Genomic DNA, 72,089 nt, shown 5'->3' with positions numbered 1-72,089 from the left:
TCGCGTACATGGTTTATCACATTTCACAAATGGCACATAAGACTCGATGCCGAAGGGGTAATTTCCCCACTCAAGGTTAGGTAAGATGCTTACATTTTTGAAGTTAGGCCAATATTCCAAAATAGCCTTCTTGCTTGAATTGACCTCCGGACAGCTCAAATCTATCCAACTTAATTGTATAACTTCATTAAAATTCATCGAAAATAATTTCGGATAATAAAAACCAACTCAAAATTTTATTCTACAAAGTCAACGTGGGATAACGGATCCCGACAGAATTGTTACGAAACCCGAACACCCATTCCGATATGAGTTCAACCATACCAAAATTATCAAATTCCGATAACGGATCGCCCTTCAAATCATAAATTAAAGTCTAGAGGATTTCTACCATTTTGAACCCAATTCACTAATTTAGTGATAAAAACAACAATAGATTCATGTAATTTAACCAAAATCAAGTTAGGAATTCTTACCCCAATGCTTTCCTTGAAAAACTCTCGAAATATCGCCTCACCCAAGCTTCCTTGATCCAAAAATAGAAGAATGAGACAAATGTGGACTTTATTCTACTGCCTAGGGGTTTCTTCTTCGCATTCGCGATCCTCCCATTGCGTTCACGATGAACAAATTCTCCAACAACTATTTTCAAACTCTTCTCAGATAGTCTCTAGTATAATGGTCATAACTATTTGTAGAAATTTCCAAATGATAAATGATTTAACTTTATGAAATCAAGACTCCAAGAGCTATTACTTTCATTTGTCGCTCATCTCCTAATTCCTTACAGATTGTGAGATATAAGCCTCCAAAGTCAGCCCTGTGCAACAGAGATTTCCAAACTTTTCCCAGATAGCCGTAGTGTATCCACCATAATGTTATGTAAACAACTCCAAATGAAAAATGGTTTACCTTTATGAAAACTAGACACAAAGGGCTACAACTTACATTTTTGGATCATCTCCAAATTCCTTATACATTGCGAGATATGAGCCTCCAAATTTAGATGACGGACAACAAAAATTCTTTCTTCGCGAATGCGAAGAACAAAGTCCCAACAGCAAAATCCTTCTTCGTAAACGTGTGAGGCTCCTTGCGAACGCGAAGAACAACACCAGAACCAGCAACCAGCAGCATCAAAACACTCAAACTTGGTCCGGAACCACCCCGAATCAAACTCGAGGCCCCCGGGACCCCGTCCAATCGTACCAACCAGTCCCAATACATAACACGAACCTGCTCGAGGCCTCAAATCACATCAAACAACATCAAAATAATGAATCGCACCCGAATTCAAGCTTTATGAACTTTAGAACTTCAAACTTTTACATTCGACGCCGAAACCTATCAAATCAAATCCGATTGACCTCGAATTTTTCACACAAGTTATAATTGACATTACAGACCTACTCCCACTTCCGGAATCAGAGTACGACCCCTATATCAAAAAGTCCACTCCCGGTCAAACTTCCAAAATTTTTTCAAATTTTCAACTTTCGTCAAATGACCCCGAAATGACCTACAGACTTCTAAATCCACATCCAGATGCTCCCCTAAGGCCAGAATCACCATTCGGAGCTATTCCTAGTCTCGGAATCCCAAACGAACATCAATAACATCAAAATCCACTTCAACCCAAACTTAAGAAATTTGTAAACTTTAAAAATGCCAACCTTCTGTAATAGGCTCCGAAATACTCCCGGGCCACCTGATACTGGACCTGAACATACGCCCAAGTCCTAAATCATCATACAGACCTATTGAAATTATCAAAATTTTATTCCGAAGTCGTTTGCTCAAAAATCAAACTCCGGTGTACTCTTTTCAGTAAACTTCAAAAATGAGACTTGTTCTTTCAATTTAAATTCTGAATCTTCCGAAAATCAAATGACCGCATGCGCAAGTCATAAAAAGTATTACGAAGTAGCTCGGGACCTTAAGTAGCTGAATGAGGTATAGATTCTTAAGATGTCAAGTCGGGTCATTAGAATATACATCTTTTATCTATAAGTTTTTCAAATAAAAATCTTTAGAATGTAATCCATACAATTAAATATATCTCGAAATAACCCCTTCAAATAAATATCTTACGTGTATAATTCTTTCAAATAAATATCTTCCAAGTAAATATCCTTCAAATATAATTCTTTCAAGTAAATATCTTTCAAATGTAATTCTTTCAAGTAAATATCCTTCAAATATAATTCTTTCAAGTAAATATTCTTCAAATATAATTCTTTCAAGTAAATATACTTCAAATATAATTCTTTCAAGTAAATATCCTTCAAATATAATTCTTTCAAGTAAATATCCTTCAAATATAATTCTTTCAAGTAAATATCCTTCAAATATAATTCTATCAAGTAAATATCCTTCAAATGTAATTCTTTCAAGTAAATATCTTTCGAACATAATTCTTTCAAAATAACAGCCGCCATGTGACACCCCATTTTACTTCCGTGGTCTGAGAAATATTTTCAAGATATCACATCAAATGGAACGAGAATACCTTTATGCACTTGTCTCATTCTCACCCAATATATATATATATATATATATATATATATATATATATATATATATATATATCAAATAATATTAATTAAACAAAGAATACAATTTATACAAGTAATTCACTGTGCAAAGATATAACAATACCAACTAGGTGGGAGAAATTCCAATAACGATAAATGAAGTAAAGTGGAAGGCACACAGTCAGCGACCACAACTACAAGTCACACAGAAAACTTAAGTGCACAATAACCGCTCAAGATAAATGCATGAATGTATACACAACAAAAAGATATCACAATATAATGTATGTCCCTCGTCCGCGCCTGCACGGAAACGCCCTTCGTGCCATGAACATATGATAATATAAAAATAATGGCACGTTATCACCTTTCGTGCTTTTACTCTCACTCTCAAGTGATAATATAATTGAAATGGCACAACATCACCCTTCGTGCTTTACACTCTCAAATGGCATGGCATCACCCTTCGTGCTTTAAACTCTCAGATGGCACGACATCACCCTTCATGCTTTACACTCTCAGATAGCACGACATCACTCTTCGTGCTTTACACTCTCCCTCATATGATAATGTATATGAAATGGCACGGCATCACACTTCGTGCTTTACACTCTTCCTTACCAAGCACATGTATATCACTAACAAGCAAGGTAGGCAGCATAAATAACATCTAGGAGAGTGTTTAAACGACAACACAATACAACAATTCGTATCATAATTTTCCCACTAATCACAACCAAATTCCGAAGATATAGCGAAATCAATAAGTTTCTCCACAAATAGCCCAAGGCTCCACACAACGTATATAAAACCTCAAAAATAACAACAGAGATGGAAAAGTAACTCAGCATAGGTCAACACCTTCTTTAATCTAAATTTTAATAAATATATTAACGCCTCAATTTAAAATTATTTAATTAACTGCAGATGGAAAATCCATAATGTGATTGTAACGACCTGACCGGTCATTTTGAGTGTATTAGTCTCGATCCCCTATTTACTATTTCCCCATATTTATTTTTGCTTAAGTGACTTGCTGAGAGGTCTTGCTTTTGGTTTCAGAGTGTTTCGGGACACTTAGTCCCTAAAACGGAAGCTTAAGTCTCAAAATTTTGACCGTAGTCGGAAGTGTGTGAAGACGACTCCGGAATGGAGTTCCGTCGGTTCCACTAGATCCGTTGGGTGATTTTGGATTTTGGAGCGTGTCTGTACTGTGAATTCGAGGTCTGTAGCTAATTTAGGCTTGAAATGGCGAAAGTCAATTTTTGGAAAATTTGACCGGGGGGAGGGGGTTGACTTTTTTTTATATCTAGGCCGGATTCCAATTTTGGAAGTTGGAATATGTCCGTAATGTTGAATATGACTTGTGTACAGAATATGAGGTCAATCAGACGTGATTTGATATGTTTCGGCATCGATTGTAGAAATTAGAAGTTTCAAGTTCATTATATTTGAATCGGAGGGTGATTCGTGTTTTTGATATTATTTGAGGTGGTTTGAGGATTTGACTAAGTTCGTATAGTATTTTGGGACTTGATGTTATGTTTGGTAAGGGTCCCGGGGGCCTCGAGTGAGTTTCGAGTGGTTAACGGATCATTTTTAGCCTTGGTGAGATAGCTGATATCTACTGCTACATTTTTCTGGTTTCCTCTTACGCATACGCGAGAGGAGCCTCGCGTTCACGAAGAGTGTTTCTGAGTTGGCGAGATTTTTCTCTACGCATCCACGAATGAGAGGACGCGAACACGAAGGTATGGCAGTGTGTGCATTGTGATCGCATGAGTGGCGTCGCGTTTGTGAAGGGGAGAGAGGCAGCTGGGGACCCCCAGTCTTTTGTTCTACACATTCGCGAGGTTAGGGACGCACTCGCGAAGGTCTGAGTTTTCAGAGCTTCATGTTCTCGAAGTGTAGGTCGCATTCGCGTTCGCGAAGAAGGAAAACCGGGCAGACAATATTAATTTCATAAGCGAGGGTTTTAGCCCATTTTCGCATATTTTGAAGTAGAGAACACAGAATTGGGCGATATTTGAAGGGACTTTTGTGGAGTTGATTGGGGTAAGTGATTCCTACTTGGTTTTGGTTAAAACCCAAGATTATATCTTTAATTTTATCATCTAATTTGTGATTTGGGGTGAAAGATTGGGGTAGAAGATGAAGTGTTCTTGAGGTGCAGCCCGCACAACAGCTGGGGCAGTACCTGCAGATCCACCGGTTGTCCCAGATCAGGACCAGATTCCAGTTGTTGATACACCAACTCAGGCACCACCTGTGCCTATTGTGATTCCAGTCCTTCAGGAGGCCTTAGCTCAGATTCTGACCGCGTGTACCAGGCTTGCTGAGGCAGTCTCTATTCCGGCCGCATCAACCACTTCTCAAGCCAATGGAGGCATTCAGACTCCCACTGCCCGCACACCAGATCAGGTGGTATAGGGATTCCAGACATCGGGAGGCACCACTAGCCCAGTCAGTTGTAGCTGCTCAGGACTATGTGCTACATGTCATGCCTGATGATGAGCAGCATCGATTGGAGAGGTTTGGGAGACTACAACCTCCATCCTTCAGTGGTACCGAGGGAGAGGATGCATAGGGCTTCTTGGAGAGGTGTCAGAGGATACTCCATACAATAGGTATTATGGAGACTAGTGGGGTCTCGTTCACTACCTTTCAGTTCTCTGGGGTTGCCTTCAGTTGGTGGGAGCAGTTCTCCGATCTATTCCTGGAGAAGTTCGTGCCTCAGTCTCGTAGAGAGGAGTTGCGCAGGTAGTTTGAGCAGCTTTATCAGGGTGATTTATCTATGATGCAGTATGATATAAGATTTTCAGAGTTGGCCCGTCATGCTATCTGGTTGGTTCCCACAGACAGGGAGAGGATCAGGAAGTTTATAGATGGCCTTACTTTTCATGTGCGATTGCTTATGGCCAGAGAGAGAGTGTCTGGTGCTACCTTTGATGAGGTTGTCGACATTGCTCGTCAGATTGAGATGGTTCGCAGCCAGGAGCGGGTTGAGAGAGAGGCCAACCATGGTGCATTATCTTGCCACGGGTCACACAGTCATCAGTAGTGCCAATCGTCGTTCAGTGCACTACCGGCATAGAGTTCTTTCCAGGCCTCGTCAGCTTAGGTTTCCATTGCTAGTTCCTCTGGGCATCATGTAACGACACGACTTGTCGTTTTAAGAATTTACGCCTCGTTCAGTTACTTAAGGTATCGAGCAGCTTCGCAATATGTATTATGACCCGCGGGTGTGGTCGAGTTTGAATTACTGAAGATTCATAATTAAATTAAAAGAACAATCCTTATTTAGAAGCTTAAATAGAAACAATTGATCGGAGAGTTGACTTTTGAGAAAACACCACTCCGGAATGGAATCTTGATGATATCAATAGCTCCGTATGGTGATTATGCACTTAGTAGCGTCTCCAAAAAAGTTTTTGGAGGTCTGTAGTGGAATTAGGCTTGAAATGGAGAAAGATGAATTTTTGGGATGTTTGACCGGGGGTTGACTTTTTGATATCAGGGCCAGAATCCAATTCTGGAAATTTGAATTGTTTCGTTGTGTCATTTCTGACTTGTGTGCAAAATTTGAGGTCATTCGGACGTGGTTTGGTAGGTTTCGATGTCGTTTGTGGAATTCAAAAATTTCTAAGTTCATTAGGCTTGAATCCGTGTGTAATTTGTGTTTTTGGTGTTGTTGAAAGTGATTTGAAGGTTCGACTAAGTTCGTATGACGTTATAGGATGTGTTGGTATGTTTAGTTGAGGTCCCGAGGGCCTCGGGTGCGTTTCGGGTGGTTAACGGATCATTTTTGGCCTTGGTGAGATTGCTGATATCTGCTTGTGCATTCTTATGGTTTCATCTTTCGCGTTCGTGAGTGGGCCCACGAGTTCGTGAAGAGTGTTTTCTGAGTGATGAGATTTTGTTCTTCGCGTTCGCGAAGGGGAGGACGCGAACGCAAAGGTGTGGTCTGCATGTGCATAGTGAACGCGAAGGTGTGGTCTGCGTGTGCATAGCGAACGCGGGAGCAGTGTCGCATTTGCGAGGTTGTGGTCGCGTTCGCGAAGGTTTGAGCTAGTAAAGCATCGCGTTCACAAGTCCTGTGTCGCGTTCGCGAAGAGTAAAGTGGAGAGGCTGTCAAGTTGGTCTATGCGAACGCGAGAGGACGGTCGCGTTCCCGAAAAAGGAAATCTCGGCAGATAGTGTTAAATTCCAAATCGAGGGTTTGAGTTCATAACACAAAAATTGATTTTTGAGCTCGGTTTTGGGCGATTTTGAGGGTTCCTTCATGACTTCGTGTGGGGTAAGTTTTCTACATCCTAAAGTGATTATATTTCATGAATCTATGGTCATATTCATCATTTAATTTGGATTTTAATGGAGGATATCAATATTTTAGCAAAATCTTCCAAAAATAAAAATTTAAGATTTGGAGGTCGAGTTGTTATTGGAATTCGATAAAATTGGTATGGTTGGACTCGTATCGGAATGGGTTTTCGGACTTCGTAAACATTATGTCGGGTTTCGAGGGGCGGGCCCCGCGTTGACTTTTGTTGACTTTTTAGAATAATTTTTCAAGTAGACGTTTTATTATCCAGAATTTATTTTTGATGAATTTTAATGAAGTTGTACAATTAATTTGGATAGATTTGTGCTGTCTGGAGGTCAATTCAAGCAAGAAGGGGATTTTGGAATATCGACATAAATTCAAAAAGGTAAGTATCTTGCCTAACCTTGAGTGAGGGAATTACCCCTTAGGCATTGAGTCTTATGTGGAAATTGTGAAATGTGAAAAGCCGTATACGCAAGGTGACGAGTACGTACTCGGGCTTATATGTGCAAAATGGACTGGGTTAAAGTCTTAAGCATATTGTGTAGTAAATTGGATAATTGTTGGTATTTATTTAATCATCTATTTGCCATACCTCAATTCGCATTTATTGAATTTGTTTTTATATGAAGATTTGATGTGAATGTTGCTTGTATATTTATGTGAATTCCGTGAGTTTGATATTTCTTGGAATTTAATTTCATTATTTTTTTCCTCTGAAAATAATAAATTAAATGAGCTTAAGAAGAGGTGTTTATATAATTATTGAGAATTTGGATTAATGAAGGCGTTGCCCTATGCTGAGTAATTGTTATCTCTGTTGATTGTTTTTGAGGCCTTATACACATTGTGTGGAGCCTTCGGTTATTTGTTGTGAAATTAATTGATTTGTTATATCTTTGAAATTGGTTGTGGCCATTGGGCAAATTGTGTTATGAATTGATTTTGTTATGTTGCTGTGATAATATTCTGTGTAAATTGTTGAGTTATTATTTTGAGGATATAATGGTGACATTTCACTATTGATATTATGTGGGTATAAAGGTGGCATTTCACTGTATTTATATGTGTTGAGATATTGTCTGGGCGGAGCGATAAGGGTGGCTATAGCAGAGATAATGGTGGCTATAGGAGAGATAAGGGTGGCTATATGAGCGATAAGGATGGCTATTGATATTTTCAGGGTGGAGGGATAAGGGAGGCTATTATAGGAGTGATAAAGGTGGCTATAAGAGAGATAAGGATGGCTATTGTCAGGGATGGTATATGGTGATGTGGAGTGGTTGCATTAGTGATTTTATGTGATGTTGTGATTTTACTTGTGTTTATTTTTATACCTTGTGCAATTTGTCTTGTTGTTAGTAAATTTATAACAGTCTAATTTATGTTGAAATTGGGAGCCTGTGTCTATTGCCAGGCGGATTATGAAAAGAAATGTGGGCACGAGGTGTCGTGAGTAAATAATGATGATATTGGCACGTGAACTATCTGTGCAGATGTAATATGAAAAATGGGCACGAGGTGCCGGGGAAATATGATGATTTAATTATGGACACGAAGTGCCGTGAAAATATAAAACTGGGCTGAGATCCGTATTTACGAAAAATATAAAAAAGGCTGAGACCCGTATTGTTTTTATGATTATGAAATGAGGTGTCACATGGTGACTTTTAATTGAAAGAATTATATTCAAAATATTTATTTGGAAGGATTTTTATTCAAAAAGTAGTATTTGAAGGAATTATATTTGAAAGATATTTATTTGAGGAAATTATATTTGAAAGAGAGCTATTTGGAAGAATTATATGTGAAAGATATTTATTTGAATAACTTGATTTAATTGAGTGTACTTGTATTTATTATTTGTTGAGAAATATTAATAGTGTTCTTGTTACCATGCCGAACATATCACTAGTTGATTTGTGTTGCCGTTATTGTTATTTATTTCCTATTATTTTGTATACTATATTATAAAGGTTATTAGACTAGTGACTGTCTTGACTGTACCTCGTCTCTACTCCACTGAGGTTAGTCTTGATACTTACTGGGTACCGATTGTGGTGTACTCATACTACACTTTTGCATATTTTTGTGCAGAGCCACGTATTGGAGATATCAGACTTGAACAGAGCTAGAGTGGGATCGCAAGGATTCAAGGTAGAGCTGCTTGGTCGTCGCAGTTTCTTGGAGTCTTTCCCTTATTGTACTGTTATTTATTATTCAAACAGAATTAAGTATTCGATCCTCGAGATCATTTCATGTATTCAGTTAGAGTTCATGACTCAGTATTACCAGTCTTGGGAGGTTTTTATATTTGTAATTATTTCCGCTGTTGGTAAAAACAAATGGCCTGAATTGTTATAAAATCGGCTTACCTAGTCTTAGAGACTAAGTTCCATCACGACGCCTGTGGCGGGATTTTGGGTCTTGACACATCAGGAGCAGCAGTTCCGTCAGAGGCGGGGTTGCTTTAAGAGCGGAGATTTTGGTCACATTAAGAGAGATTGCCCTAGGTAGCAGAGTACTCGGTCGATGGCACCAGCACCATCAGCTCCACCACCTGCCCAATAGCTAGGGGTGGGGTTTAGTCAGCTAGAGGTCGCCCTAGAGGGGGAGGCCGATCAGGGGACGACCGGGCCCGTTTCTATGCTCTTCCTGCCAGACCAGATGCCATTGCATCAGATGCTGTGGTTACAAGTATTGTCTCAATTTTCCACAGAGATGCCTCTGTATTATTTGACCCTGGTTCCACTTATTCATATGTGTCCTCGTATTTCTCTTATTATCTGGATATGCCCCGTGAATCTCTAGTTTCGTCTGTTGTTGTTTCCACTCCAGTGGGTGATACTATCATTGTGGACCATCTATACCGATCATGTGTGGTGACTATTGGGAGTCTGGAGACTAGAGTGGATCTCTTGTTGCTTAGTATGGTTGATTTTGACGTGATATTGGGTATGGATTGGCTGTCTCCATGTCATGTTGTTCTAGATTATCACGCTAAGACTGTGACATTGGCGATGTCGGGGTTGCCGAGGGTTGAATGAAGCGGTTTTATAGACTATGTTCCCAGTAGAGTGATTTCATACTTGAAGTCTCAGCGGATGGTTGAGAAGGGTTGTCTATCGTATTTGGCTTTTGTGAGGGATGTTAGTGGAGAGGTCCATCCTATTGATTCTTTTCCTTTGGTATGTGATATCCCGGATGTGTTTCTTGCAGACTTGCCGGGCATGCCTCCTGACAGGGATAGTAACTTCGGTATCGATTTGGTGCCGGGTACTCAACCCATTTCTATTCCACCGTATCGTATGGCACCAATGGAGTTGAAGAAGGTGAAGGAACAACTTCAGAAACTTCTTGATAAAGGGGTTTATTCGGCCTAGCGTGTCACCTTGGGGTGCACCAGTCCTATTTGTAAAGAAGAAGGATGGTACTATGAGAATGTGTATTGATTACAGGCAGTTGAACAAGGTCACAATCAAGAACAAGTATTCATTGCCGCGTATTGATGATTTGTTTGACCAAGTTCAGGGAGAGAGGGTATTCTCCAAGATTGATTTGAGGTTAGGGTATCACCAACTGAAGATTCGGGACTCAGATATTCTTAAGACAGCTTTCAGGACCCGATATGGCCATTATGAGTTCCTTGTGATGTCTTTTGGGCAGACCAACGCCCCCTCAGTGTTCATGCATTTGATGAACAGTGTGTTTCAGCCTTATTTGGACTTGTTAGTTATTGTATTCATTGATTATATCCTGGTGTACTCTCGTAGCCTGGAGGATCATGCCCAGCATCTGAGGATTGTGTTACAGAGATTGAGGGATGAGAAGCTTTATGCAAATTTCTCCAAGTGTGAGTTTTGGCTCGGTTTAGTGGCGTTCTTGGGGCACGTGGTGTCTAACGAGGGTATTTAGGTGGATCCGAAGAAGATAGAGGAAGTGCATAGTTGGCCCAGACCGTCCTCAGCCACGAAGATTAAGATCTTTCTGGGTTTGACGTGCTATTATCGTCATTTTGTGGAGGGTTTTTCATCTGTTGCATCTCCCTTGACCAAATTGACCCAAAAGGGTGCTCCATTCAGGTGGTCGGATGAGTGCGTGGAGAGCTTTCAGAAGCTCAAGACTGCTTTGACCCTGACTCCAGTTCTAGTTCTGCCATCAACTTCTGTTTCCTACATAGTGTATTGTGATGCCTCGCGGATCGGTATTGGGTGTGTTCTGATGTAGGAGGGTAGAGTGATAGCTTATGCTTTGCGCCAATTGAAGCCTCATGAGAAGAACTATCTTGTCCACGACCTTGAGTTAGCAGATATTGTTCATGCCTTGAAGATTTGGCGACACTATTTGTACGGTGTCCATTGTGAGATTTACACCGATCATCGGAGTTTGCAACATCTGTTCAAGCAGAAGGATCTTAACTTACGTCAGCGGAGGTGGTTGGGGCTTCTTAAGAACTATGATATCACCATTTTGTACCATCTCGGGAAGGCGAATGTGGTGGCCGATACCTTGAGTCATCGGGTAGAGAGTTTGAGGAGCTTAGCATATCTTCCAGCAGCAGAGAGGCCATTCGTATTGGATGTTCAGGACTTAGCTAGTCAGTTTGTTATATTGGATATTTCTGAGCTGAGTCGAGTATTGGTTTGTGTGGTCTATTGGTCTTCTCTTTATCATCGTATCAGGGAGTGTCAGTTTGAGGATCCCCACCTGCTTGTCCTTAAGGACACGGTCAAGTACGGAGATGCTAAGGAGGTCACTATTGGGGATGATGGTGCATTGATGATGAGGGTAGGCTATGTGTTCCCAATGTAGATGGTTTGTGTGAGTTGATTCTCCAGGAGGCTCACAGTTCACGGTATTCTATTCATCCGGGTGTCAGAAAGATGTATTAGGACTTGAGACAACATTACTGGTGGAGGAGAATAAAGAAGGACATAGTGGTGTATGTAGCTCGGTGCCTAAATTGCCAGCAAGTGAAGTATGAGCATCAGCGACCAGGTGGGTTGCTTCAGAAGTTAGAGATTCCTGAGTGGAAATGGGAGCGGATCACTATGGATTTCATTGTTGGGCTTCCACGGACGCAACAAAAGTTTGATGCAGTTTGGGTGATTGTGGATCGGTTGACCAAGTCAACTCATTTCATTCTTCTGATGACTACCTATTCTTCCGAGCAACTGGCTCGAGTGTATATCTACGAGAACGTCAGGCTTCATGGCGTACCGGTATCTATCATCTATGACCGGGGTACGCAGTTTACATCACGGTTCTGGAGGGGCGTGCAACATGGATTGGGTACTCGAGTGGAGTTGAGCACAGTATTTCACCCTCAGACAGATGGATAGTCCAAGCGCACTATTCAGATATTAGAGGATATGCTCTGTGCGTGTGTGATGGAGTTTGGGGGTTTGTGGGATAAGTTCTTTCCTATAGCGGAGTTTGCTTACAACAACAGTTACTAGTCGAGCATCCAGATGGCACCGTTTGAGGCTTTGTACGGTAGGCGGTGTAGGTCTCCAGTGGGTTGGTTCGAGCCGGGCGAGGCTATATTATTGGGTACATACTTGGTTCAGGATGCGCTGGAGAAGGTTAGAGTAATTCAGGATAGACTACACAAAACCCAGTCCAGGAAGAAGAGTTATGCGGATCGGAAGGTTCGGGATGTTGCATTTATGGTTGGGGAGTGTGTCTTGCTCCGAGTTTTGCCTATGAAGGGCGTTATGAGGTTCGCGAAGAAGGCAAGCTGAGCCCAAGGTTCAGTGGTCCATTTGAGGTATTTCGATGTGTTGGGGAGGTTGCTTATAAGATTGACTTGCCTCCCAGTCTAGTAGGAGTTCATCCAGTATTTCATGTTTTTATGCTGCGGAAGTATCACGACGATCCGTCTCACGTATTGGATTTCAGCTCAGTCCAAATGGACAAGGATTTATCTTATGTTGAGGAGCCGGTGGTGATCTTAGATAGGCAGGTTCGAAAGCTGAGGTCGAAGAGTATTGCTTATGTGAAGGTTCGGTAAAGGGGTCAGTTGGTCGAGGAGGCGACTTGGGAGACCGAGTATGATATGCGCATCCGTTATCCTCATGTTTTCACCACTTCAGGTATGTCTCTATGCTCATTCGAGAACGAACGATTATTTTAAGAGGGGACACTTAGTCCCTAAAACGGAAGCTTAAGTCTCAGGATTTTGAGCGTAGTTGGAAGTGTGTGAAGTTGACTCCGGCATGGAGTTTCGTCGGTTCTGTTAGCTCCGTTGGGTGATTTTGGACTTAGAAGCATGTCCGGACTATGAATTTGAGGTCTGTAGCTAATTTAGGCTTGAAATGGCGATAGTCGAATTTTGGGAAGTTTGACCGGGGGGTTGACTTTTTGATATTTGGGTCGGATTTCGATTCCGGAATTTGGAATAGGTCCGCAATGTTGAATATGACTTGTGTGCAAAATTTGAGGTAAATCGGACGTGGTTTGATAAGTTTCGGCATCGGTTGTAGAAAGTTAAAGTTTCAAGTTCATTAAGTTTGAATCGGAGGGTGATTCGTGTTTTTGATATTATTTGAGGTGATTTGAGAATTCGACTAAGTTCGTATAGTATTTTGGGACTTGATAGTATGTTTGGTTGAGGTCCCGGGGGCCTCGGTTGAGTTTCGAGTGGTAAACAGATCATTTTTTGGCCTTGGTGAGATAGCTAATATCTGCTGTTGCATTTTTCTGATTTCCTCTTATGCGTTCGCGAAGAGTGTTTCTGAGTTGGTGAGATTTTTCTATATGCGTCCGCAAAGGAGAGGACGCAAACGCGAACGCGAACGTATGGCAGTGTGTACATCGCGAACGTGTGAGTGGCGTCGCATTCGTGAAAGGGAGTGAGGCCGCTGGGGACCCCCAGTGTTTTGTTCTACGCGTTTGTGAGGTGAGGGACGTGTTCGCGAAGCGTAAGTCGCGTTCGCGAAGAGTTAAGTTGAGAGGCAGTTTGAGTTGGTCTACGTGAACACGAAAGGGCGGTCGCGTTCGCGAAGAAGGAAATCTAGGCAGACATTATTAATTTCAATAACGAGGGTTTGAGCCCATTTTTGCATATTTTGATCTAGAGAACACGGAAATGGGCGATTCTTGAAGGGAGTTTTGTGGAGTTGATTGGGGTAAATGATTCCTAGTTGGTTTTGGTTAAAACCCATGATTATATCTTTAGTTTTATCATCTAATTTGTGATTTGGGGTGTAAACATTGGGGAAGAACATGAAGTGTTCTTGAGTTAGATTTTTGGGGTTTTGAATGGGATTTTGTTATTGGATTGGAGTAAATTTGGTATGGTTAAACTCGTGAGTGATTGGGCTTTCAGATTTTGTGATTTTTGTCAGATTTTGAGATTTGGGCGTGGGGGGGAGGGGGGGCAGGTTCGGGCCAATTTCGGATTTTGGCTTGTAAGTTCGTATTTTTCTTGTGGAATTGATTCCTTTAGACTATATTAATTATCTCGTACTGCTTATGGCTAGATTCGGAGCATTTGGAGATAGATTCGAGGGAAAAAGGTATTTCGGAATAGGAATTTGCGCGGTTTGAGGTAAGTAACAGTTTTAAATATGGTCATGAGGGTATGAAACCCCGGATTATTAGATTATGTGAGTATTTTGGAGGTGACGCACATGCTAGGTGACAGGCGTGTGGGCGTGCACAGTAGGAATTGGGACTTGGTCCATTCCGTGAAACTGTAAAGTTGAATAACTTGTTGCTAGCTATATGCTCTCCCTCTGTTATAGAAATTTAACTGCAAATCATGTTAGAAATCATGCTTAGGCTATGTGATGGTACTGATGGGACCCGTAGAGGTCGCATACTTGTTGAATTACTTGCTAATTGTTATCTTGTACTCAGTCATGGTTTTACTTGCGTATCATATCTCAGCCTCTTCTTGATTTTGTTAATACACTATGTTATCTTTGTTTGGGCCGATCTTTGTGATTTTCGAGAGCCCGAGAGACTAGAGAGGTTGATGACTAAGTAAGGCTGAGGGCCTGTCTTTGAGGTATTGATACTTTGGAACATGAGTTGTCCGTGCGGTTCCACATATTGATACTATAGCACGTGAGTTGTCTGTGCGGTTCCACATATTGATACTATAGCACGTGAGTTGTTCGTACAGATATAGCGCTTGGGCTAAAAGGAGCCCCTCCGGAGTCTACTCACCCCCAGTGAGCGCAGGTACCTATTGAGTGTGAGTACCGAGGGCTGAGAGCCGAGTGATTGAGCTGTTGTGACGAGTTGAGTGTCTGTTGCCCTGAGAGCCTGTACTTGTTTTCCATTTGGTTATGCACTTAGTTGCTATCTGTCATTGTTGTGAAATCCTGAAAGATTCTATATCCGGATTACCTGCACTGTAACTGTATAAACTGATTTGACTTGAAATGTCGGATTTGAAAGCATGTCTATTCTTTGTTGGAATTATTGAAAATGAACTGTATTTGTATACCTCGTCACTACCTTCTCAGTTCTTTATTTATTTCTATTACTTGCTGAGTTGGTTGTACTCATGCTACACCCAACACTTCATGTGCAGATCCATGTATGTTTGATCACGGATGTTGTTAAGTTCGTGCGCGATCGAGTACCGGAGACTACGAGGTAGCTACCGACGTCCGCAGACCTTATCTCTCCTTCTATGTTTTCTTTCATTTCAGTATTGATACTCAGATACTGTTTGTATTAAACTTGATATCTAGATGCTCATGATTCCGTGACACCCCGATGTCGGGCTATTTTTCCGCACTTATGTTTTATTTGGATTTTACCCCCGTTTTTATGAAAGACTCCGATTATTTTAAATGTCTTAATTCATTTATGTTAAATTTTAAAAATGTTTTGGAAAGGTCGGCTTGCCTAGTATCACGATAGGCGCCATCACGACGGGTTAGATTTTGGGTCGTGACAGCGATTATTTTCAAGAAATATCAAATCAACAAACACGCGGAATTCACATAAAAATCCAAATGGCAATCACACCAAATTAACATATAACATACAAATTGGACGACAAGGATTGAGGCACTGCAAATAGAGGATTAAATAAATGCCAATGATTATCCAATTTATTACATAAAATGCATAAGACTTTAAACCAATAAGATTTGCACATATAAACCCGAGTACGTACTCGTCACCTTGCGTATACGGCTTTTCACATTTCATAAATGGCACATGAGACGCGATGCCTAAGGGGTAATTCCCCCACTCAAGGTTAGGCAAGATGCTTACCTTTTTGAAGTTATACCGATATTCCAAAATTGCCTTCTTGCTTGAATTGACCTCCGGACAGCTCAAATCTATCCAAATTAATTGTATAACTTCATTAAATTTTATCATAAATAATTCCTGATAATAAAATGTCAACTTAAAAATTTATTCTAAAAGATCAACAAAAGTCAACGCGGGTCTCGCCTCTCGGAACCCAACATAACTTTTACGAAATCCGAACACACATTCCGATACGAGTTCAACCACACCAATTTTATCGAATTCCAATAACAAATCGTCCTCCAAATCTTGAATTTTCGTTTTTGAAACGTTTTTACAATAATCTCAAATTTCCTCCATTAAACACGAATTAAATGATGAATATAACCATAGATTCATGAAATATTAAAATTTTAGGATATAGAATACTTACCCAAGTCAAAGTCGTGAAGAACTCCTCCAAAATCGCCCCAAAACCGAGCTCCAAAAACCCCAATCGAAAATGGCAAAATGAACAATTTTGGTCTTTAATGTTTCTGTCGAGAACCGCCTCTGCGGAAAGAATTTTGCATCTGCGGTCTCACTTTTGCGAGACAAAATGCGCTTCTGCGATGATCACTGCCCATCCACGAAACTCGCACCTATGGAGAAATTTTCGCTTTTGCGCAATCGCAGAAGTGAGGCCACGTGCGCACCTGCGACTCTGGTTGCTTTTGTGTTCCAACCTCTGCTTCAGTGGTCCCACAGGTGCAGAACATGCATTTTACCTGCAACATCTACCCAAGCTGCCCAACATCGCTTCTGCGAGCTCAACCTTGCTTCTGCGAGGTCTCTTCTGCGACGAGGATTCCGCAAAAGCGAAAACACCAGCAGCAGCCAGTAGTTCCTTCAAGTCCAAAATTCAATCTGTTAACCATCCGAAATTCACCCAAGGCCCTTGGGACCTTAACCAATTATACCAACATGTCCCAAAACACAATACGAACTTAGCACACATTTTACCGGTTATCGAGGTAATCTTAGCCAAGGATTTAGCTGCCAGAACTTTACTTACATGTATTAACTTCCTTTTCCTTTGAGTTTCACAATTGCTCGAGCTTCTGATCTGCATCCTTGTTTTCCATCTAAATGTGTTGGTTCTTTGAAGAGCAACAACAAAACCGAGGATTTCGTTCCTCCAATAGTGAGTTTCATCATCCCAAGAAGGCTTAGTACTTAGAAGAATTTTGAAGAGAAAATTCCTAATGCTAACCCTCGTACATGGGCTGTTAGTAGGTACTCGTCTTCCATTATCCCTTCCATTATTCCCATTGTGAAGGGATATTGTCATTGCTATGAATTGGATATCATCGCTCCCGATCTATCGGAGCTAGTGACCCTTCCCAAGGAAGGTTTTACATACTTTTACATGTATCCCTTTACTTTGGATGCGTTTTCTTTGAGTGGAGAGCTTGATTCCATGATTGAAAGAATTTTTCCTCCGCTATCAGCTGTGTTTAGCACAAGTAGGTCCTTCTGTGTGAAGGACGATTGCCTGTCTTCGACACTTGTGCCAAGAAACTAGAGAAAAGCTAACATTAGCTCACATGATGAATCTCTACTCCCCCAAGATCTTCCACGGGAGAATGATAAACCTTTGCAAGTGTGGCCACCATGATTTGCTATCTAGCATGGATGATGACAACGACCGTGGGTGGATGGAATGGTTCATTGCAATTCCACCAGTGACATTATTCCAACAACGACTTCATCCTTTCCGGTTGCTTGGAACCGCTTTCGTAAGTTCCGTTTAATAAACTTTTTCCTACTAAATATTCTTTCATGCCTGTATTAATCCTTCAACCTTTGTATGTTACAACGACTCGATGGATCCCACCGGTGGTAGAAGGCTTGGACCAGTGGGTTCATAAGATCTTGGACATTACAACGCCCGAAACTTATTTGTGGAAAGAGATGTCCCTTAAATATGGGTGGAAGGCCAAAAATGATGGTAACCGTAATTTACTTTGTTTCAACTTTTTGTATATGAAGAACTTGGTTGAACCTTTCTGACTTGTTCACGAAATTAGGTGTACCTGCGGGCTCACTCATTTGTCCCCGAGGAGGATGTTTTGGCTGACCCTACTGATGTGGCGGGGCTGCTTCAGGAGGCACTTACTCGAACAGGCATCTTCGGGTCTGCTTCGGGCGCAAATATTTCTTCACGGAGTCTTCGGCTAGAGAACAAGCAACCAAAGAAAAGACGTTCCTCTGTGACCGGGGAAATGAATAAGAGGGCAAAGGTTGATGCCCCCGAGTCATCTCCAGTGGCGATGATGACTGGTCATCCTTCCGGGCCGGTCATAGACACTATGATGATCAATGATGATGATGAAGCTAGTGATGAGGGATCTTCTTTACATTGAGGGCGACGATCCTTATCATCTCAACAGGATGCTCAACCTGTTGAGACAATCATACTCACCGAGGATCATGTCTCCACACTTTGGGGAGAGTTTGATTTGGTAGATAATGTCAACTCCCGTTCTCGGGCCCCAATGTTTTTGCCCGGTACTGCGAGGCAGACCGGGTCCTTGCCATCTTTGGTTGGCGAGCACCTAACTCTAGTGCTGCTTTCGGCACAACTGTTTATCATTCTTCTACCCCCATAAGCTTCATCACCATCTTCTCCAACACTAGCAACTGCTACATTATTTCCATCTTCATATACTCTTCCACCAATAACATCATATCCAGCGGCCGCGTCTGACCATGAAGAAGGCGTTCCTCTTCTACAATCCCCAATTTATGGGAATTTTGGGAAAACTTAGGCTGCCCCTTCTGAAGATCCTTAGAGGAGGAAGAATGTTACTCTTTTGATCTCTACCAGGTGCAATCTTCTTTCCCGACCAGTGGAGCTTGCAAACTATCTGAAGCCTTTGGCTTCAGAGAAGGATTGGGAAAAGATTCAGACACTATTAGGAGAGTGTTTGTTGAACAATGTTATGCATAATCCCGCAGCGGTATGTTTCTTTCTTCCTCTGTTATTTCTCCTACTATTGAATGAATGTATTTTAAGTTTTACCTCTTCTGTTTTGCATGTTAATTTTCTTTCTTTCGAGGGACTTCAAAGGTTGATTCGTGAGAAGGAGGAACTTACTTCTGAACGAGATCAGATTTTGGAGGAACGGGAGCAGACTGCTCTCCACCTCTCAAAACTGGAAACCAAGGTTACCGAGGTCATTGTATTGGAGGCCCTTTTACAGGAAAGAGAGAAAGAAGTGATAACCCTTAGCCAAGAAATTGGGCCGCTGAGGGCTAGATTTGATGAAGTCAAGGATAAATGGGCAGAAGTCCAAAACGTCGTTCTTGCTGCAACCGATCATTAGGTTGCCTCCGCTGAAAGAGTGATTAATTTGGAAGCAGCCTTGAACTCCAAAAGTTAAGAGCTTTCAGCTGTGGGGGCGAAACATGCCCAGCTAGAAGAGATTTACAGGAAAACTATCGAGCATAATAAGCTCTTTAGTTCAACTATCCATGATCTCTACGTCAGTCTCAAATCTGCTAAGTCCGCCAGGGAAAAACTTTTCGCCGAGGTTACACAACTCAAAGGAAAACTTAAGCGTCGAGCGGCTTCCCCCATTATCGAAAAAACTTATTCCATGTATAGCATGAGCAGAAAAAACTTGGAAGAATCCAAAGCTGGTGTCATTGATATTAATGCCAAAATTTCTAAGGCACGCGAGCTTGAGTTAGCCGCTAATACTGGCCTTCCATCGAGGTCTGATGAATCGATCCCATATGGTTCTGGTTCCAAATCTTTGAGAACTGAAGAAGAATCGGAGGGCGACGATGTTGAAGATCAGGTTGGGGAAAATATCGAGCCATCGGTGTAACCGTCTACCACTCTCGGGGGCATGGACACTGCTCTTTCTCCTGGGCCCGGAGGCACTGCATTTTAGCTTTACTTGTCTTTCCCCGTTTTGTCTTTATTTTGGCATGTTATAGTAAATAAAGACATATTTTTGCTTAAATGTTTGTTTGAGTCTTACGTTTGCTTGAATATCCGTGCAAATGTTTTAACCCTTATATTCTTTTAAGGATTCTACACATGTTTTTATGTGCACATTTTTATGTATGTGGTCTCAGATGCATTTTCTTCGATGCACACTTTTTCGATAATTATCCCTTTTACGTGAGAGTTTCAATAAGTATTTGTGCAAGTTTGCGTATTTTTCATATGCAGCTTCGGATGTATTTTCCCCCGATAGCATTTTTGATTTCGGGCATAAATTCTTCTAAAACCAACCCTTTAACGTGAGGGTTTTTATAAGAGAGTACCCTCTTATGTTTACGGTGCTTTTGAAGAGGACGTCTCATGTTCATTACGGCACTAACATTTGAAGTACTTGTTTAACTTTCAAATGACTAAGTTAACTCATCGTTCAGACAAGAAACAACATAAACGTATAAGGATTTCATTTTATTCCTTCTATTTTCAGAGATTACATAAGCAATTTGCTATCCAGAAAAGAAATTGCCATGACTTATGGCTATCTTGTACAACTTGTTTCTGTGGGGCTGGCTGTGCAGTCTCCAGTCCCCAGTCCCGATGATGCATTTTGTTGCCGGATTTTTGTTCCCGGTTAACATGGCATTTAGTGTTGTCGTATCCTCATATCATCCCCCAGTGTTCGAATGCGAAAAATGCAAATTGGAACATTGGAAGTCTTGTATCTTCGAAGGTTCCACCAATGAATTGCTAGGTAATTCTTCACTCGGTAACATATCTTTTTCCCCCTTAGGAACCCATGGTATGGAGCGAAAAAATACCTAACAGTCTGTTCGGCAGCAAACTTAACTTCTCTGTGGGAATTTGCTATCAAAGCAAAGATTATCTAATCGTCCCCGAGTGGAAACTTGTTTGTTTGCCTTGTTATCAAAGGTCTTATCACTGTTGTCTTTGTAGTATGCTTTCCATCACTGCCTCGTTAAAAATCTTGCAAAAAAACCTAATTGGGACAAAAACTGAACGGAGGAAAAAAGAGTGCAACACATATTTTCTGTTTGACTGTTGTTCGTCAGCAGTAATATCTTTTGAGGTAAGCCACGTTCCAGTTATTGGGCAACTTGACTCTGTTCTGGTTTTTCAACTTGTATGATCCTTTCCAGTGATAGATGAAACCCGGTAAGGGCCTTCCCATGTCGAGCCTAACTTTCCCGCATTGAGTTCCCGGGTTTTTTGAGTTACCTTCCTCAAGACCAAGTCTCCTACTTTGAAATAACGGATGTTGGCTCTTCGATTATAATATCTCCCTATTCTCTACTTTTGAGCCGCCATTCTAACATACGCCAAGTCCCTGCGTTCTTTGAGCAACTCCAAGTTGATTAGCATTGCTTCGTTATTCGGTTCTTCGTCTACCTTTAAATACCTTAAGGTTGGTTCCCCTACTTCCACCGGTATTAAAGCTTATGCGCCGTACACAAGGGAAAATGGGGTTTCTCCTGTGCTTGACTTGGCCGTTGTTCGGTTGGCCCATAGAACCCTAGGTAACTCTTCAGGCCAGTTGCCTTTTGCTACTTCCAACCTTTTCTTTAGATTTTGTATAATCACTTTGTTCGTTGACTCTGCTTGACCATTTGCGATCGGATGATAAGGTGAAGAGGTAATCCTCTTTATGTTCAAATCTTCAAGAAACTTTGTAACTTTTGCGCCAATAAACTGCAACCCGTTGTCACATGCAATCTCTTTCGGTATTCCAAGCTTGCAAATTATATTTTCCCACAGGAAGTCTACCACTTCGTGCTCTCTGATCTTCTGATAAGGACCTGCTTCCATCTATTTAGAAAAATAGTCATTCAAAATTAATAGAAACCTTACCTTTCTAGGAGCCGATGGTAGCGATCCGACGATGTCCATTCCCCATTTCATGAACGGCCACGGGGACAGAACCGAATGTAGGGGTTCTGTCGGTTGATGTACTAATGGTGCGTAGCGTTGACACTTATCACATTTTCGTACGAAGTCTTTGGCATCTTGTTCCATACGTGGCCAGTAATATCCTGCTCGAACTAATTTCAGCTCCAAAGAACCTGCACCCGAGTGGTTGCCGCATATCCCTTCATGGACTTCTCTCATGACATAGTTGGCTTCTGATGCTCTATGCATCGGGCCAACGGGAGTTGAAATGATTTTCTGTACAATTGGCATTTCTTGAAGCTATAACGTGCAGCTTTGGCGTGTAACGGTCTTGATGCTTTGGGGTCTTCGGGAAACTTTCCATGCTTGAGATAATCGATTATTTTGTTTCTCTAGTCTCAGACCAAACTAGTCGAGTTCACCTCATAGTAACCATCTGTGTCCAAGACTGAGTTCATCAGTTGTACTACTGTCCCTGATTCTGATCCTTGGATTTCTGTTGATGAGCCCAAATTTGCTAATGCATCTGCTTCCGCGTTATCTTCCCTCAGGATATGAGTTACTGACCACTCCCGGAATCGTGCTAATAAAGCCTGAACCTTTACCACGTATTGTTGCATACATTCCTCTTTGGTGTCCAAGATTCTGTAGACCTGTTTTACCACCAACTACGAATCACATTTGATTTCGATGACTTCAAAATCAAGCCCCCGATCCAATTCGAGCCCTGCAATCAAAGCTCTGTACTCTACTTCATTATTAGTTAAAGGAATCATTTTGATGTCCTACCTTAAGGTTTCCTCCGAAGGCGTGACCAAGACTATTCCGATCCCGGACCCTTTTACGTTTGAAGCTCTATCCATAAATAAGGTCCAAACTCTCGATGTCGATTCTTACACCATTATTGCCTCCTTGACTGCCAGAGGCAATAGTCCCGGGATGAAATTGGTCAAAAGGTTAGCCAAGACTTGTGACTTAATTACAGTCCTCAGTTTATAATCTATATCAAACTCGCTCATTTCGACGGCCTATTTGGCCAATCTACCCGAGAGCTCGGGTTTATAGAGGATATTCCTCAAATGAAAAGTAGTCACCACAACTATCGGGTGGCATTGGAAGTAGGGCCTGAGCTTGCGAGCTGTGACTATGAGAGTTAAGGCTAGCTTTTCTAGATGTGGGTAGCAAGTTTCTGCTCCTGTTAAGATTTTGCTAACGTAATAAGTGGGAAGTTACGTACCTTCATCCTCTCGGACTAAAACTGCACTTACCGCAACATCTGAAACCGCGATGTAGACTAGCAATGTTTCACCTTCTTTTGGTTTTGAGAGAAACGGAGGGCTCGGCAAATATTTCTTCAAATCCTTCAAGGCTTGCTGACACTCCGGTTTCCATTCAAAATTGTTTTTCATTTTGAGTAGTGCGAAGAAGCGATGACATTTTCCGATGATCGGGAAATGAACATGCTCAAAGCTTTCAATTTCCATGTGAGCCTCTAGACTTCCTTTACTTTAGAAAATTGATCCGGGATGTCCTCTATGGCCTAGATTTTGTCATAATTTACCTCGATTCCCCCGTGTGAGAATAAGAATCCTAAGAACTTACCCCGAACGCACACTTCTTGGGGTTAAGCTTCATATTATGTTCCTTCAGGATGTCAAATGTTTCTTGCAAATGCTTCAGGTGGTCACCTGCATTCAAAGACTTAACGAGTATATCGTCTATATATACTTCAATAGTCTTTCCTATTTGTCTTTCGAACATTTTATTCATGAGCCGATGATAAGTGAATCCGGTGTTTTTTAAATCGAAGGGCATTACGTTGTAACAATATGTACCAAAATTCGTTATAAACAAAGTCTTTTCCTGGTCTTCTAGGTTCATCTTGATTTGATTTCAACTAGAATAAGCATCGAGGAAACTCACTAACTCGTTCCCGGTCATGGCATCAATCATTTGATCGATATTTGACAATGGGAATGAGTCTTTCGGGCATGCCTTATTAAGATCCTTATAAGCTACGCACATGCGAAATTTCTTATTTGTTTTAGAAACTACTACTACATTGGCTAGCCAGTCCGGATATCGTACCTCTCGGATTGAACCAATCTTAAGTAAAAGGGTTACCTCTTCTTTGACGAATTTATTCCTTGCTTCAGCAATAGAGCGCTTCTTTTGCCTTACCGGAGGTATGTTGGGATCCAATCTTAACTTGTGCACCGTATCTCCATCGGGATTCCTATCATATCCTTGTGCGACCATGGAAAACAATCAGCGTTAATTTTAAGGAATTAAATAAAAGCACACCTGAGCTCCGAGTACAGTCCTGTTCCCGAAATGAATTTCCTTTCTAGGAATTCTTCGAACAACGCAACTTGCTCTAGTTCTTCTACCGTGGACTTCGTCGCGTCCGTCTCTTCTGGTACTTGAAAATATCTTGGTACATGGTATTGTTCCGACTCTTATGTACCTGGGCTAAGGGTGGCAAGTGGGCCGAGCCCGGTCCTAAGTGGGCTTCGCGGGCCCGGTCCTAAGTGGGCCGATCCTATGCGGTCCGGTCCTAAACGGTCCCGGGCTTCGCGGGCTTATTGCTGGAACCGGCTCGGGACCGGGACCACGAACTAACGGTCCCGGGTTAAGTGGACCGGTCCCGGGCCTAAACGGGCTCAAACGGGCCTAAACGGGCCCAACAAAAACTTTGTATTTTTAATTTTTTTTATAGAAGTTAGAGAAAAAAATAGTAATAAAGATATATAAGCTATATTCGATTTATATACTATATATACATCTTAAGATATATATATATATACTATATTATATATACATAGTATACATCTTAAAATATACTATATATATATCTTAAGATATACTATATATATATATATAGTATAGTATATATATATATATATATATATATATATATATATATATATATATATATATATATATATATATATATATATATATATATATATATATATATATATATATATATATATATATATATATATATATATATATATATATATATATATATATATATATATATATATATATATATATATATATATATATATATATATATATATATATATATATATATATATATATATATATATATATATATATATATATATATATATATATATATATATATATATATATATATATATATATATATATATATATATATATATATATATATATATATATATATATATATATATATATATATATATATATATATATATATATATATATATATATATCTTAAGATATATAAGCTATATTCGATTTATATACTATATATACATATATAAGATATATATATATATATATATATATATATATATATATATATATATATATATATATATATATATATATATATACACACACACTATACTATATATACATAGTATATAAGTCATATTCGATAGTATATATCTTAAGATATATATAATATATATAGTAAGATGTATATATATTATAGTATAGTATAGTATATACTATATATACAACTTAAGATATATAAGCTATATTCGATATATTCGATATACATATATATATATATATATAGTATAGACTATAGTATAGTATAAATATAAGCTTATATGTATACTATACTATACTATAATATATATATACATCTTACTATATATAAGCTATATTCGATTTATATACTATATATACATCTTAAGATATACTATATATACATGTATATCTACTATATATATATCTAGTATATCTAGTATACTATGTATATATAGTATATCTTAAGATGTATATATAGTATAGTATAGTATATATAGTATATCTTAAGATGTATATATAGTATATCGAATATAGTTTATATATCTTAAGTTGTATATATAGTATATATATACTATACTATAGTATATAAGCCGTATTCGATAGTATATATATAGGCTTATATATATATATATATGTATATCGAATATAGCTTATATATCTTATGAGATGTATATATAGTATAGACTATAGTATAGTATAAATATAAGCTTATATATATATATATATATATATATATATATACACTATACTATACTATACTATATTATACTATATGTATAGCTTAAGATATATAAAAAGATAAAAATATTGTAAAGAGATATTCAAATCAATGCGTTGAAATATAAAATACCAGTAACAGTAACCATAGGGTAAGCACATAACAGTAACCATTTTTGCCAATTCTTCCCGATCTTTTTTTGGATCATAATATAAAATACCACCAGTAACAGTGTTAGTTCCCGGTTGAAATTGATTTGACCCGGTACTAAGGTCAGCCTGACTAGGTGCACTTGTCCCCTCAGCCAAAGCTTTCGTACGAAAATATCTAGCTTTATCTTGAGGGTGTAGCAATATGTGTCTAGTCAAACTTCCCTCCCCCCCCCCCCGACTTCCAACATATTAAAAAACTAACTCTTTGCTACAAGTTTTACACTTAGCCCTATTTTTTTCTCTTAGTTGAGTAAAAAATTGTCAAACAAGAGATGTTTCTGCCCGTTTAGAAGGTTGTCTAGAAAAAGTAGGGGCACTAATAGGAGGGTCAGACGGGGGATCATCTAGATTATTATTAGTTGGGTTAACTTCAGGAGCAGGACTAGTGGGTGTATCGTCATCCGGTTGCGTTTCATCAAACTCTATTTCTTCATCATCATTTTCATCAATAGTTGGATTACCATAAAGAGCATTCATATATTCATGGTTTAATTGTTCACCGGGTGCAATATTATGGCAAAGTTGACTATCGGTAAATTGTAATAAACTATTATCGCTATCAAGAATAGGAGGTGTAGGACGGGTAACATGTTTGGGTCGGGGAGCCGGGGGAAGTGGAGGAGGAACATATTGGCCACTAGATTCACCACTCTTCGATTTTTCCTTACTTTTACTAAACATATTTTTTAAGGAATAAGCCATCTTAATTAATCAAGCAAAGTAAATAAAACAAACAAAATTATAATATTAAAACTTAAGAGTTGGAACGAGTTTACCGAATTGACGAACAACTTGTTGGAAATTGATTATCGTTGAAGACTTCAATTCACCAACTTCACAATTGTTTCACAAATTGTAACAATAAAGTAAGCAATAGTAGCAATTATAGAAGTAAATTAGAGAGAGATTGTGATAGATTGATGATTTTGTAAGAAAAAATGAAATAATGATGGGGTATTTATAGTTGAAAATAGGGAAAAAGTGTAATTATAAAAAGTTTGGGATTAAAACAAAGTTGGGGGGAGAGGGGTTAAATGGCTATTTCATAAATAGCCAACGGCTATTTTTTTTTTTAATTTTAAAAAAAAAAATAACCGTTGGGCCCGCTAAGGGTCCGGGCCGGTCTCGGGCACTGGCGGGCCAAACGGTCCCGGGCCTGACAGGCCCAAATCATAGGACCGGCCTACGAGACTGGACCAAGCCCGCTAAAACCGGACCAAACGATCCTGGCCCGTTTGGCCCGTTTGACCCGCGGTCCCAGGCCAGTCCCGGGCCTGGACCGGCCCACTTGCCAGCCTTAACCTGGGCTAACTTTCTCTGGTTCGGGGGCGGGTGCCGGTTTCCGTAATTGCTATGTCGCACGTTCCTTTCCTGTGCTATTGGAGGCCGAAATTGCATTCATCTCTCTTGGTGATGGTTGATCTCCTCTTATTTGTTTGATCCCCTCGGGTGTCGGAAACTTTAACTATTGGTGATATGTCGAAGGCACAACTTTCATCTGGTGCAGCCATGGTCTCCCAAGATTATATTATACCCCATGTCTCCATCTACCACTTCGAAGAGAGTTGTCTTCATTACTCCCTCAGCGTTCGTGAGCAACAAAATTTCTCCCCGGGTTGTTACGCTTGCGAGGTTGAATCTAGCGAGGAGTTTGGTTGCCGGGATAATGCTTCCGGTGAGTTTATCTTGCTTCAGTACTCTCCATTATATGATATTAGCTGAACTTTCTGGATCTACTAAAACACGTTTAACTTTAAAATCTAACACATTTAAAGAAATTATGAGTGCATCATTGTGCGGTAGCAGTAATCCATCTGCATCTTCATCCGTAAATGTGATATCGTCTTCCCTGAGCCTCTTACTATGAGTTATCGATACTTTTGTCTTCATCGCTGCCAAAAAGGTGACCCCATTAATCTCATTCCCGGCGAAGATCATGTTGAGTTTTTGGCGTGGAGGTTCCTCTCCTGCTTTCGAGGTTTTCGCGTCGCCCATGTTCCGACCATAAATGGTTTTAGGTGTCGACAGTCGCTGGTTCGGTGGCCGTTAGTGCCACAGTATTCACACCATAAATTGGGATCCCTCTGGCTGGGATCAGATCTCATAGGCCATAGGAATCGTGCCTCTTTGATATTTCTCATCGTTGATACCAACTCCACCACACTAACGTTGAAGTTATACTTTGATAACTTTGGGTAAGAACAATCTTGCGACCCCGAGATTTCTTTATCCTGCAGCGATTTGTTGTTCCAACCACGATCGGTCCTTCTATCAACGGTGTACTTGTTTGATGCCCGGAAGCTCCTGCCACAAACTTCTGTCCACTCGTAGGGAAAAAGCCGGCCCCTTGAAGCCCGTCTATCCAGGTCAATATCATATTTTGTTTTCTCTTTGTTCTTATCTTGTCCTTTGGTCGATAATGGAAAGCCAACCTGATCATCTTCGATCTTTATTTTTGACGCGTACCGGTTGTGGATATCCGCCCAAGTCGTCGCTTGAAACTCGAGCAGGCTTTCCTTCAATTTCTGGGAAGCATTCAAACTTCTCGGATTTAAACCTTTGGTGAACACTTCAGCTGCCCATTCATCAGGTACTACCGGTAGTAACATCCTTTCCTTCTGGAACAGGGTAATGAACTCTCGTAATAACTCGGATTCTCACTGCGGGATCCTGAATATGTCCGGCTTTCGGGCTTGCACCTTTTTGGCATCAGCATGGGCCTTAATGAAAGAATCCGCGAGCATCTCAAAGGAATCTATGGAATTCTCAGCCAATAATGAATATCCACGTTAAAGCTCCACTCGTGAGAGTCTCACCAAATTTATTTAGTAACACGAACTCAATTTCTTGAGGAGCCAAATCATTTCCTTTCACCGTTGTTGCGTAGTGTGATGACCCAAAATGTCATCTTTAATTTAAACATTTATTTTTGTGTTATAAGACCTAGAAAATTACTATTTATCATTCCTTGACTTGCGTGCATAGTCCGTATAATTTTTCGGAAAGTTTTTATATGATACATTATTTAAAATGTGAAATAGTGCTTCAAAACTCATCTGAGTTGACTTCGGTCAAAATTTTGAGCAAACGGACCCGTATCAGTATTTTGATAGTTCCTGTAGGTCCGTATCTTGATTTAGGACTTGGGTGTATTCCCGGAATTGAATTCGGAGGTCCCTAGATCGAGTTATCGCGTTTTGCCAAAAATTAAAAGTTTAAAGGCTTAATGACTTTAAAGAATTGACCAATGTTTGACTATGTTGATACCTAGTCCGTTTTTTGGTTTCGGAATCCGGTATAGGTCAGTTACTTTATTTATGACTTGGATGTCAAATTTGGAGAGAAACAGAGTTGGTTTGACGTGATTCGGACGTCCGGTTGTCAAAATAGAAATTTTAAAGTTTTATTAAAAATTTCATTTGATTTGGAGTCCGATTTGTAGTTCTAGGCATCGTTTTTGTGTTTTGATCATGCGAGCAAGTTCGTATGATATTTTTGGACTTGTGTGTATGTTTGGTTTGGAGCTCCGAGGGCTCGGGTGTATTTCGGATAGGCTACAGGTGGTTTGGAACTTAGACAATCTGGGTTTTTTCTTAGCTTCAGCTGTCATCTGGTTTCCTTCTTCGCGTTCGTGAAGGCACAACCGCGAACGCATAGAGTGAATGGGCTGTGTGGGATTTTACCCTACGTGAAAGAGAAGGTTTGTACGCGAACGCGAAGTGGAGGGGGGCTTCCCTTCGCGAACGTGTAGCTTATGAAACCTGGGGGAGGGGAACTGAGTAATACTCTTCGCGAACGCGGCACACGGCTCGTGAACACATAGGATGGCGGGTGTAAGCCTTCACGAATGCGAAGGCCACTTGGACTGCTGCACATCGTGAACGTGACAGGCCCTTCGTGAACACGAAGATGGCCTAACGCCCAGTGATTAAAACAGACCCAAACGAGAGTTTTCCCATTTACCACAAACCCTCAATTAGAACTCGGTTTAGGGGCGATTTCAAAGGACGTTTTCACGATTTCGAACTGGGTAAATGTTATTTATCTTATAGTAATTATATTTCATTAATCCATATTTATATTCATCATTTATTTCGGATATAGATGGAAGAAATTGAAATTTTTGTAAAACTTTCTAAAAAAAAAAATTAAGATTTGAAGGTCCATTTGACATCGGAATTTGATAAGTTTTGTATTGTTGGACTCATCTCAGAACGGGTGTTCGGATTTTGTAAGTTTTTCTGATATTCGAGACGTGGGCTCCACTGTTAATTTTTGAGATGAATTTCGGATTTTAATCCGAAAAATTAGTAAATTCATATGGAATTAATTCTTACGATTTGTATTGAGTATATTGAATTGTTTATTACTAGATTTGAGGATTTCAGACACGCATTTGCAAGGAAAAGTTTGATTGGAATCTTAAATTTGATTGCAAAACGAGGTAAGTGTCGTGGTTAACCTTGACTTGAGGGAATATGAGTTATTTGTCTATTTGCTACGTGATTTAATGTGTGAGTACAACGTATATGTGAGGTAACGAGTACTTATGTGTTGTGGTTGAGTCAAAGCATGATGGATGAATTTATTTTATTTTGAATAATTAATTATTTAAATAAGATATTCCTGCTTAAGTTTATTATTGATTATTTGATCATTATTCATGAAATTTTTATTGATTTAATTATTGCTGAATATGGTGAGAAAGAGTGTAGAAGCACGAAGGGTGATGCCATGCCAATTTTATTATTTATACTATCATTGTCATGGTGAGAAAGAGTGTAAAAGCACGAAAGGTGTTGTTGTGCCATTATTTAGTGTAAAAGCACGAATGGTGATGCCGGACCATTTTCAGATAGTGTAAAAGCACGAAGGGTGATGCCGTGCCAATTATTATTATTATTTTATCAGTTTATGAGAGGAATGAGAGTAAAAGCACGAAGGGTAGTGCCGTGCCATTTTCATATTATCAGTTGCTCATTTTATCGTTGAGGAATTAATTGGCTGCTAAGTGATAATTCTCCTGCTGAAATTATTATATCACCCCCTTCGCATTTTTCCTCCCAAATTTATAAAGTGTTATTTATTGTATTATTGTTGCTTCGTATTTTTATATACTTGTACTGGTTGTTTATGTATGTGTCTTGTCATAGGCTCGTCACTACTTCATCAAGGTTAGGCTCGACACTTACGAAGTACATGGGGTCGGTTGTACTCATACTGCACTCTGCACTTCTTCTGCAGATTTTGGAGTTGGTCCCAGCGGCGTACCATAGACGTACTCGGATTTAGCTACTCAGAGGAGACTTAGGTATAACTGCTCAATGTTCGCGGTTCTGAAGTCCCCTTCTATCTTATCTTAGCTGCGTATTATCTTTCAAATAATTTGAATTTTATTCAGACCTTCATTTGTATTATTCTAGTAGCTCGTGCACTTATCACACCAGATTCGAGGATGCATTGTGATGATTCAGTAGTTATGGTCTTCCGCACTTTATTTTAGTAATTGACTTCTGTTTAATTTAATTTGCTTAAAAATAGTTAAGGCACAACTGCGAACGCGATGAGTAAACGGGTTGGGTGGGATTTTACCCTACGCGAACGCGAAGGGCTGTACGCGAACGCGAAGTGGAGGGGGGGTGCCCTTCGCGAATGCAGACAGTGTATCGTGAACGCGTAGCTTATGGGTCCTGGGGGAGGAGAACTGAGTAATACTCTTCGCAAACGCGACACAGGGCTCGCGAACGCGTAGGCTAGTGGATGTAAGCCTTCGCGAACATGAAGAAGGAAACCAGATGAGAGTTGAAGCTAAGAAAAAAAACAGATTTTCTAAGTTCCAAAACACCCGTAGCCTATCCGAAATTCACTAGAGCCCTCGGGGTTCCAAACCAAATATGCACACAAATCCAAAAATATCATACGAACTTGCTCGCATTTTCAAAACACCAAACAACACCTAGAACTACGAATCAGACTCCAAATCAAATGAAACTTTCAATAAAACATTAAAATTTCTATTTTAACAACCGGACGTCCAAATCACGTCAAACCAACTTTGTTTCTCTCCAAATTAGACAGACAAGTCATAAATATAGTAACGGATCTATACCGGGTTTTGGAACCAAAATACGGACCCGGTATCAATAAAGTCAAACATTGGTCAATTCTTTAAAGTCATTAAGCCTTTAAACTTTCAATTTTTGGCAAAAAGCGATAACTCGAGCTAGGGACCTCCGAATTCGATTCCGGGCATACGCCCAAGTCCCAAATCATGATATGAACCTACTGGAATAGCCAAAGCACTAATCAGGGTTCGTTTGCTCAAAATGTTGAGCAAAGTCAACTTAGATGAGTTTTGAAGCACTATTTCACATTTTGATCAATGTTTCACATAAAAACTTTCCAAACAATTATACAGATTGCGCACGCAAGTCGAGGAATGATAAATAGTACTTTTCGAGGTCTTATAACACATAAATGAATGTTTAAATTAAAGATGACATTTTATGTCATCATATTCTCTACCTATAAAACAAACGTTCGTTCTCGAACAGAATTAGAAAAAGTACCTGGGCTGGTAAAAAGTGTGGATATCTACTCCGCATGTCCGACTCGGACTCCCAGGGAGATGCTTTTACCGGTTGGCCTCTCCATTGTACTCGAACTGATGGATAACTCTTAGAACTCAACTATCGGACCTGCCAGGCTAGATTTGCTACCGGCTCCTCCTTATAAGTCAAATCCTTGTCCAATTGGACTGAGCTGAAATCTCATGGGACAGATTACCATGATATTTCCGAAGCATAGATACATGAAACACAGGATGAACCGCGGATAAACTAGGTAAGCGTGTAGGCTACTTCGCCCACCCTTTCAAGAATTTTGAAGGGTCCTATATACCAAGGGCTCAACTTTACGATCGGCATAACTCTTTTGAATAGACTGAGCTATGCGAAGTCAATCCTGAATAATTTTGACCTTATCCAAGGCATCATGCATCAAATCGGTACCCAATAACCGAGCCTCTCCTGGTTCAAACCAGCCAACTGGCGAACAACATCGCCTCCCGTATAATGCTTCATACGGAGCCATTTGAATGCTCGACTGGTACCTGTTATTATATGCAAACTCCCAAGTGGCAAGAATTGATCCCAAGAACCTCCAAAGTCTATAACACAAGCGAGAAGCATATCTTTCAATATCTGAATAGTGCGCTATGACTGTCCATCTGTCGGTGGATGAAATACTATACTCAACTCAACCCGCGTGCCTAACTCACATTGTACAAACCTCCAGAAGTGCGAGGTGAACTGTGTACCTCGATCGGATATGATAGACACGGGAACACCGTGAAGGCGTATAATCTCACGGATGTAAATCTCCGCTAACCTCTCTGAAGAATAGGTAACAACTACTGGAATGAAATGTACTGACTTGGTCAACCTGTCCACAATGACCCAAACCGCGTCGAACTTTCTCTGAGTCTGTGAAAGCCCAACAACAAAATCCATAGTGATACACTCCCCCTTCCACTCAGGAATTTCTAACTTCTAAAGCAAACAACCAGGTCTCTGATACTCATACTTGACTTGCTGACAATTTAGACACCGAGCTACATATGAAACTATATCCTTCTTCATTCTTCTCTACCAATAATGTTGTCGTAAATCTTGATATATTTTGGCGGCACCTGGATGACTAGAATACCTAGAACTGTGTGCCTCCTCAAGAATTAATTCACGAAGCCCATCCACATTAGGCACACAAATATGACCCTGCATTCACAGAACTCCATCTTCCCCCACAACAACCTGTTTGGTATCACCATGCCACACCGTGTCCTTAAGGACAAGCAAATGAGGATCATCACACTACCGCTCCCTGATGCACTCATATAAAGAAGACCAAGCGGTTGTGCTAGCTAGAACTCTACTGGGCTTTGAAACGTCTAACCTCACGGACTGATTGTCCAAAGTATGAACATCTACAGCTAACAATCTCTCACCAACTGGAATATACGCAAGCCTCTCACCAACTGGAATATACTCAAAGTATCGGCCACCACATTAGCCTCTCCGGGGTGATACAAAATGGTGATATTATAGTCTTTCAACAACTCCAACCATCTTCTCTGCCTCAAATTGAGATCTTTTTATTTGAATAGATATTGTAAGCTATGATGATCAGTAAATACCTAACACAAGACACCGTAAAGGTAATGCCTCCAAATCTCCAGCGCATGAACAATGGATACCAATTCTAAGTCATGAACATGATAATTATTCTCGTGAACTTTCAACTTCCGCGACGCATATGCAATCACTCTGCCATCTTACATCAATAATGCACTAAGCCCAACGCGAGATGTATCACAATATACAGTATAAGATTCTAAACCTGTGGGTAATACAAACACTAGTGTTGTAGTTAAAGTGATCTTGAGCTTCTGAAAGCTCAACTCAAACTCGTTTAACCATCTGAATGGGGCACCCTTCTGGGTCAATTCGGTCAGAGGAGATGCTATGGATGGAAACCCGTCCACAAACCGGCGGTAATAACCTGCCAAACCTAAGAAACTCCGGATCTCTGTAGCTGAAGTAGGTCTAGGCCAATTATGAATTGCCTCAATCTTCTTAGGATCCACTTTTATGCCTTCTGCCGATACAACATGACCCAAAATGGCAACTGAGTCTAAACAAAATTCACATTTTGAAATTTTGGCATATAACTGATTATTCTTCAAAGTCTGAAGCACAATTCGAAGATGTTGATCATGCTCCTCTCGACTGCTAGAATAAATCAAGATATCATCAATGAATATAACCACAAAAGAATCCAAATAGGGTTTGAACACCCAGTTCATCAAATCTATAAATGATGCTGGGGCATTTGTCAGCCCAAATAACATCACTAGGAATTCGTAATGCCCATACCGAGTTCGAAAAGATGTCTTAGGGACATCACATGCCCTAATCTTGAACTGATAGTAACTAAACCTCAAGTCGATCTTTAAAATTACCTTAGCACCCTGAAACTGATCAAATAAGTCGTCAATTCTTGGCAAAGGATATTTGTTTTTCATAGTGGCCTTGTTCAACTACCGATAATCTATACACATCCGCATAGAGCAATCTTTATTCTTTACAAATAGCACTGGTGCATCCTAAGGCGAAATACTGGGTCTAATGAATCCCTGATCAAGCAAGTTTTGTAACTTCTCCTTCAATTCCTTCAAATCCGGCGGGGCCATACGGTATGGTGGGATAGAAATGGGCTGAGTACACGGAGCTAAATAAATACAGAAGTCAATATCTCTGTCGGGGGCATTCCCGACAGATCTACAAGAAATATATCTGGAAATTCACGGACAACTGGAACTGAATCCATAGAAGGAACTTCCGCGCTGGGATCGCGAATGTAAGCCAAATAAGCTAGACACCCCTTCTCGACCATACGATGAGCTTTTACATAAGAGATAACCTTGCTGGTAGAATGGCCAAGAGTCCCTTCGTACTCTAGTCGAGGTAACCCCGGCATGGCTAAGGTCACCGTTTTGGCGTGACAATCCAATATAGCATGATAAGGTGACAACCAATCCATACCCAAGATGACATCAAAATCTACCATGTCAAGTAGTAAAAGATCCATGCTAGTCTCAAGACTCCCAATATAACCACACACAAATGATATACATGATCTACCACAATAGAGTCTCCCACCGGTGTGGACACATTTCACAATCTGTCTAATGACCAAAGCCAGCCTATAATACCCGTTAACATTAACATCTAAGGGATAATAATGCCAATTGATCATAAAGTATCAATTTTTTCAGTTGTTTAGACGTGTTGTGAACATGGACATATCCTAATAACTCACTTACTAGATCATGCCCACTATGATGCATATAAGGGCGAAGTGCACAAACAGCCATAGGCCGATAAAGATCAAAGGAATCGCTAACTTCCCGCTTCGGAATAAGTGTGATAAACGTAAAATTTCTCTGATTTGAGGATCTGACTTGTTTTTAAGAGACTTCAATAGCTAGGGTTGTTATTTAGGGAGTAGTTAATATTTATCTTATCTTGAAATTTTGAACTAAAAATTTTGATTTCAAGATAATTCAAGAATTTGTGTCCTGAAAAGCTAAAATTCATAATGCATTAGCTAATTCTTCAATAACAGCCCGTTAGAGTGGCTATCTGGTGCCATTTCTATTACGAAATAAGGAGAAGGCCCTCTTTACACGAATGGCTAAACTCATTCTTCGAATTGTATCTTTTAGAAATTAGAATGTACGAGTTTGTGTTTGTTTACATAATATACCTTCGAAAGTTGCACCTCATTAATCACTGTATATTTAATACCTCTCGTCCAAATTTATATGACACTGTTATAAAAAGAATTTTTTTAAAATTTATGGTCTACAACAAGCTTTAAATATTTTGACTATAAATTATCTCGTTAAAGGTACATTATCATAAAAACTCCAAAGCTAAATTATTGCTAATTATAGAAAAGTGACATTATCAATCTTTAGATAAGATAAAAAGAAAAAATATGTCACGTAAAATGAGACAGTGATAGTAACACCTTACCTGTTTTTTCTAGATGTAAGGCACTTTCCTTCCCTACACCCACCCTATTCTATTTCCGCAAGCAACGACCTTGATAGTAACAAAAAGAAGAAAAAGTAAAAGGGCAAAAATAGTAGAAACTGTATTAAAATTTAATTAGAGTACATAACACATGCAAAAAATACTCTAGTAGTAGATAGGTAAAGTGTTGAGTGTAAAGACAGTGTAGATAACCAAAATACACAGCTAGAAAAATGGCAAAATCCTTCTATGCAATTCCGATCGAAATCGGTCGGAAAAAAACTGATCGAAATCGGTTGAAAAATAAGTAAATTACACGCAAAAGTTAAAGAAAATATTTGTGACAACGGAAACAGTCCCACAACAAATATATATAAATTCTAACCGATATCGGTCGAAAATTAGTCAATCTTTGATCAAGACCTAGTCATAATTCATATTATCTAATAAAATAATTTTTAATTAAACGACCGAAATCGGTCGGTATATTTGAAATTATTCTTTCCCGCCCAAGGCAATTGGTTTTTTAATATAACAAAAATTATATATATATATAATTTACCAACGAAAATAAGTTTTAATTAAATTTTTCCAACCAAATTCGGTCGGAAATTTAATTTTAAATTTTTTAAAATATTAATTTAATTAAATTACCGTCCGTATTTGTGTGTGTATGTGTTTTTTAAAATTACTTTTATATGGACACTATATCCTATCTATGTATGTGTATATATATTTATATACGAATTTTAGGAGAAAAGCTATTTTGAAGGGTTGAGTTGGCCTAGTTGAGATAAGTATCTTGCTTAACTTTGTGTGGGGGAACTACTGTCACGACCCAAAATCTCACATGTTGTGATGGTGCCTATCTCAATACTAGGCAAGCCGACAATCTCAATAAAATACCATATCTTTTAAATTTGAAAATATAATATTTAAATTCAGCGGAAGAAATATCACAAATATAGATATAAACACTCCCCAAAATCTGGTGTCACTGAGTACATGAGGATCTAATATGAATACAAAGTCTGACTGATAAAAACACGGTCTGACCGTATAGAACAATACAATAACTGAGAGAAAGAGAGAGTCAAGGTCAGCGAACGCCAGACAGTTACCTTGAGAGTCTCCAACGGATAGCACTCTCAGATCTAACAGTCGCCGTATCTGAAAGCACCTGGATCTGCACAAGAGGTGCAAAGTGTAGTATGAGTACAACAAACTCGATAGGTAACAAGACTAACCTTTATGCTGAATGTAGTGATGAGCTTCGATGGTACAGTCTAGTACATAAATAATGGTACAGAAATGTAGGCATGCTTTTAATTTCAACAGTTAAACTCAGTACTAGCAAAATAGATCAATTCTGCATGATATGAAGAATGTGACATCTCAGTGGAAAGACCTCATGTATTACTGGTCCCTAATCATTCGGTCACTCGGTACTGTTTATGGCCAATCCAGCCCAGGAATATTCCATCCCGTATATATATATATATATATATATATATATATATATATAGACACACACACACACACACACACACACACACACACACATCGACTAACAGTCAATCACTCAGTACCGTATAAGGCCAATCAAGCTCTGGGGTAATTTATCCCCAAATATAAATGAAACGGACAAGATCCATGTCCAGAAAAAATTCATCACAATATAAATAAGTAAGGCAAGTCCATGCCCTGGGAAGTCCATCCCGATTATATAATCATCTACGCTCACTGGATGTGTGTACAGACTCCGGAGGGGATCACAATATAAATAAGTAAGGCAAGTACATGCCCTAGGAAGTCCATCCCGAATATATAATCATCTACGCTCACTAGGGGTGTGTACAGACTCCGGAGGGGTTCCTTCAGCCCAAGCGTATTATAAAGTCGATATGGCCTATTGCAGGCGGGTAGTCCCGATCCGTATAATAAATAAGCCTATAAGGCCTGCTGCAGGCGGGCAGCCCCGATCCAGAACAATAAAGCCTATAAGGCCTGTTGCGGCGTGAAGTCCGATCCCATAATAATACTAATATATATAAAGCCAATATGGCATGCTGCGGCGCGCAGCTCGATCCCATAAATATCCTCACAATGGATGAATATGACTGAGTGTGAAATGTACATTTTTAAAATAATTAATTCAACAACAACACGACCCTATGTGTCCCAAAATATCGGCACGTAGCCTACACATGATCTTTAATAAGAGTCTCATCTCAATTTCTCTAACACGTGGAGGATACACGGATAATAACATGTTTCCTTAAATTTTCAACTCCACAGAATTTATTTAAGTCACAATTTCTATGATGCACGCCCATACGTTCGTCACCTAGCATGTGCGTCACCTCCAACAATTGATATAACACACCATTTAGGGATTCATACCTTCCGAACCAAGGTTAAAAATATTACTTACCTCAAACCGTATAATTTCTTACTCCGCAATGCTCTTACCTCATGAATTGGTCTCTGAAAGTCTCGTATCTAGCCACAATTAATTCGATTTAGTCAATGCAAATTATTGAAATTAATTCCATAAGAAAATACTAATTTTTCCAACAAAATTCGAAATTTAACTTAAAATCGCCCTGGAGCCCACGTCTCGGAACTTGACAAAAGTTACAAAATCCGAAAGCACATTCAACCACGAGTCTAACCATACCAATTTTACCAAATTCCGACATCAACTCGACCTCCAAATTCTCAAATCTTAATTTCAAATCCCTTGGTCCAAATCCCCGATTTACACCTCAAAATCATGTAATCTAGTCGGATTATTCGATGATAATTCAATATTATGGAGTAGAAATGATCACAAGTGACTTACCTCAAGCTTTTTCGTGATTTCTCGCTCAAAAATCGCCCCAAGCCGTGTTCTTTCGTCCAAAAATGTTGAAATGAGCTAAAAACAAAATTGCTCAATAAAAATACTATTTTGGTCTCTAGAAGCCCAATTCCCATCGCTAAAAGTGCCAAATTTAGTCGTTAAAGGTACGCACCAGAACTTGTTATATCAGCAATATTTATTTTCACTAAAAGGGCTCTAACTCCATCATACGAACTCAGAATTCGATGATTCTTGTTCCTATGAGTCACAAATAATAATAATAATAATAATAATAATAATAATAATAATAATAATAATAATAATAATAATAATAATAATAATAATAATAATAATAATAATAATAATAATACGAACCTAGTTCTTTAATCGAAACTCAATTCGGAGCTCATTTGCTCAATGCAATACCAATTTCGCTTGTTAAACAATTAACTCATGTTTCGCGCTAAAAACCCAATAGCGACTTAATGAAATTAGACCAAACTTTCCAGATCATTCCTATAATTCATTATCATACTCCCAGAAGTCTCGAAATCGAATTTCGATCTATAGAACTAAAAATGGGCCTTTGGATCATTGCATGCTTGTGTTGTTCTGCCTCGTTTCGTGTGCCAAAAAGTCCCGAAATTCTCTTTTGATGCCACCAATGGATTTCTTGTGAAATTGTAGTCAAGTTAGGCTTTTGAATCACCTAATTTGGACTTAAAAATGAGTGAGATATGATGTTTTGAATATTTAAATGAAATTTGGAAATTTAAAGGATATAAATGACATTTTCGTAATTATTTTACACCAGAAAATCACCAACGAAAGAATTTTTGTTTTAGCATCCAAAACTCATTCGGAACCTCCTCGGCACAAACTATATATGTGTTTCAATCATAAAATACGCTACGAACCTGTTCGCGCACTCAAAACACCGAAAAGTGGTCATCTTGACTCGATATTGACCATGGTCAAACTCCAAATCCTTAACTTAACTAGTTTCTCAACCAGTGATCTAAAACACACCCGAGCCCCTCGGGACCCCATTCAATCATACCAACATATCTTAAAATACGATACGAACTTAATCGAAACCACAAATCACATCAAACAATGCTAAAACCACGAATCATACCCTAATTCAAGTCTAATGAAACTAAGAATTTTCAACTTCTACATTCAAAGCCGAAACCTATCAAATCAAGTCTGATTGACCTCAAATTTAGCACACAAGTCATAAATAATATAACATACCTATTATAATTTCCGAAATCGAATTCTAACCCCGATATAAAAAAGTTAACTTCCCAGTCAAACTTCCAAACTTAAATTTCCAATTTTCACTATTTCAAGCCTAATTTAGCTACGGACCTCAAAATAAATATCCGGACACACTCCTAAGTCCGAAATCATCATATGAAGCTATTGGAATCATCAAAACTCTATTCCGAGATCGTTTACACTTAAGTCAACCTCCGGTCAACTATTTCAACTTAAGCTTCCATCTTGGAGACTAAGTGTCTCAATTCATTTAAAAACCTTAATGGGCCCGAACCAATTACCCTGGAAAGTCATATAACAACTGTAAAGCATAAATTGAGCAGTAAATGGGGGAATGGGGTTGTAATACTCAAAACGAATCATTACATTCTCCCCCACTTAAACATACGTTCGTCCTCGAACGTTCCAAGGGTTGTTTCCAAGCCATCAAATCACTATTCCATCTTACCACGCACGTAATTGGCGGTGATCCCACGCCACCCTATTCTATATAGGCCTGACAATACCACGTAATTGAAGATCATTACTTCAACCTTAGCACATAAACCTTGGAATTCAATTTCCAACATTCAGAATTTCTTTTCAAGACCCAAATCTCACATCTACACACTATATGAGTCTGAACAAGCTGTATCAAACCATATCCATAAGCCCAGATATAATCACGTAACATACTACACAACTCGCATGCTCGTAGCATCATTTCCGATCACAGTAACTACTCCAAACTAACCTGGTAATAGTATTAAACCTCATATAAAGCCAAACCTCATTCCAAAACCTTCGTACACTGATGATATTTAAAGAAACACATGAAATCTCATAACCAATTATTAGATAAACAAGTCATGGAGCTCTCTCGCCCCAACCCGAACCATAATCACTTTTTAAGTCGACTTTCGATGTCATCCTTCCAAATATACCGTTAATCAAATCCGATAGAACACATTCTAGGCCCAATGACCTTATATTTTTAAACACAACTATCCCATAGACATGCCATACCAATATAACTCAAGCCACAACTGCGCAACTCGTGTACCCAAAAATGGAAAATGTCTCAAAGAAGAGAACCGTATTGCGAGTTCAACAAGCACCACCACAACTGCAATATTATAAGCTCATTATATATAGTAGAACCAAGACATACAAATTTAATAATAGTAACCAGCTCTTCTAGAGATCACATTAACATCACTCGCACAGACAACTTCACGTGCTATAGTATCAATATCTGGACCCGTACGGACAACTCACATTCTATAGTATCAATATCTTGACCCGCACGGGCAACACAAGTGCCAATAATATCAGTATATGGATCTGTATGAATAACTCACATGCTAATAATATAATCCGCATGGCATTGCCACAGGCCCCAGTCCAAGCATATCATACAAGAGCAATCAAATAAGCACACATGTATATGATAAATGAATTAAGATTCTCATGCTCCTTGATAGGTATAAATAACTACCCAATTTATTCAGGGAATTAGTCTCTTTGTAACCTCAAGTGTAGTCCAGATAGTTCTCGATAAAGGTAAGAATACGAGAAACGTTATAACTTTACGCCTAACAGTCAACTCTAGGCATATCATAGCCTAGGAATTCTTTTAAGTATGAATACTTGCTCCGACACCCACACATAGGCTCAAACCATACATAGATGTGCACTCATAGTGCGTAGCTATCAAAAATAATTAACGCAACTAGTGACTCCACTGAGTTTAAATAAAATACTCACCTCAACCAGGCCACAACCCTAAAACAATATGCTTCTGAGAACTCCCAGTCTCCAAATTCTTAACCGGTTTCTCAACCAGTGATCCAAAACACACCCGAGCCCCTCGGGACCCCATTAAATCATACCAACAAGTCTTAAAACACGATACGAACTTAGTCGAAATCTCAAATCACATCAAATAATGCTAAAACCACTAATCATACCCCAATTCAAGCCTAACGAAACTAAGAATGTTCAACTTCTACATTCAACGCCGAAACATATCAAATCAAGTTCGATTGACCTCAAATTTTGCACACAAGTCATAAATGACATAACAGACCTATTCCAATTTACAAAATTCGATTTCGACCCCGATATCAAAAAGTCAACTCCCCGGTCAAACTTCCAAATTTAAATTTTATTTTCGCCATTTCAAGCCTAATTTAGCTACGGACCTCAAAATAAATATCCAGACACACTCCTAAGTCAGAAATCATCATACGAAGCTATTGGAGTCATCAAAACTCTATTCCGAGGTCGTTTACACATAAGTCAACTTTCGGTCAACTGTTTCACCTTAAGCTTCCATCTTGGAGAATAAGTGTCTCAATTCATTTCAAAACCTCACCGGGCCCTAACCAATTACTCTGGAAAGTCATATAACAACTGTAAAGCATAAATTGAGCAGTAAATGGGGGAACATGGTTGAAATACTCAAAACGACCGATCGGGTCGTTACAAGATCTTAAAGAAATATATAGTATGTATACATATTGTTGTTGCTACAACTTAAGTATATATATATATATATATATATATATATATATATATATATATATATATATATAAGCACATATTACAATTTAGGATGTTAAATCAATTAAATAAAATCGATCGAAGTCGGTCAATTTTGTCATTAAATTAATATTTTAAAATTGAAATACCGACTGAATTCGGTCGGTATTTGTGAGGTCAAATGATCAAATATGTTTTTAACATTACCGACCGGAATCGGTGGAAAATCGGTTAGACCACACCAGACAGGTTTGTTCCCCATTTTCATCTTTTCACTCTCTCTCTTTCTATCACTTATCCATCTTCCTTCCCCACCGATATTTGGCTTAATCCCACCCAAAATCAAGTCACCCACCCCCAAACAATGAAGCCATACCTCTTCTCTCTCACGCATAAGCCCTTGCCGCCTCCACCACCACTGTTGCGCCGCCACCACCAACACTACCATTCTGACTCCTCGACGGCACCACCACTGCCATTGCTGTTCAAGGTCAGTAATCTACCTTATTAGCTTTTAATTTTAATTTTCGGAATATAATTTTATGTAATATTTTAGGGTTTTTGTCTATTTAGGATTTCTGTGACTAAATAGGGATTTTGAACTACATTAGATTTAAATTTAGAATTGAACTACCTAAAATTATAATATTTTAGGGTTTTTGGTTTGAACTACATTAGATTTAGAATTAAGGTATAAATTATGAACTACTTTAAATTATGCAGAATTCAAATTAATGCATTTAAATTATTTGATGTATAAATTTATTTAAGGTATAAATTATGAACTTAAGGTATAAATAACCAACTACCTTAAATTATGAAGTTATGATTCTTAATAGAACTCAAATTAATGTATTTAAATTATTTAATGTATAAATTATGAACTTAAGGTATAAATAACGAACTAACTTAAATTATGAACTTATGGTTCTTAATAGAATTCAAATAAATGCTTTAAAATTATTTAATATATTGTCACGACCCAAAATTTTCACCTTAAGGACCGTGATGGCGCCTAACATTTCACTTGCTAGGCAAGCCAACGTTAAAATAATCTTAACCATTTTAAAGAAATTTAAATTAAACAAAAGTCAATTATTGAAATAAAGTGCGGAAGACCATAACTACCGAATCATAACAATACATCCCCGAATCTGGTATCACAAGTGTACGAGCTACTAGAATAATATAAATAAAGGTCTGAATAAAATTCAAGCTGTTTGAAAGATAATACACAGCTAAGATAAGATAAATAAATAATAATAATAATAATTGGCACGGAATCAACCTTCGTGCTTTAACTCTCTTTTGGCACGGGATCACCCTTTGTGCTTTTATACTCTCTGAAAATGGCATAACATCACCCTTCGTGCTTTTACTCTCAAAATTTACATGGCAACACCCTTCGTGCTTTTACACTCTTTCTCACCATGACAATGATAGTATAAATAATAAAAATGGCACGACATCACTCTTCGTGCTTTTATACTCTTCCTCACCATATTCAACAATAACTAAATCAATAAATATTTCATGAATAATGATCAAATAATCAATAATAAACTTGAACATGAATACCTTAATTAAATAATCAATTATTCAAATTGAAATAAATACCTCCATCATGCTTTGACTCAACCACATCGCATAAGTACTTGTCACCTCACATATACATTGTACCCGCATATTAAATCACGTAGCAAATAAACAAATAAATCTTACTCCCTCAAGTCAAGGTTACCCACGACACTTACCTCGCTTTGCAACCAAATTAAAGAATCCAATAAACCTTTGCCTCGCGAATTCCTGTCCGAAATTCTCAAATCTAGTCATAAACAATTCAATATACTCAATACGAATCGCATAAATTAATTCCATATGAATTTACTAAATTTCAGAATTAAAATCCGAAATTCATCTAAAAAATCATCAGTGGGGCCCACGTCTCGAATCTCAGAAAAACTTACAAAATCATGACACCCGTCCCGAGACAAGTCCAACCATACAAAAATTATCAAATTCCGATGTCAAATGGACCTTCAAATCTTAAATTCTCTTTTTTGGAAAGTTTTAAAAAATTCCAATTTCTTCCATCTAAATCTAAAATAAATGATGAATATAGACATGGATTTATGAACTATAATCACTTTTGGTTATAGAACACTTACCCAATTCAAAGTTGTGAAAAAACCCTTTAGAATCGCCTAAATCTGAGACTCAAAACTCAAAAATGAGTAAAAATGGCTAAATCCCGATTTTTATGGGTTCTGCCCAGGCTTTTCGCATCTGCGGGCACAAGTGCCGCATCTGCGACCTCGTATTTGCGAGAAAAATCTCGCATTTGCGGAATGCGGCTACCATATGCAATTCCGCACTTGCGGACTTCAATGTCACACCCGCGACATCGCTGAAGCGATCAAACGATCGCAGAAGCGGTCACCTCCACAGAAGCTCATGGACCTTCACATAAGCAGTTGCGCATCTGCGCTTCATCTGTGCCCAGGTCACAAAAGTGACCCGCTTCTCGCAGAAGAGGCTGCACACCTGCTGCTCCTTCTTCGCAGGTGCGAAGCACCCGAACCAGACATGCATTTTTTACAAAAATGATCTTAAACACGTTCGAAACTCACCTGTGCCCCTCAGAAGCTCGTCTAATTATCCCAACAAGTCCCGTAACATAATACGGACTTACTCAGGGTCTCAAATCACATCAAATAACAACGAACTTATAATTCACACCTCGATTCGGACTTAAGAGTTTCAAACTTTTCCATTTTCAAAACTTATGCCGAAACATGTTAAATGAATTCGGAATGACTTCAAATTTGGCACACAAGTCATAAATAACATAACAGAGCTATTCAAATTTTCGGAATCGTATTCTGACCCCGATTTCAAAAAGTCAAATTCGTAGTCGACATTGGAAATCTCTAGCCTTTAAATTTCTTGTTTCTGTTAAATGACCATAACTTGAGCTAGGGACCTCCAAATTAAATTCAGGGCATACGTCCAAGTCCCAAATCACAATACAAACCTACCGGAGCTATCAAAACACTGAGACGACTTCGTTTTCTTAAAATATTGACCAAAGTCAACTCAGTTGAATTTTAAAGCTCTATTTCACATTTTAATTAATTTTTCATATAAACACTTTCTGAAAAAGTATACGGACTGTGCACGCAAGTCGAGGAATGTAAAATATTACTTTTCGAGGTCTTATAACACATAATTAACTATTAAATTTAAAGATGACCTTTTGGGTCATCACATTGTCCACCTCTAAAACAAACGTTCGTCCTCGAACGGAATTAGAAAAGTACCTGAGCTGGTGAAAACATGTGGATATTTACTCCGCATGTCCAACTCGGAATCCCAGGTAGATGCTTCTACCGACTGACCTCTCCATTGCACTAGAACTGATGGATAACTCTTAGACCTCAACTGTCGGACCTGCCATGCTAGAATAGCTACCGGCTCCTCCTCATAAGTCAAATCCTTGTCCAATTGGACTGATCTGAAATCTAACACATGGGATGGATCACCATGATATTACCAGAGCATAGACACATGGAACACTAGATGAACCGCTGATAAACTAGGTGGTAATGCAAGCATGTAGGCTACTTCTCCCACCCTTTCAAGAATTTCGAAGGGTCCTATATTGCCTAGATTGAGCTGTGCGAAGTCGATCCTGAATAATTTTAACCTTATCCAAGGCATCGTGTACCAAATCGGTACCCAACAACCGAGCCTTTCCCGATTCAAACCAGCCAACTGGCGAACGGTATCGCCTTCCGTATAATGCCTCATATGGAGCCATCTGAATGCTCGACTGGTAGCTATTATTATAAGAAAACTCTGCAAGTGGCAAGAACTGATCCCAAGAAACTCCAAAGTCTATAACACATGCGCGAAGCATATCTTCCAATATTTGAATAGTGACATATGACTGTCTGTCTGTCTGTGAATGAAATATTGTACTCAACTCGACCCGCGTGCCTAAATCACACTGTGTAGCCCTCCAAAAGTGTGAGGTAAACTGTGTACCTCGATCTGAAATAATAGACATGGGCACACCGTGAAGGCGGACAATCTCACAAATGTAAATTTCAGCTAGCCGCTCTGAAGAATAGGTAACTACCACTGGAATGAAATGTGCCTACTTGGTCAACCTGTCCACAATAACTTATACTGCGTCAAACTTTCTCTGAGTCCATGGAAGCCCAACAACAACATCCATAGTGATACGCTCCCACTTCCACTCAGGAATTTCTAACTTCTGAAGCAAACCACCAAGTCTCTGATGCTCGTACTTGACTTGTTGACAATTTAGACACTGATCTACATATGTAACTATATCCTTCTTCATTCTCCTCCACCAATAATGTTTCCATAAATCTTGATACATTTCGGCGGCACCTGGATGAATAGAATACCTGGAACTGTGTGCCTCCTCCAAAATTAATTCACGAAGTCCATCCATATTAGGCACACAATACAACCCTACATCCGTAGAACTCTATTTTTTCCCACAGCAACCTATTTGGCATCACCTTGCCGCATCGTTTCCTTAAAGACAAGTAAATGAGGATCGTCATACTGCCGCTCTCTGATGCGCTCATATAAAGAAGACCGAGCGACTGTGCAATCTAGAACCTGACTGGGCTCTGAAATATCTAACCTCACGAACTGATTATCCAAAGTCTGAACATCTGCAGCTAACGGCCTCTCACCAACCGGAATATACACAAGACTGCCCATACTCACAACCTTTCTACTCAAAGCATCAGCCACCACATTGGCCTTCCCAGGGTGATACAAAATGGTGATATCATAATCTTTGAATAACTCCAACCATCTTCTCTGCCTCAAATTGAGATCTTTTTGCCTGAACAGATATTGTAAGCTACGATGATTAGTGAATACCTCACATGAGACACCGTAAAGGTAATGCCTCCAAATCTTCAGCGCATGAACAATGGCTACCAATTCTAAGTCATGAACAAGATAATTTTTCTCGTGAACCCTTAACTGCCGCGACACATATGCAATCACCCTGCCATCTTGCATGAATACTGCACCAAGCCCAACGCGAGATGCATCACAATATACTATATAAGATCCTGAACTTGTGGGTAATATCAACACTGGTGTTGTAGTAAAAGCAGTCTTGAGCTTCTGAAAGCTCAACTCACACTCGTTTGACCATCTGAATGGGGCACTCTTCTGGGTCAATTTGGTCAGTGGAGATGCTATGGATAAAAAACCCTCCACAAACCGGCGGTAATAACCTGCCAAACCTAAGAAACTCCGGATCTCTATAGCTGAAGTAGGTCTAGGCCAATTCTGAACTGCCTCAATCTTCTTAGGATCCACCTTTATGCCTTCTGCCGATACAACATGACCCAAAAAGGCAACTGAGTCTACCCAAAATTCGCATTTTGAAAATTTGGCATATAACTGATTATTCTTCAAAGTCTGAAGCACAATTCGAAGATCTTGATCATGCTCCTCTCGACTGCTGGAGTAAATTAAGATATCATAAATGAATACAACCACAAAAGAATCCAAATAGGGTTTGAACAACCAGTTCATCAAATCTATAAATGTTGTTGGGGCATTTGTCAGCCCAAATGACATCACTAGGAATTCGTAATGCCCATACCGAGTTCGAAAAGATGTCTTAGGGACATCACATGCCCTAATCTTCAACTGATAGTAACCAGACCTCAAGTCGATCTTTAAAATTACCTTGGCACCCTGAAACTGATCGAATAAGTCGTCAATTCTTGGCAACGGATATTTGTTTTTCATAGTGGCCTTGTTCAACTACCGATAATCTATACACATCCGCATAGAGCAATCTTTATTCTTTACAAATAGCACTGGTGCACCCCAAGGCGAAACACTGGGTATATTGAATTCCTGATCAAGCAAGTTTTGTAACTTCTCCTTCAATTCCTTCAAATCCGGTGGGGCCATATGGTATGGTGGGATAGAAATGGATTACCTTGCTGGTAGAATGGCCAAGAGTCCCTTTCCACTCTAGTCGAGATAACCTCGGCATGGCTAAGGTCACCATTTTGGCGTGACAATCCAACATGGCATGATAAGGTGATAGCCAATCCATACCCAGGATGACATCAAAATCTACCATATCAAGAAGTAGAAGATCCACGCTAGTCTCAAGACTCCCAATAGTAACCACAACCGAACGATAAAAATGATCTACCACAATAGAATCTCCCACCGGCGTGGACATACACACAGAAGCACTCAGAGAACCACGAGGCACAACTAGATATGAAGCAAAATAGGTAGACACATAAGAATAAGTAGATCCTGGATGATATAGAACTGAAGCATCTCTATGGAAAACTGGAACAATACATGGGATCACTGCATCGGATGACTCGGCCTCATGCATAGATGGAAAAGCATAAAATCGGGGCTGGGCCCTACCACTCAGAACCGCATCCCTGGGACAGCCTCTAACTGGCTGGGCTCCACCACTCTGAACCGCATCCCTGGGACAACCTCTAACTGGCTGGCCTCAACCTCAAACGGCATGATCTACACCTCTAGCTACCCCTAGGTGGCTGGGCGGGTGGCGGAACTGCTGGTGCTGGAACTATAGCACCGGATCTCTGATGTTGTGAACAGCCTGATGCCAAAAAACTTATCGTGATGGCTCCTATCGTGGAACTAGGCAAGCCAATACTCAACTATCTCAACACAGTAAAAGCTTTAAATATATAGGCAGAAGCAATTAATATTTAAGAAAACCCCTTTTTGGAACCGAAATAAACCCGCAACACAAAATAATTTATCCCAAAACCGGGGTGTCACCAAGTACATGAGCATCTATGTCATAATACAGTCTACTACAATGTCCAAGGAGTAAAAATAACTGAAGTACAAAAAAAGATAATGAAGGAGAGTCAAGGCATGCGAACGCCATGCAACTACCTCGATAGTCTCCAAGATCCTGTCTCCTCAATCAGCAACCGCCGTAACCAGAAGTACCTGGATCTGCACACGAGGTACAAGGTGTAGCGTGCTTATAACCAACTCAGTAAGTAACAAACCCAAACTGTGGGCTGAAAGTAGTGATGAACTCAACCAACAAAATTCAATATAGAAAATAACAGTGCAGAAATGTAGACATCCTTGGCCGCTTTTGTGGTCCCTTTTCTCGCTTCTACGAGCTCGCATCTGTGGTCCCCAATCCGCAAATGCGATTATACCAGCAGTTGCAAACCTTCAACAATTCTTCAACATCGAACCTTGGTCAGTTAACCACCCGAAATCAACTCGAGGCCCCCGGAATCTCAACCAAATATACCAACAAGTCTTATAACATCATACGAACTTAATAGAATCTTCAAACCACCTCCAACAACATCGCAAACACGAATTACACATGGATTCAAGCCTAATGAACTTCTAAATTTCCAAATTCTACAAATGACGCCGAAACCTATCAAATCACGTCCGATTGACCTCAAATTTTGCATACAATTCACAAATGAACCCGCGAACCTACTGCAACTTCCAAAATCAGAATCTGACCCCGATATCAAAAGTGAACACCCGGTCAAACTTCTCAAAAATTCAACTTTTGCCATTGCAAGCCTAATTCCGCTATGGACCTCCAAATACTTTTCCGGACAAGCTCAAAAGTCCAAAATCACCATACAGAACTACTAGAATTATCATAATTCAAATCCGAGGTCGTTTACACATAGATCGACACCCAGTCGACTTTTCTAACTTAAGCTTTTCATTTAAGAGACTAAGTGTCTCATTTCACTTTGAATTCTCTCCGGACCCGAACCAACTAACCTGATAAGTCATATAATAGCTATAAAGCACAAATAGAGCAGTAAATGGGGGAACGAGGTCACAACTCTCGAAACGACCAGTCGGGTTATTACATTCTCCCCCTCTTAAACAAACGTTCATCCTCGAACGGGTCTAGAAACATACCTGGAGTCTCAAATAGGCATGGATATCTACTCCGCATTTCCCACTCGATCTCCCAAGTAGCCTCCTCCACGGGATGACCTCTCCACTGCACCTTCACTGAAGCTATATCGTTTGAACTCAACTTCGAACCTGCCAATCCAAAATGGCCACCGGATCCACATCATAAGCCAAATCACCATCTAACTGAACCGTACTGAAATCCAAAACATGAGACGGATCACCGATATTCTTTCAGAGCATAGAAACATGAAATACTGGATGCACACTCAACAAGCTAGGTGGAAAGGCAAGCTTGTAAGCCACCTCCTCAATCCTCTGAAGTACCGCGAAAGGCCCAATGAACTGAGAGCTCAACTTTCCCTTCTTCCCGAACCTCATAACACCTTTCATGGCTGAAACCTTCAGCAGAACCTTCTCCCCAACCATGTAAGACACATCACAGACCTTCCTGTCGGCATAACTCTTCTGTCTGGACTGCGCCGTACTAAGCCGCTCCTGAATCAATCTAACCTTGTCCAATGAATCATAAAGCAATTCAGTACCCAGTAGTCTAGCCTCCCCCGGCTCAAACCAACCCTCTAGAGATCTACATCGTCTCTCATACAAAGCCTCATACGGAGCCATATGAATGATCGACTGGTAGCTATTGTTGTAGGCAAACTCTGCGAGTGGCAGAAACGTATCCTAAGAACCCCCAAAATCAATGACACAAGTGCGTAGCATGTCCTCCAATATCTGAATAATGCACTTGGACTGTCCGTCTGAGGGTGAAAGGTTGTGCTCAACTAAACCTGAGTGCCCAACTTTCGTTGTACGACTCTCCAAAACTGCAATGAAAATTGCATGCATCTATCCAAAATAATAGAAACTGGTACACCGTGAAGGCGAACAATCTCTCGGATATAAATCTCAGTCAACCGCTCCGAAGAATAGGTAGTACCAACTGGAATGAAGTGCGTAGACTTGGTCAGTCGATCCATAATCACCCAAATAGCATCGAACTTCCTCGAAGTCCGTGGGAGTCTAACTACAAAATCTATGGTGAACCGTTCCCACTTCCACTCTGGAATCTCTAACCTCTGAAGCAAGCCACCCGGTCTCTAATGCTCATATTTTACCTGCTAACAGTTAAGGCACCGAGCTACTAATCCTTCTACATCCTTCTTCATTATCCGCCACCAATAGTGCTGCCTCAAGTCTTGATACTATTCGCGGCACACGGATGAATGGAGTACCATGAACTGTGGGCCTCTTCAAGAATCAACTCACATAACCCATCCACATTGGGCACACAAATCCAACCCTGCATTCTCAATACCCTATCATCCCCAATAGTCATATCTCTGGCATCACAGTGCTAAACCGTGTCCTTAAGGACAAGTAAATGGGGATCATCATACTGGCGCTCTCTTATGCGATCATATAAGGAAGACCGAGAAATCACACAAGCTAGAACCCGACTAGGTCTGAAATATCCAATCTTACGTACCGGTTGGCCAAAGCCTGAACATCGACTACAAGGGGTCTCTCCCCAATGAGAATGAATGTAAGACAACCCATACTCACCGCCTTTCTACTCAAGGCATCGGCCACTACATTGGCCTTCCCTGGATGATACGAAATAGTGATGTCATAGTCCTTTAGCAGATCCAATCATCTCCGCTACCTCAGATTGAGATCTTTTTGTTTGAACTAGTGCTGGAGGCTACGATGATCAGTAAATACCTCACAAGACACACCATAGAGATAGTGCCTCCAAATCTTCAACGCATGAACAATGGCAGCCAGCTCCAGATCATGAACAAGGTAGTTCTTCTCATGAGGCTTCAACTGGCACGAAGCATAAGCAATCACTCTACCCTCATGCATCAAAACACACCCAATACCGATCCGAGAAGCATCAAAATACATTGTATAAGAGCTCGAAGATGACAGCAAAACTAGAACTAGCGTTGTGGTCAAGGCAGTCTTGAGCTTCTGAAAGCTCTCCTCACACTCATCCGACCACCTGAAAGAAGTACCCTTTTGGGTCAATTTGGTCAAGGGAGATGCAATAGACGAGAAACCCTCCACAAAGCGACAATAATAACCGGCCAAGTCGAGAAAGCTCCGAATCTCCGTAGCTGAAGACGGTCTGGGAAAATGCTGAACCACCTCTATCTTCTTCGGCTACACCTGAATGCCCTCACTTGACACCACGGGTCCCAAGAATGCCACTAAAATAAGCCAAACTCATACTTGGAGAACTTGGCATAAAGCTTCTCCTTCCTCAGTCGCTACTACACAATCCGCAGATGCTAGGCATACTCTTCCTGGCTACGAGAGTACACCAAGATATCATCAATGAATACAATAACAAACAAGTCGAGAAATAGCTGAAACACATTGTTCATCAAATGCATGAACGCTGCTGGAGTGTTGGTCAGCCCAAAAGACTGAATGCTGTCTTTAGGATATCCAAATCCTGAATCTTCTACTAGTGATACCCAGACCTCAAATAAATCTTGGAGAACATTCTCGCTCCCTGAAGTTGGTCAAATAAATCATCAATACGCGGCAAAGGATACTTGTTCTTCATTGAAACTTTGTTCAACTGCCTATAATCAATGGACATTCTCATAGTACTGTCCTTTTTCTTTAGAAACAACAGCGGTGCACCCCAACGTGACACACTAAGCCTAATAAACCCCTTATAAAGGAGTTCCTGAAGCCGCTCCTTCAATTCCTTCAACTCAGCTGGTGCCATGCGATATGGTAGAATAGAAATAGACTGATTGCCCGACACCAAGTTAATGCCGAAGTCAATATCCCTGTCAGGCGGGATGCCCAGCAAGTCTGCAAGAAACACATCCGAAAACCCTCGCACCACCAGAACATAATCAATAGCAGGAGCATCAGCAGTAACATCTCACATAAAGTCCAAATAAGATAAACAACTGATCCCAACCATCCGCGGGGCCTTCAAATATGAAATCACTTTACTAGGAACATAGTCTAGAGAACCTCTCCACTCAATCCTGGGTAACCCCGGCATCGCCAATGTTAGAGTCTTAGCGTGATAATCTAGAATAGCATGGCATGGAGACAACCAATCCATACCCAAGATCACGTCAAAATCTACCATGCTAAGCAACAAGAGATCAACTATAGTATCCAGACTCCTAATGGTCACTACACACGAACGCTATACACGGTCCACAATAATAGTATCGCCCACCGGCGTAGAGACATGAATAGATGAATCTAAGGACTCACGGGGCATATCCAAATGATGAGAGAAGTACGATGATACATATGAATAAGTGGAAACAGGGTCAAATAGTACAAAGGCCTCTCTACAGCAAACTGAGAAAATACATGTGATCACTGCGTCTAAAGCAACAACATCTGGTCTGGCAGGAATAGCATAAAATTGATCCTGACCTTCGCCCGATCGGCCTCCCCCTCTAGGGCGACCCCTAGCTGACTAACCTCCATCCCGAGCTGACTGAGTGGGTGGTGAAGTAACGGGAGCTGAAGTCGTAGGCTAACTCCTCTACTGAGCTGGACCTCTCGTAAGGCGGGGACAATACCTCTTGATGTGACCCATATCTCCACACTTGAAACAACCCCTCCCTGTGAATGGCGGTGGGGACTGGAGAGAGCCCCAAGCACCAAAATACCCACTAGAAGAACTCAGTGCCTATGAGCCCTGAACCGAAGTTGCATCGCATGAACTCTGAGCTGGTAGGGCATTGAGAGATCACTAGTCCTGATGATAACCATATGAACCATGGCTAAATGATGCACCACGATGAACTGGATGACCCGTCTATGCGTGTGTGTAAGGTCAACCCCTGCCATGGTAAAACTGACCCCCTGAAGGAACACCGCTGAAATCAGGACTCCCTCTCTCCACGCTCCTGGATACGAACCATCTCTATCTACCGAGCAATGTCAATTACCTCATCAAACGTAGCACCAGATACCCTCTCCCTAGTCATAAGTAATCGCAACTGATATGTGAGGCCATCAATGAACCTCCAAATCCTCTCCCTATCAGTGGGAACTAGCCAAACTGCGTGATGAGCCAACTTAGAAAACCTCATCGCGTACCATGTCATAGACATGCCATCCTGACAAAGCTGCTCAAACTGTCTACGCAGCTCCTCTCTGCAGCACTGCGGCACGAACTTCTCCAAGAAGAGAACGGAGAACACTAGCCAGTGGGACTCCACCGATCGGCCTGCCTCTCTCACAATCCTCCCACCATCTGAAGGCCGCCCCAAAAAACTGAAAAGTAGTGAACAAGACCCCACTGGTCTCCAAAATATCCGCTATCCGAAGCATCCGCTCACACATATCCAGAAAACCCTGAGCATCCTCTAACTCAGCACCACTAGCTGTTAGAGGTCGAAGTCTCCCAAATCTCTCAAGCCTCCTATGCTCATCATTTGCCATAGCGGGGACTACCGGGGCCTAAGCAGTTGCAGCCGGCTGGGCTAGTAATGTCCCCGGTGTCTGAATCCCTGCACTACCTGATCTGGAGTACGGGCAACAGGGGTATGAGTACCTCTTCCAGCCTAAGAAGTGGAAGGTGCATCCTGAGCCGAAACCACCTCAGCAAGGCCAGTGCAAACTGTCAATATCTAGGCCAAAGCCTCATGAAGTCATGTAATCACAATGTGCACAACTAGTGCCTGAGATGGTCCCACAGGCTCGTCCACAACTGGAACCTGCACCTGAACTTGGGCAACTAGTGTATCTGCAGGTGCTGTCCAAGCTGGAGGTACTGGTGACTGTCCATCCTGCCCAGTAGTACGTGTTCTCACCATCTGTGAGAGAATAGAATAGCATAAATTTAGTTACCGGAATCAATAAATCAACACAACAAGAATACAAGAATGTGTAATTTCCTAAGGGTTCGGCAGCCTCTCGAAGAGAAGTGGAGACGTCTCTGTACTGATCCGCAAGACTCTGCTAAACCTGCTCATGACTCGTGAGACCTATGTAACCTAGGCTCATATACCACCTTTTCACGACCCAAAAACCAACCGCCATGATGGTGCCTATCATGGAACTACGAAAGCCACTACTCAACTATCTCAACACAGTAAAAGCTTTAAAACTATAGGCGGAAGCCATTAATATTTAAGAAAACCCCTTTTTGGAATCAAAATAAACCCACAACGCAATACAATCTATCCCAAAATCGGGGTATCACCAAGTACATAAGCATCTATGTCAGAATACAGTCTACTACAATGTCTAGGAATAAAAAAACAACTGAAGTACAGAAAACGATAATGAATGAGAGTCAAGGCCTGCGAACGCAATGTAGCTACCTCAATAGTCTCCGAGATCTTGTCTCCTCAATCAGAAGCCGCCGTAACCAGAAGTACCTAGATCTGTACACCATCTTCAGGGTCTAGCGTGAGTATAACCAACTCAGTAAGTAACAAACCCAAACTGTGGGCTGAAAGTAGTGACGAACTCAACCGGCACAATTCAATACAAAACATAACAGTGCATAAAAGTAGACATGCTTTCAAGTTCGATAGATAACTTAAAACAGTAAAATGGAGCAAAGCTGACTGATATGAAGAATATAACTCCTCTACTTCTACCATGACAATGCACATGTTGTATGTGATGCACCATGCTGACAGCCTCATGTGCTCACCCTCTCAAATGCTAAATCACTCAGTACTGTATATGGCCCAAACGGCCCAGAGAAGATCCATCATGGAATATATACATCACTGACCTCAAGAATCCCCTTGAAAAATCCTCTCAAAACATACAAAATCTGAGCTCAAAAGTGTTGAAATGAGTTAAAAATCGCGAAATCTCGAATTTAAGGACTTTGAACAGGCCTTCTACACCTACGACAACTTAGACGCTTTTGCAGTCTTCCATGTGCACCCCTTGCCTGCTTCTGCGCCAACCGTATGTGCGAAAACAACCATATATTTGTGCCTTTACCCGTATCTGCGCGCCTGAGTGCGCTTCTACGCGCGAAGGGCCGCATCTGCAGCTCCTAACCTAAGCATCATAGGCCTCTTCTGCGGTCCCTTTTTTTGCTTCTGCGAGCTCACATCTACGTTCCCAATCCGCATATGCGATTACACCAGCAGTTGCAAACCTTCAACAATTCTTCAACTTCGAACCTTGGACCTTTAACCTCCCAAAATCAACCCGAGGCCCCCGGGACCTCAACCAAACATACCAACAAGTCTTATAACATTATACGAACTTAATAGAATCTTCAAATCACCTCCAACAACATCAAAAACATGAATTACACACGGCTTAAAGCCTAATGAATTTCGAAATTTCCAAATTCTACAAATGACGCTGAAACCTACAAGTCACATCCGATTGACCTCAAAGTTTACACACAAGTCACAAACGACCCCACGAACCTACTGCAACTTCCGGAATCAGAATCTGATCGAGGCCAAACCTACACCTACTATAGAGTAGCGAGGATGGTCGATGCAGTTTTACCCAACGAGGTCGGGATCGATTTCCACAGGGAGTTAATTTGGCTTGGAGTTAGGTATCTAACTAATCTAGATGTGCGTGTTGTTCCTAATTGCACTTTCAAACATTGTTGCGATTGATTCTATTCTAATTTTATACTATTGTATGCTCTGTGTAAGCTAAGTACAATATTTTTAGTGAAAGTTTTCAAGTGTTAAAAGGCATTAGGGAAGTGATTTCCGCCTAGGTGAATATCTAATGTGTATCAAGAATCTAGGACAAGCTTGTTATGATTGGGGTCGTGATATAACGATCACACAATAGTGCTCACTCTATACCTCTCGGTAGTTTGAGTGACTTTTCCCGGTTTGGCTTTTTCAAGCCCCAATGGGTGTTCATACAATACAAGTAAAATTGGCTCAAGTCGGGTATTACTATCTCTAGGTTTAACCCTTTTAATTGGGGCTATCAATGTCTTGAGTTCACCCAAATTCCTTGTTAGCCTAATTTTCCTAGACTTAGTCCCTCTTTCTCAAGAAGATCCTAAGTCATAAAGGCATGATCAGTGTTTGCAACTACTAATTCTATAATTTTAGCATGAATTAGACTAAATATCATTAACTCATAAACAATTAAGCTCTAAAATTCAAGACCTATTAAATACCCACACTAGGGTTGGTTCACAACCCTAGCTATGGGGTCTAGCTACTCATAATAAGAGTAAAAATCAAAGATAAAGATGAAATATAAGCCATAATATTAAAGTACAAGATGAAAATCTAAAGTTTGAAGGTAAATCTGCTCTAAATTTGCCCTAAAAGGGAAAAATCAGCCGTTCACGTGCTCTGCTAAACAAAACTTAACCTAAAACCTAAGCAAAAGAGAGTAAATAATAGGCTAAAATTCCTAGTTATCAGAATCTGACCCCTATATCAAAAGTCAACCCCCCGGGTCAAACTTTCCAAAAATTTGACTTTTGCCATTTCAAGCCTAATTTCGCTATGGACCTCCAAATAATTTTCCGGACACGCTCCTAAGTCCAAAATCACCATACGGATCTATTGGAATCATCAAAATTAAAACCAGATGAGCAAATCTCACTTTATAGAATGTGACACTCAAAACAAGGATTGTAAAGAACTGCGCTCATCATTCTCAAAAGAATGCCACAAGTCAGGCTCTATGTACCATAAGCTTTCCCCTTATGTAAATCACCACTAATGCAAGTTCACTCAACTTGAAATCATACTGGGCTTTAGCGGGATATAATGAAGGCTTTTTGGATCAAGGTAGGACACAATGAACTATGATGGTTTCATCTTTCCTTAAGCACTCCATTTTCTCATTTTGATTCATACTTTCTTGACTCTTTGAGTCATTTTCTTCTTCCTCAGTGGAACTAGAGAGACACATTGTGACTCTTTCTTGTCCATGACAATCATTTTTCTCCTTTTCTCATCATTCCATGCCTTTCAACATTGTTTTCTTTGAATCCCTTCAACCTTTTCTTTCTTTTTGACATATTTCTTTTTAACTCTTCATACTTTGCTTTGCCTTTTATTTTTATCAATTCTTTTTGTTCTTTGTACTTTTCATCACTTTTAAAAAAAATCCTCGCCTCTTCCCCAAACTTATATTTTTGCTAATTGCTCATCATGAATGCTAAAGAAAGATTGGGTGCCAAGGGATGTGGCTATTGATGAAAAAGGCTTAGGATCAAATGGGTTGACTGGGGATAACATATTAGTGGGCTACGGAAGCTTTCACAATTCAAATGGGACCAAGGAGAGCCTACAATCACTTCTCAAGTAGAGCTACACTTAGAATTTCGCCTAGACAAACATTCAGGGCAAGTTCTAGACTTATTGGCATGGGACTTGGACTTGCCATTCAATACCTCACCTCTCAAGCTACTAGATCATTACAGAGAATAGAGTCGAGGGCCCACAACAACCTCAGCTAAGATTGAAGATCACAAATGGCTCACAGAAACCACTTGATGATAGTTTTAGTCAACTCAAGAGTCTAAAGGTCACAACTAGAGCTGATCTCGTCAACAAACTTGTCTCTAACCATGAGGTCGAAGGTAAATGTATTAGTTCCAAGTGAAGCCAACTTAAGACACTTTTATTTATTACTACTATATATCAAAACAGAAAGAAAAACAGACTCAATCCCTTAAAAAGGTTGTCACGCCATCCATCGTTGGGAAGAGCCACCCGGTTCACACAACATCCACCTTTGGAAAGAACCGTGGCATTAAGAAAACTAAAGGCTTATTGATCACGTAGAAATATAAAAAGAGGCTAAAAACTCAAAAAGAAACTACTAAAGGAAATAAGAAGCTAAGCTATTAAGGAAAATTAAAAAAGAAGTTATAAAGTAAAATACGGAAAGTAAAATAAATATGTACAATAGGGGAGTGAAACGAATATACACAAAATGGGGATGAATATATACAACGAATGGTAAAGTTATATACATACCAAAAGTAAAAAATAACGAAAATGAAAATAATGATAAGTAAAAAAAATAAAGAAAACTAGTATCGTAATTATTACATGCTAGTCATCAAATCAAAATAAGACCACCCCCCAAATAAATGTTAGCATTATCCTCAATGCTAAAAGTAAAAATAAGATCAGGGGAGGGATAGAGAGTAAAGAAAACTTCCTTTGTGGTCTCTGTCTCAGCTCCATCAGGATCCTCTAACTGGATCTCCAAGTCCTCGGTCTGGGGTACCACAAATCTTCTAACCGACTCTCTATCAGCCTCCTGCTCTGATGCCTGTGCTGTTTGAGCTACCAGTGCAGTCTCCTCCATAAGGAGGTCCATAGGAGTATCACCGGTGGAAGCAAGCTTCTCCACCTCCTTCTTTAATAGCTCTTGATTCTTCTTCACCTTCTTTACCTATTTTCCCATCTCCTTGATTACCTTCGCATGAGTACCCAGAGTCTCCAGAATTTTCTTTTGGTTGTCAAAGATCTTCTTCAATGAATCTTCCACTAACGGAGGCATTTGAAGCTGTGTTGGAGCTACTTGTGCTGCGACTGCACCGGATAAGGCAGATAGATTTGATGTAGCTACCTGCATCCAGTTGTTGATGCTGGATAAAATCTGATTAACCCACAGTGTAGTCTGAGGGTAAGCTGAGGCAAAAGGCACAAATAGTGGGGAAGAGACAGATGGCCCTGAGGACGGAGGTGGCATATCAGCAGATGAACCTTTGGTTGTGGAAGGCTCGGAGCCAGTGGCCAATATCCTTGACTCTTCAGACTGGCCAGCGGAGGTAATGGTTTTGCCTTTGGACTTGGGATTTTCTGCTCCGAAGGGATTTTTCGGCTTCATCTTCATGTCAAAGTGACTCCCTTCAACCCCTTGGTCCTCTAGGTACATAGTGATAAAATTGGGGTAAGGGTAGGGCATTTCTTCCTTCCTGGTTGCCTTAGATATATTCTGGGCCATAAGGTTCCCCATATTTATTGGGTACCCCGCCATGATGGATGTGATGAGGATCGCCCGGGAGAGTGGAATGTCACTGTCATGCATGGACAGATCAAGGCGGTTGTAGATGAAGGTGCACCACCCTTTTGCTTCAAAGCCCAAAGTGTTTCTAACAATATGGATCCCAGGTGTAAGCCAAGACGGTGTTGACCCAGGGATGGATATCACCTCTGCAAGCCATGGACGGGCTGCCTCATCTAATGCTACCTTCTCCAAGTAGAGGGATTCGTCCACATCATCAAACCCGGCATATGTGTTCAGTGTCTTACCATCAAATCTGATCTTTCGGTTCCGTACCTTAGTCACATAGGTGCCCTTTATGATGTGGGCAACATTGGTGTAGAATTCTTTGACTAAGTACTCATTGGCCTCCGGTAGCTTGCTAGTGAAGAATTTCCACCCCACTCTTTCATCAAATTGCTTCTTCACATTGGGATTGTGGGGTAGAAGATCTCATTCTATGAAATGTCGTTCAAGGGTGAGCGACCTTTGTGGCCACCATTCCAGGAATTTGTGGTAAGCCTTCTCACTAACGAACCTAACTTGCCACACTGCCGGCTTCCTTGATCTGATCCAACCTCCAACCCGGGTATCACCACCTCTCCTGTCATCCGAGACATCCTCTTCATCATCAATATTAATTGGAGCCGCTGTTGAGGACGGAGTTGCAGCAGATGGGGAAGGTGGTGTGTAAGTCTCACTACCTCCTCTTGAGCCATCAGACGACAAAAACAAGGAGGTAGATTCATCGACGAGGCGGTAGGGCTGTGATTGAGCTTCTTGTTGGGGTTGTGCAGCTTCCCTTTCAGAAATCTCTTGGGAGGGGACATATTCACTAGTCTCAGAAGAGTCAGTGTGGGTCTTCGGATAATTTGCTTCGTGCCAATGACCTTTTTTTGTGCTAAAGGTGCAGTCTGTTTCCCTCTGCCCCGGCCTCTGGAGGATTCTCCCCTCCCTTGTGATTTTTTAGGACTGCCACGAGATCGCACCATTATTTGCATACACAATCAGTGAAAGCTCATTAGTATTGTGGTTCAATGAGTCAGCAAAGGAAAGTTGATGAAATGATCACAGTTTTTCTCAAAGCAGGGGTCCACGGTATACGTAAAAAGAAGTGCGACCGCGGAAGGGTCAGCGCGGTCCGCAAAAAAAGGAGCGCGGCCGTGAAAGAGATTGGACTTAGACTACCAACTCTCTGACCATGGTCTTCCGCGGACAGCAAAATTTGGGACGCTGTCGTGAAAGATAAAGCGCGGACCGCATAAAAATGAACGCGGCCGCGAAATAAATTTGTTAATTCTCTGAAGCTCATAAACGCAGTCTGCGCAATTGAGGATGTGGCTATGAAAAATCAAACGCGGACCGCATAAAAATAAACGCGGTCGCAGAAGCAATTGCCAAATTCTATGAAACGCATGAGCGCAGACCGCGTATTTTGGACGTGGCTGCGTAAGTTCAAACGCAGACCGCAGAAGACTCATCGCGTCCACAAACATGCAACCATACTCAACTCTTTCAAATTAAAGAACGCGGACTACGTAAAATGGACCGCGGTGCGCGGAGTTCTAACAAAACTGGCACTGGCACCTTTGAAACCTAGGGTTTTCACTAAGTGCAAAAATTAATGCAATTAACATGCATAGTTAATAATCCTATGCCCCATTAGGCATGTAAAGCAATTACCCTCATAAATTTAAGCATCAATTAAGCATGATTTTGAGACTGTGGCATGTATTAAACCCTAACGAAAAAGAAAAATTAAAACGAGAAGAAAAGAAAATCAAAAGATGAAATTAACGTAAATATTTGAGCATACCAGATAAGGATTTGTAGTAGGAAATTGCTTCTTGATTAATGATATAAGAAATTGAATGTGTAAGAAGGGGAAGATGAACAGTGGTCTATTTCGGTGAGAGTGTGGGGTTCGAAAAGTGTAAAAGTCCTAAGGACTTCCTATTTATATCAACCCCAGAGGTCCCACCGACTTACCTGAGCGCGGTTCGTGGAATTCCACTATTGTCCGCACTTTTTTACCTTTCGAAGAGCCTTTTCATAAACAAGTCCGCTGAGAGCAGATTAATGGGCGTGGCCGCGTAAGATCAACGTGGACCGCGAAATACAAACGCGGACGCGAATACAACTTTAGAGAGTTGATATTCTGGACTTTTCAAGTCAGCGTCCGCTGATAATTTGTGCCCCCGTGAAAAGCTCTTGCTGACCGTGTAATTTTGAGCGCGGTCCGCGTAATTCCCCACACTTAGACAAATATTTCCAGCAACAGTCCTGTACTGCACAAACAATTCTTACACAAAGCTCACAACCAGCTAGTTCAAAATAAAGCTTGATCTAAGAAGAAGAAAAAGTAAAATACATGGGTTGCCTCCCAAGAAGCGCCTGATTTAACGTCGCGGCACGATGCATGTTACCAACATCATTGGAAATTGATCAAGGCCACCACATAGTTGTCATCAAACTTTCCGAGGTAATGCTTCACTCGGTGCCCATTAACTCTGAAAATTTCACTATTTTTGTTTTTCAAGTCAAGAGCACCAAACGGAGTCACGTGCACCACCTCAAAAGGGCCACTCCATTTTGACTTAAGCTTTCCCGAAAACAGTCGTAACCGAGAGTTGAATAGAAGAACCAAGTCACCCTCCTTGAATTCTTTGTTCCGGGCACATTTGTCATGTAAGTACTTCATATTGTCCTTATACAAGGTCGATCTGGATTAGGCATGAAACTGGAATTCATCAAGTTCATTGAGTTGCTCCACCTGGAGATTGGCTGCCACATCCCATTCAAGGTTTAACTTCTTGAGCTCCCACATGGCCTTGTGCGCTAATTCAACTGGAAGATGGCATGCTTTCCCAAATACCAACTGGTACGAAGACATACCAATTAGAGTCTTGTACGCAGTTCTATAAGACTACAAAGCATCGTCAAGTTTCCTTGACCAATCCGTCCAGTTTGCATTGACAGTTTTTGATAATATGCTCTTTATCTCCCTGTTGGAGACCTCAACTTGTCCACTAGCGTGGGGATGATAAGGGGTTGACACCTTATGATTGACACCATACTTGGAAAGTAAAGTGTCGAAGGCCTTGTTGCAGAAATGAGAACCCCCATCACAGATGATCGCCCTAGGAGTGCCAAACCTTGTGAAGATATTTTTCTTTAAGAAAGCCACCACACTCCATGCCTCATTGTTGGACAAAGCTACAGCTTTAACCCACTTAGAAACATAATCAACAATAACCAGAATGTAAGTGTTACTACACGAACTCACAAAGGCCCCACGAAGTCTATGCCCCACACGTCAAAAATATCAATCTCAAGAACAGTGGTGAGGGGCATTTCATCCTTCTTGGAAATTCCACCAGCTCTTTGGCATTCATCACACCTCTTAACAAGCTCACTTGCATCTTTATACAGGGTAGGGCAATAAAATCCACATCTAAGAATCTTTGAAGCAGTTCTCGCCCCACCATGATGACCATCGTAGGGCGAGGAATGGAAAGCATCAAGAATATTCATTTGCTCCTCTTCCGGGACACATCTCCGGATCACACCATCATTGTAAATCTTGAAAAGATAGGGCTCGTCCAAATAATAATCCAAGCTATCCCGTTTGAGTTTCTTCCTTTGGTTTGAAGAGAGCTCACTCGGGATAATGCCGGTCATAAGAAAGTTAGCCACATCGGCGAACCAAGGCATATCATTCAAAGACACGGAGAGGAGTTGTTCATTCGAGAACGAATCATTAATTTCGAGGTCATCGTGGGGCCTCCCCTCCTCTTATAAGCGGGACAAGTGGTCCGCCACTTGATTATCACTTCCTTTCTTATTAATGATTTCAAGGTCAAACTCTTGAAGCAAAAGAACCCATCTCATCAACCTAGCCTTCGAGTCCTTTTTGGTCATCAAGTAACAGAGTGTCGCGTGATCGGTGTGCACAATCACTTTGGCACCCATGAGATATGGCTTGAACTTTTCCATGGCGAAGACAATGGCTAATAACTCTTTCTCATTCACCGTATAATTGAATCGAGTGTCATTCATTTTTTTGCTTGCATAATAGACCGGATGAAATATCTTATTGACCCTTTGTCCCAAAACCGCTCTTACCGCAACGTCACTAGCATCGCACATGAGCTCAAATGCTAAGCTCCAATTGGGTGTGGTAATGATGGGAATGGTTGTCAATTTATACTTGAGAAGCTCAAAATCTCTCATGCAATCTTTATTGAACACAAACTTTGCATCCTTTTCAAGCAGCTTGCACAAGAGGTTTACCACTTTTGAGAAATCCTTAATGAACCTTCGGTAGAACCCTGCGTGCCCAAGAAAGCTCCTAAATCCCTTGACGGAAGTAGGAGGAGGAAGATTTGAAATAAATTCAATCTTCACTTTGTCCACTTCAATACCATTCTTTGAGATCTTATGGCGGAGGACAATGCCCTCCTCGACCATAAAGTGGCATTTTTCTTAATTAAGCACTAGGTTGGTCTCTTCACATCGGGCCAACACTTTGTCAAGATTATCCAAGCATTCTTCAAATAAATCCCCCACAACACTAAAATAATCCATAAACACTTCGAGGAAGTCCTCCACCATATCCGTAAATATTGCCATCATACACCGCTAAAAGGTAGCCGGTGCATTACACAAACCAAATGGCATCCGTGAGAATGCAAATGTGCCATACGGACATGTGAAAGTGGTTTTATCTTGGTCTTCCAGTGCAATGAGAATATGGTTATATCCTGAGTACCCATCCAAAAAATAATAGTAGGCACGCCCGGCAAGTCTGTACAACATTTGATCAAGAAAGGGTAATGGAAAGTGGTCTTTACGGGTCACTTTGTTCAGCTTTATGTAGTCCATACATACCCTCCATCCGGTGACAGTACGAGTGGGGATCAACTCATTTTTCTCATTTCTGACCACAGTCATACCTCCCTTCTTCGGTACACATTGTACTGGTGAAGTCCATGAACTATCCGAAATAGGATACATAACCCCTGCATCAAGCCACTTGATAATTTCCTTCTTGATAACCTCTTGCATAGCCTCATTCAACCTCCTTTGATGTTCTACGAAGGGTTTGGCATCATCCTCTAGTATAATTTTGTGCATGCAAAAGGCGGAGCTTATACCTCGAATGTCAGCCAAAGTCCATCCAATTGCCTTTTTCCTTCTTTGAAGCACCACAAGGGTGGAGTCTACCTACACGTTAGTTAGGCAAGTGGAAAGAATAATAGGTAATGTGGAAGAAGGGCCTAAGAATTCATACCTGAGGTGTAAAGTCAAAGGCTTCAACTCCAATGTTGGTGGCTCCTCGATTGAGGGCTTTGTTGGTGGATTTTTTCGATTTTCCAAGTCCAAGGAAAGTTTACGGGGCCTATATGAATAGGATCTCATTCCTTGAAATGCATTTGCACATTCAACCAAGCCTTCCGTTTCATCATCCTCATGGTTTAACAACACAGCTTCCAAAGGGTCTTCCACATTGATCATGGAACTCGTGTCATCAACTATCACCTCTGTCACAAGATCCACAAAAGAGAAAACTTTATTGCTATTTGGTTGCCTCATTGATTTGCACATGTGGAATACAACTTTTTCATCGCCCACTCGGAAGGTGAGCTCCCCTGCTTCCACATCAACTAATGCCTATCTTGTTGCTAGGAAAGGTCACCCCAATATTAGAGGCACCTCATAGTCAACTTTGCAGTAGAGAAACACAAAATCAGCAGACAAAATAAACTTATCGACCCGGACTAGAACATCATCAATAATACCGAGCGGCCTTTTCATTGTCCGATCCGCCTAGTGTCTTGAACACGGAATATGGCATTAAATTAATAATTCCTCCTAAATCACACAAGGCTTTTGCAAAATCGGCGCTACCAATGGTGCATGGAATTGTAAAGGCACCGAGATCTTCAAGCTTTGGAGCCATCGAGTGCACAATGGCACTCACTTGATGAGTCATTTTGATGGTCTCATAATTCATAGATCTCTTCTTAGTTACCAAGTCTTTCATGAACTTGGCATATCCCAGCATTTGTTCTAGAGCTTCCACCAAGGGCACATTGATTGACAAATTTTCATCATCTCAATAAACCTCTTGAATTGGTTTTCATTATTGTTCTTTGCAAGCCTTTGAGGATACGGTGGAGGAGGCCTTGGCAAAGGGGCCTTGGCTTTAGGTACTACCATTTCCGGTATGTCTATCACGTGTTCCCTAGACGGGTTCACATCAATTTGAGTCTCCTCCATGTTGTCATAAATATCGATCCTCACTTCATCATTCACATTCTCATCATTGGCTTGAGTCTCATCGTCTTCTTGCAACACAACATCATCACTCACAATCTTCTTTGGATTAGACGTATTTGCATCTCCACCTCTACTGCTCTTGTGGTCACTGACATAGCATGGCATGTATTGTTCCCACCCTTTGGGTTTACTACCGTATCACTTGGTAGTGCCCCCTTAGGGCGAGTATTCAAAGCTTGAGAAATTTGACCCGTTTGTACTTCCACATTGCGAATAGAGGTAGTATGGGAGGCTATTTGGGCATCAGAGTCATCATTCCTTTCCATCATTTGTTTAAACATACTCTATATCCGCCCCATCTCATTGTTTGAAGAAATTTGCCCTTAAGACAAATATGGAGGCGGATTGTTGGGTTGTTGATACATCGGGGTCCTTTGAAAGCACGACCCTCGGTTGCCTTGATTATTATTGTTCCAACCCCCTTGATTTCCATTGCCGCCCCAATTCTGATTGTTGTTCCCCCAATTCTGATTGTTGTTCCCCTAATTGTTCAAGTTGTTGTTGTTGCCATTGTTCCAATTCCTTTGGCCTGGGTTGCTCCGATTTTGATTGTTCCCTTGCGATCTCCATTGTTGATTTGGAGCATTGCTTCATTGACCTTGGTAGTTATTGGCATATAACACTTCCTCACTTTGGTCATCATAAGAGTCATCTTGATTGTAACCACTACCACTTTTCTCATATTGATCTTGATTGTTTTGCACTTGTTAACCACGCTGTCTTCTCTTGTTGACCATGACATTTACCCCTTCCATGGCATTTACTTGCTTTGTCCCTTGAACTTGCTGAAGTTGGGCCTTTGCTAACTGATTCATAGTAGTTGTCAGCTCGGCTATGGCTTGTCCATGGTCATGAAGTTCCTTATGAAGATGGATGACATTAGGGTCACCCTGAGGAACATTTGCTCGACTCTGCCAAGCTGAGGATGTGTCAGCCATCTCATCAAGTATGTCACAAGCATCGGCATAAGGCATTTTCATAAAATTTCCCCCAGCTAGCTGATTCACCACACACTGGTTGGTTGTGTTGATGCCCCTATAGAATGTCTTCTGAATCATTGCTTCAGTTATATCATTGTTTGGGCAGTCCTTGGTAATTGTACGGTATCGCTCCCAGATTTCATGTAGGGGTTCAGTAGGTTCTTGTTTAAATGCTAAGATCTCATCCCCCAATGCTTCCATATGACCCGGTGAGAAAATCTTCGCTACAAATATTTCTGCCAAATCATCCTGCGTGTGTATGGAGTGGTTGGGTAGCCTCTCAATCCAGTCCAAAGCTTTCTCTCAAAGTGAAAATGGGAAAAGTCTCAATCTCATAGCGTCCTCTGACATGTTTGTCTGCTTGCTCCCCCAGCATGTGTCTACAAAACCCTTTAGATGCTTGTATGCATTCTGATGAGGAGCTCCAGTGAAGAATCCCCTTTGCTCCAATAGGGTCAGCATGACATTTGTAATTTGAAAATTGCCCACCCGAATCCAGGGCGGGACAATTGCACTTGTGTAACCTTCATTGGGTAGCACCCGGTGTTCTGCCCGTAGAGGAGGTGAGGGAGGGTTTGAAATGTTGTCATTAGCCTGGCGGCCTCTTCTTTGGATTTGAGGTTCTAGATTAACCTCATCCTCACCATTTTCATCTACCTCCTCCCCCAGAAGAACATGTCCGAGAGCATCATTATGAGCCATTTGGTACCTAAAGCGATTGATACCCAAAAGTTAGAAAAACAAAATGAAAGAAAAACAAGACACACAAATAGTTAGATAGATAGCCAACACCGTCTAACTCCCTGGCAATGGCGCCAAAAAGTGATCGAGGCCAAACCTACACCACTATAGAGTAGCGAGGATGGTCGATGCAGGTTTACCCAACAAGGTCGGGATCGATTTCCACAGAGAGTTAATTTGGCTTGGAGTTAGGTGTCTAACTAATCTAGATGTGAGTGTTGTTCCTAATTGCACTTCCAAACATTGTTGCAATTGATTCTATTCTAATTTTATACTATTTTATGCTAAGTACAATATTTTTGGTGAAAGTTTTAGGGTGTTAAACGCACTAGGGGAGTGACTTTCGCCTAGGTGAGTATCTAATGAGTATCGAGAATCTAGGACAAGCTTGTTATGATTGGGGTCGTGATATAACCATCACACAATAGTGCTCACTCTATACCTCTCGGTAGTTTGAGTGACTTTTCCCGGTTTGGCTTTTTCAAGCCCAAATGGGTGTTCATACAATACAAGTAAAATTGGCTCAAGTCGGGTATTACTATCTCTAGGTTTAACCCTTTTAATTGGGGATATCAATCTCTTGAGTTCACCCAAATTCCTTGTTATCCTAATTTTCCTAGACTTAGTCCCTCTTTCTCAAGAAGAGCCTATGTCATAAAGGCATGATCAGTATTTGCAACCACTAATTCTATAATTTTAGCATGAATTAGGCTAAATATCACTAACCCATAAACAATTAAGCCCTAAAATTCAAGACCCATTAAATACCCACACTAGGGTTGGGTCACAACCCTATTATGGGGTCTAGCTACTCATAATAACAGTAGAAATCAAATATAAAGATGAAATATAAGCCATAATATTAAAGTACAAGATGAAAATCTAAAGTTTGAAGGTAAATCTGCTCTAATTTTTCCCAGAAAGGAAAAACCAGTCGTTCACGTGCTCTGCTAAACAAAACTTAACCTAAAATTGACAAAAGGATCTATTTATACTAGGCTAAAATTTACGGACAAAAATGCCCCTACGAAGGATTCGCGGATGCGTAATTCTGACCGCGTCCGCGCTTGAGATTTTGCGGCCGCGTAATAATGAGCGCGGTCCACGTTTCTTCAATACTGGGCTTGGATTGGGCTTAGTTTCGCGGACCACGTAATTTCAACCGCGTCCGCGTGTACTTCCATCGCGGCCGCGTAATTTGGACACAGACCGCGTTCTTCAGTTAAGCCTGACTTGCAGGGTCTCTGAACCTCAAGATGCGCTCTTAGCGAAATTCCATTCACGGTCGCGCCAAAGATTTCATTGCCGTGCCTTTACAACGCGTTCAGCAGTGATTTTAGTACTCAAAGCAGCTTCTCTGAATCTACTTTCGCGGACCGAGTAATAGTGGCCGCCTCAGCGATGGTCCTTTCGAGGCCGCGCTTTTCTGCCGCTCTCAGCGCTTGAGTCTCAGCCTTGGATTTGTGCAGATTTGACTCTTTCATGAGTTGATTATGGTTTCTTTGCCTCATTTCGACCAAACCCTGCAAGTAAGCATATTAAGTTAGTTTTCGAGAAATAATTTTTCGGACACGCTTTTAAGTCCAAAATCACTATATCGAACTACTAGAGTCATCAGAATTCAAATCCAATGTCGTTTACATATAGATCAACACCTAATCAACTTTTCCAACTTAAGAGTTTCATTTAAGAGACTAAGTGTCTCATTTCACTCTGAATTCTCTCCAGACCCGACCAACCTAACCTGATAAGTCATATAATAGCTATAAAGTATAAATAGATCAGTAAATGGGGGAACGGGGTCACAACTCTCGAAATGACATGCTAGGTCGTTACAAAAATCTAGAAATGTGTCTCGGATCACCACAAGTATAACAGGTCTTCGGCTGTTGTTTCTGTTGACCCTGGAACTGGACATATTGACCTGGATAACCACTCTGATGACTCCGGATCGGAGGTGAATTAATAAGAGTTAGTGGGATGCCTGGAGCGCTAACTACCTAAAGCATTGTGGGATGCCTGGAGCACTGAATGAAACGGCCTGGGAGGATGGCCTCTACCAAAATTACCCCTGCCTCTAGACACGGCACCACTGAACCCACCGAACTGACGAGGCCTCTTATCAGATCCCTGCCCTTTCTCCTGTGTAAGAACCATCATGATCCTCCTCGCAACATTAGCAGCCACCTGAAAGGAAATCTCACTTACGGTCTCCTTGGCCATCTGAAGCCTGATAGGGTGAGTGAGTCCTTCAATGAACCTCCCCACTCTCTCTCCCTCAGTAGGTAGTAAAAGGAGAACATGACGGGCTAAATCCACAAAACGGATCTCGTACTGAGTAACAGTCATACTGTCCTGTTGTAGATGCTCAAATTGCCTGCAGTATTACTCTCTAACTGTTCCTAGGTCAATGCAGGAGATCCAACTAGTCTGGTCAACGTATAATCTCTCCACCACCTCTTGGCGGAACCCGTCATCTGAAATACAGCAAAATCGACCCCATTGGTCTCAACTATACCTATGTTCTACAATACCTTATGGAAGCGGTCAAGATAATCTCGTGGGTACTCAGAAGGTGTACCACTAAAGTTAACTAGAAA

General features: G+C 40.5%; 1 protein-coding gene across 1 annotated transcript; it reads right to left on the bottom strand.

The window, feature by feature from the left end:
• Positions 1–21,526: 21,526 nt before the first annotated feature.
• Positions 21,527–23,385, bottom strand: LOC142167992 (uncharacterized). The gene is made up of 2 exons (XM_075228633.1): positions 23,214–23,385; positions 21,527–21,885 (listed from the first exon to the last, which is right to left on the bottom strand). The coding sequence occupies exons 1-2, from the start codon at positions 23,383–23,385 to the stop codon at positions 21,527–21,529; spliced, it is 531 nt and encodes a 176-aa protein (XP_075084734.1).
• Between the last annotated feature and the right edge of the window lie 48,704 nt (positions 23,386–72,089).

The sequence above is a fragment of the Nicotiana tabacum genome, chromosome 13 (assembly GCF_000715075.1).
Source record: "Nicotiana tabacum cultivar K326 chromosome 13, ASM71507v2, whole genome shotgun sequence".
In the NCBI taxonomy this organism is placed as follows: Eukaryota; Viridiplantae; Streptophyta; class Magnoliopsida; order Solanales; family Solanaceae; genus Nicotiana; species Nicotiana tabacum.
This window is presented reverse-complemented; position numbering and strand designations above follow the sequence as displayed.

Excerpts from the sequence above, each read along its gene's own strand:
- LOC142167992 (XM_075228633.1), bottom strand. The coding sequence starts at position 23,385 with ATGAAAAACAATTTTGAATGGAAACCGGAGTGTCAGCAAGCCTTGAAG. Across the intron at positions 21,886-23,213 it reads TTTAGTCCGAGAGGATGAAG|GTCCTTATCAGAAGATCAGA; the intron begins GTACGTAACTTC and ends AGATGGAAGCAG.